The following is a 72089-nucleotide window of genomic DNA, read 5'->3' on the forward strand; positions in this document are numbered from 1 at the left end:
TTTGTTTTATGGTTAAACTATTATTATTTTGTTTTGTTTGACTACTTTCCTTTCTTTCTGCATTTCCTAACTTCTTTGATTAAATTTGCTTTTGGAAATCAGAGAAGGCCTAGGAGGTTAAAGCTTCTCTACAAACAAGAGGCAGAGGACACTAGGGAGTTTGTCCCTAGGAAGACCATGAAGGGTCCTGCTCAATTTCAAAAATGCCATTTTGCTTGTGGATACAAGTGAGATTTTTCTTAATGTGGTGAGTAATTCACATCCCCTCACCTGGAGTCAGACACATTCTGCCATCATCTTTGAAGCCATCCTCAAAACATAATCTGCAGCCCAGCTTAACAGCTCCTCTCCACTCTGGGTAATAACATTTTGTTGGAAAAATATGTTTCTCCATAATTCCACCTAATTTCTTAAGCTGCACTGAAATTCAGTTGTTGAATATTCAGTTTGCTTTCAGTGTAGGCAATGTATTTTGTTGTTTGTTTTGTTTTTCTAGTGTTAGTACTTGATGTGAAAAGAATACCCATTAGGAATAAATGCTTCTGTTTATAACACACCATCAAGAATGACAACATTTTAGCACAGGACAATACAGGAAAAAGGAGGCCAGATTTACTCTATCAAGTATGTTTCTGTATAAAACCATGAGAAAGATGCTGGGCACTGTTGGAGTAGGGACACTTCCACAATTCTGGACAAATGGACATAACGGCCTCACATCTTAGAGTCCAATGACAAGTGCACACTACACAAGGTGGGTGCAGAAAGACATTCCTTCAGGCATGGAGTGCAGACCCTCTGCTTCCCCTACACCCTGTGGTGCAGAGTACCTATAGGAAAAATAATCTCCCAAGTATAGGGATTGGTAGCAAGAAAATGATGAAGGCTTTCCTCCCCTGGGTCTTCCACAAGGACTAGGAATCCCTTACTAATTTCTAGTGATGATTCTACTCAGTGTATTCTACAAACTTCACACCTTTAGGTGGGCACAGCACAAACACAAACCAAAGCCAGGTCCCAGGTGTGAGCTCCTGCCTTTCCCTTCTGACACACACCTATGATTCTGTGGAAAAAGTGACCTTCCTGTGCAAGGTAATTCTCACCTGAGTCCCTTCCCATTTACTCCATTTATTACTCTAATGTCTTGACTATCTTCATTCACTGCTTTTCAAAGTCCTCTCATCCCCATCTATAAGCATTCTCAACTCTCTCCACCTTAAAATATTTTTCTCTCTATTTGAGAGTGCTTCTAATTATACTCTCATTTCATTCCTCATTAAATCCACATTTTACTTACTCATTCATTACATTATTCAATAAATATTGAGATTCTACTATGTGTAAGATATTTTTTTGATTTTGGGTATACAAACAGAAATATTGCCTGTGGAACTTGTGTGTAGAGGGGAAACAGACACCACTCCATTCATGCACACTTACCTTAGGTACCCTTACTTAGGGCAATGACTTGTTATGACAAGACATGACACCCAAAGCACAAACAACAGAGAATGGCTTCAAGATGGCAGAGGACTAAGATGTGGAGATCATCTGCATCCCCACCAATACATCCAAACTACATCTACATGTGGAACAACACCTACTGAACACCTACTGAATGCTGGCAGAAGACGTCAGACTTCCCAAAAGCCATGTGGCTGACAGGGTCTTGCTGCTCCAGCTGGGTGTCAGGCCTGAGCCTCTGAGGTGGGAGACCCAAGTTAAGGACATTGGACCACCAGAGACCTCCTGGCCCCACATAATATCAAATGGCAAAAGCTCTCCCAGAGATCTCCACCTAAACACTAAGACCAAGCTCCACTCAATAACCAGTAAGCTACAGTTCTGGACACCCTAGGCAAAACAAATAGCAAGACAGGAACACAACCACACCCATTAACAGAGAGGCTGCCTAAAATCATAATAAGTTCACAGACACCCCAAAACACACAAGTGGATATGGTCCTGCCCAACAGAAAAACAAGGTTCAGCCTTACCCACCAGAACATGGGCACCAGTCCCCTGTACCAGGAAGCCTACACACACACTGAATCAAACTAACCCACTGTGAGCAAACACCAAAAACAACGGGAGCTACAAAACTGCAGCTTGTGAAATGAGACCCCAAAAACACTAAGTTAAGCAAAATGAGAAGACAGAGAAATAACGAGCAAATGAAGGAGCAAGGTAAAAAACCACCAGACCAAACAAATGAAGAGGAAATAGACTACCTGAAAAACAATGCAGAGTAATGATAGTAAAGATGATCCAAAATCTTGGAAATAGAATGGAAAAAATATAAGAAACATTTAACAAGGACCTAGAAGAACTAAAGAGCAAACAAACAATGATGAACAACACAAAACGTGAAATTAAAAATTCTCTAGAAAGGATCAATAGCAGAATAACTGAGGCAGAAAATGGATAAATGACCTGGAAGAAAAAGTAGTGGAAATAACTAGCACAGAGCAGAATAAAGAAAAAAGAATGAAAAGAATTGAGGACAATATCAGAGACCTCTGGGACAACATTAAACACATCAGCATTCAAATTATAGGGGTCCCAGAAAAGGAAGAGAAAAAAAAAGAGACTGAGAAAATATTTCAAGAAATTATAGTTGAAAACTTCCCTAATATGCATAAATAAATAGTCAATCACGTCCTGGAAGTGCAGAGAGTCCCATACAGGATAAATCCAAGGAGAAACATGTCAAGACACATATTAATCAAACTCTCAAAAATTAAATACAAAGAAAAAATATTGAAAGCAACAAGGGAAAAACAACAATTAACATACAAAGGAAGGTCCATAAGGTGAACAGAACTTTCAGCAGAAACTGTGCAAGCCAGAAGGGAGTGGCAGGACATATTTCAAGTGATGAAAGGGAAAAACCTACAATGAAGATTACTCTACCCACCAAGGATCACATTCAGATTCAATGGAGCAATTATAACCTTACAGACAAACAAAAGCTAAGAGAATTCAGCACCACCAAACCAGCTTTAAAACAAATGCTAAAGGAACTTCTCAAGGCAGGAAACACAAAAGAAGGAAAAGCCTTACAAAAACAAACCCAAAACAATTGAGAAAATTGTAATAGGAACATACATATCAATAACTACCTTAAATATAAATGGATTAAATGCTCCAACCAAAAGACATAGACTGGCTGAATGGATACAAAAACAAGACCTGTACATATTCTGTCTAAAAGAGACCCACTTCAGACCTCGGGACACATACAGACTGAAAGTGAAGGGACAGAAAAAGATATTCCATGCAAGTGGAAATCAAAAGAAAGCTGAAGTAGAAATTCCCATATCAGAAAAAAATACACTGTAAAATAAAGACTGTTACAAGAGACAAAGAAGGATACTACATCATGATCAAGGGATCAATCCAAGAAAAAGATATAAAATTGTAAATATTTATGCACCCAGCATAGGAACACCTCAATACATAAGGAAAATGCTAACAGCCATAACAGGGGAAATTGAGAATAACATAATCATACCAGGGGACTTTAACATGCCACTTTCACCAAAAGACAGATCATCCAAAATGAAAATAAATAAGGAAACACAGCTTTAAATGATACATTAAGCAAGATTGACTTAATTGATATTTATAGGACATTCCACTCCAAAACAAGAGAATACACATTCTTCTCAACTGCTCATGGAACATTCTCCAGGTTAGACCATATCTTGGTCATGGATCAAGCCTTGGTATATTTAAGAAAAATGAAATCATATCAAGTATCTTATCTGACCACAATGCTATGAGACTAGATATCAATTACAGGAATGAATCTGTAAAAAATACAAAAACATAGAGGCTAAACAAGACACTACTAAATAACCAAGAGATCACTGAAGAAATCAAAGAGGAAATCAAAAAAATACCTAGAGACAAATGACAATGAAGAAACGACAATCCATAAACTATGGGGTGCAGTAAAAGCAGTTGTAAGAGGGAAGTTTATAGCAATACAAGTCTACGTCAAGAAACAGGAAAATCTCAAATAAACAATCTAACCTTACACCTATAGGAACTAGAGAAAGAACAAACAAAACCCAAAGTTATCAGAAGGAATGAAATCATAAAGATCAGAGCAGAAATACATGAAATAGAAACAAGGAAAACAATAGCAAAGACCAATAAAACTAAAAGGTGGTTATTTGAGAAGATAAACAAAATTGATAAACCATTAGCCAGACTCATCAAGTAAAAGAGGGAGAAGACTCAAATCACTAGAATTAGAAATGAAAAAGAAGTAACAACAGACACTGCCAAAATACAAAAGATCATGAGAGATTACTACAAGCAATTTGATGCCAATAAAATGGACAACCTGGAAGAAATAGACAAATTCTTAGAGACAAATAGACAAATTCTCTTCTGAGACTGAACCAGGAAGAAATATAAAATATGAACAGACCAATCACAAGCACTGAAATTGAAATTGTGATAAAAATTCTTCCAAGAAACAAAAACCCAGGACCAAATGGCTTCACAGGCAAATTCAATGAAACATTTAGAGAAGAGCTAACACCTATCTTTCTGAAACTCTTCCAAAATATAGCAGAGAGGGAGGAACACTCCCAAACTCATTCTATGAGGCCACCATCACCCTGATACCAAAACCAGACAAAGATGCCACAAAGAAAGAAAACTACAGACCAATATCACTGATGAACATAGATGCAAAAATCCTCAACAAAATACTAGCAAACAGAATCCAACAGCACATGAAAAGGATCATACACTATGATCAAATGGGGTTTATCCCAGGAATGCAAGCATTCTTCAATATACACAAATCAATCAATGTAATAAACCATATTAAAAATTGAAGGAGAAAAACCACACGATCATCTCAATAGATGCAGAAAAAGTTCTGACAAAATTCAGCACCAATTTATGATAAAGACCTTCCAGAAATTAAGCATAAAGTGAAATTACCTCAACATAATAAAGGCCATATATGACAAACCCACAGCCAACATCATTCTCAATGGTGAAAAACTGAAAGCATTTCCAATAAAATCTGGAACAAGACAAGGTTGCCCACTCTCACCACTATTATTCAACATAATGTTGGAAGTTTTAGCCACAGCAATCAGAGAAGAAAAAGAAATAAAGGGAATCCAAATCAGAAAAGCAGAAGTAAAGCTGTCACTGTTTGCAGATGACATGATACTATACAGAAAATCCTAAAGACTCTACCAGAAAACTTCTGGAGCTAATCAATGAATCTGGTAAAGTAGCAGGATAGAAAATTAATGCACAGAAATCTCTTGCATTCCTGTACACTAAGGATGAAAAATCTGAAAGAGAAATTAAGGAAACATTCATGTTTACCACTGCAACAGAAAGAATAAAATACCTAGGAATAAGTGTGCATAAGGAGACAAAAGACCTGTATTCAGAAAACTTTAAGACACTGATGAAAGAAACTCAAAATGATACAAACAGTTGGAGAGATATACCATGTTCTTGGATTGGAAGAATCAACATTGTGAAAATGACTCTGCTACCCAAAGCAATCTACAGATTCAAGGCAATCCCTAGCAAACTACCACTGGCATTTTTCCAAAAACTAGAACAAAAAATTTCACCATTTTTATGGAAACACAAAAGACCACGAATAAACAAAGCAATCTTGAGAAAGAAAAGTGGAGCTGGAGGAATCAAGCTCCCTGACTTCAGACGATACTATGAAGATACAGTAATCAAGACAGTTGGTACTGGTACTAAAACAGAAATATAGATCAATGGAACAGGGTAGAAAGCCCAGAGATAAACCCATATGTATATGGTCACATTATTTTTGATAAAGGAGGGAAGAATATGCAATGGAGAAAAGACACCCTCCTCAATAAGTGGTGATGGGAAAACTACACAGCTACATGTAAAAGAATGAAATTAGAACATTCCCTAACACCATACACAAAAATGAACTCAAAATCAATTGAAGACCTAAATGTAAGGCCAGACACTATAAAACTCTTAGAGGAAAACTTAGGCAGAACACTCTATGACATAAATCACAGCAAGATCCTTTTGACCCACCTCCTAGAGAAATGGAAATAAAAACAAAAATATACATCTGGGACCTGATGACAAGTAAAATCTTTTGCACATCACAGGAAGCAATAAACAAGACAAAACGACAACCCTCAGAATGGAGAAAATATTTGCAAACAAAACAACTGACAAAGGATTAATCTTCAAACTATACAAACAGCTCATGCAGCTCAATATCAAACAAAGAAACAGTCTAATACAAAAATGGGCAGAAGACCTACATAGACGTTTCTCCAAAGAAGGTATAAGATTGCCAACAAACACATCAAAGGATGCTCAACATCACTACTCATTAGAGAAATGCAAATCAAATCTACAATGAGATATCATCTCACACCAGCCAGAATGGCCACCATAAAAAAATCTACAAACAATGAATGCTGAAGAGGCTGTGGAGAAAAGGGAACCCTCTTGCCCTGTTGGTGGGAATGTAAATTGATACAGTCACTATGGGGTACAGTATTGAGGGTCCTCAAAAAACTAAAAATACAACTACCATAGGACCCATCAATCCCCCTACTGGGCATATACCTTGAGAAAACCAAACTTCAGAAAGATACATGTACCACAATATTCACTGCAGCTCTATGTACAGTAGCCATTACATGAAAGCAACCTAAGTGTCCATCGACAGATGAACAGATAAAGAAGATATGGCACATATATACAATGGAATATTACTCAGCCATAAAGAGAAACGAAATTGAGTTATTTGTAGTGAGGTGGATGGACTTAGAGTGTGTTATACACAGTGAAGTAAGTCAGGAAGAGAAAAACAAATACTGTATGCTAACACATATATATGGAATCTAAAAAAAAAAGTTCTGAAGTACCTAGAGGCAGGACAGGAATAATGACACAGACGTAGAGAATGGACTTGACGACACGGAGAAGGGGAAGGGTAGGCTGGAATGAAGTGAGAGAGTGGCATGGACAAATATACACTACCAAATGTAAAATAGATAGCTAGTGGGAAGCAGCTGCATAGTACAGGGAGTTGAGCTCCGTGCTATGTGAACACCTAGAGAGGTGGGATAGGGAGGGTGGGAGGGAGACGCAAGAGGGAAGTGATATGGGGATATATGTATACATATAGCTGATTCACTTTGTTATACAGCACTTTGTTATACAGCTGAAACTAACACATCATTGTAAAGCAATTATACTCCAATAAAAATGTTTAAAAAAAAGATCCTGAATATGAGCAATGCCATATAATTATTTTGTGTTCCTTCAAAGCACCCAAGGTAAGGATAGACACATAGTAGCTATTAAATAAAATTTTTGGCTAATTGATTTAAAAAATAATAATAATGCTATAAATTCCCACCCACCCACCCCCACCCAATTCTTGTCAATACTGGCTTGCTTGGTCCCTTTTAATAGAAGGTAGAGGCTTTTAGTTATTTGCTTTGCCAAAAGTATGCTGTCATTTCCCATTCTTAAGCCTTTTCATTGTCGCAACTGCTCCTCAGTTTGAGAGTAGCATGTCTGCAAATGATCCCAAAGAGAACCTTTTTTACCTTCTCTCTCATTAACTACTACCTTGCCTTGGAGCATCACAGAGCTGTATTCCATCTTGTTCTGTGGACTGAAAACATGGCTATCAACCACATGGAGCTTCATAGAATCTAGAGTCTGGGGGTGTATTCTGTGCTTTCACCTCAGGGGTGAGAGTCTAGAGTCATATACCTTCCAGGACTAAGAAACACTCTGAACAAAGATGGTGCATCTCTTTACGTATTAACAGAGTCACGCAAAGGGCAGCCTCTATGTCTCAGGATAGTGTGCCCCCTCCTTCCTTTTGGTGGATACACAGGGGCAGTAGAATTTCAGCATCTACTTGACAGATATCATCACAGGCAGATGGTTCCAAGATACCAGGATCCCCAAAGGGGAGGCTAAAAGGGAAACTACCAGGGGAATCGTCCAGTGCCAAAGCACCAAGCTGACCTGGGTCTTCTGATCATGTGCCTGAACGTCACCTGGGGTGAGAGGTTTTGGTGCTGAGAAGGGCCTGACCACTGTGAAGGAATGGGAAATGTGAGTGTGGGAGCAGTATTTTTCTCTTACTTATGATCTATTCAGCACGTCTCCTCTGTCTCTTGGCTAGAGTTATCTAAGACTCGTTCTCATTCTTCTTCCCATCTGAGTAAGCATCAGGACGTTGGTTGAAAACAAAACCAACAAAAAATACCTCCCAATATTCCATGTGTCAGAGTGGTTTTACTCTGTCTCAACTTTCCTCAGGACTAAAAGCCCACTGTTACTGGTACGGGATCCTGGACTTGGTAACGGGAGGCAGATGTCCAAATTGCTTTGTGTCTGATTCAGGACCAGGCATTTAATGAACACCGCTGGTTGTTGGCTGAATGCTATTTGAGACATCTGGCAATATTCTCGAGAAAAGAAGCAAGCAAAGAAACCCAGGACACCACGGATGTCTTGAACACCTAGACTTAGCTCACACCCAAGCAGTCTTAGTGGGGTAAGGGACTCAGTAAATGAGGAGGTCCAAGGACTTAAAGGATATAGGCAGTCTCACTCCTGAGTGTTTTATCTCCGTGTCCCTTATATAAATTTGCAGTTTTATGCAATGTGGCCTTATTTGGATAAGGTTTATTAATATAGTCACTATACCAGAGAGCACGAACTAAGTATGTGTGAAGTAAGAGGATTTTGAGGGTGGGATGGTGGTGATAATTCTGCAAAACTCTGGAGTTCTAGTAAGAAATAAATGAAGAACATATGAAGTGTGATCTTCCATGATCTAATGGTCAGGTTCAAGAGGAGAGCCTGTGGTCCCAGGTATGGTGGGATGAAAGATCTGCTCCTTCCTTCACTGCTGTGTGGGCAGTAAAAACAGAGGGAGGCCTGGCATGTCAGCACCTGTGTGAAGGGAAATACAGGAAAGGGGAAGGGGGGTGAAGAGGTGTGCCCTCCAGGCACCGGGCGTCACTCTCCACCACTCTTACCCCGTGTCCTGGAGCCTAAGGACTGCCCTGAAGGATGGGTGCTCTTATAGGGTGAAGGACAGGAGCCTGAGAATGGGGCAATTGAAGCTGAGCCAGCCAGAGTAGGAGATACAGCCTTTATAAAAGAGTTTTCTCTCCTTTATAAGGTAAATAAGCACCTGCCTCATACGATTGTTCTGAACATTAAATGAGATCATATATATAACGTGGTTAGGATGGTGACTAAAGACATTTAAGACCTATTTTACAGACGATTATTCTGAGGCTCAAAGTGAGTACTGAATGACATCTGGAAAAGTGCTGATTCCACCAGACCTGCCTTATTCCAAGTTTGTCTTTCCACAATACCCAACTTCTAATAACAGCACAACACATCCATAACTAAGATGTTTGAAACCAGAAGTCATTTCCAGTGGTTCAATAAATATTTCAAGCTTGTTTAGAATCACTCCTCTGACTCTTTGTTTTGTGTAGATATGCTAGAATTAGCAACATTGAAGCAATTTTCCATGAAATCATCCCTCAATTATAATAGCATGCCTGTGGAATAGTATTTTACATGTAAATTAATAGTAGGTGAGTTCAATAGGACTGTCCTTAAAATGAGTCCCAAGGAATTCATGAGAGACTATTTATTTTAGCAATTCCAGAAACTATGCAATTTGTGTAATTACTAAACACATCAAGAGGGAAAAGAATCTGCCTATCAGCAAGCTTCAAATATATAAATAATCCCTCAAAATTTATATGGTTTCATTTTTAGAAACAGATGTTCCTTTTTATCATCTTTGCTGTATTTTCACATGCTATTATTACTTCGTATCTAAACACAGTGAACAGTAGTAGAAACAACTCTCCTTATTTTAAATCTAAACTATCATTAGAAAATCCATCATTCTGTCTGACTATAAGGGTGATGCACTGGTCAGTAGGCATCTGAAACAGTGGATAATGTAGGGAAACCATGTGACTGTAACAAATTGACCAGGCCAGGCTGGGTGCTTTGGGGAGAGGAATGATAGAATCATTATTTACATTCTCCATAAAATTTTATTGCCCTTAGCAATTTACATTAATTCCCACTCTGATCTTTGCTATGAGGTGAGCAAGGAGTTTAGTCTCACTTTACAGAATAATTAATCTGAGGTCCAGAGGTTTTACAACAAATTACAAATCCATCCCATATGAGGGACAGAGCTGGAATTTCATCACAGATCTACTGACTCCATGTGCATCTGTTTCCAGTACAGAAAGGCCTTGGAACTTATTTACTTTAACTCAGCATCTGATACAGAAATCCCCTGCATTGTAAAGAGAGTGTAGTAAGTATTCAATACATACTGGTTGGAAAAAGAGTAAGACAAACTGCCTGACCTTGAAGAACTTCAGTTCTGGCAGAGAAAACAATGAGAAAACAGAGACCAGAAGGGTGACTTGGAATGGGCTGCAAGGGGAGTACCTTCAAAATGGGGGAAGAAGAGGATGGAGCCATGAGTGTCAGAGGAGAAAAAGGCATCCAAGATGTGTCCCAGGGAAAGAAAAGGCAAAAAACAGCCTGAGAAAGGGAAAGTGCATCTAGCAGAGGGAAGAGCAAATGAAAATCATGATGGCTAAGAAGTCCCAGGCATGTTCAGGAGCGGTGAGTAAATTATTGAGTCTCACACACTGGGTGCATGGCATTGAGCCTGAGAGGTGGGAGGGAGCAACCACACTGGGGCATGTGGACTCTGTTCTGCAGCCCGCCGAGTGTCCAGGTCAGTGGTGCTGTGTGGCAAGTAAGTTGCTACCAATAATGAGAGGACATGTGTTTGCAGAATTCTTTTATAAAGTAGAAATATTAAGGAATCCCATAACATTTTATTCTTACTTGCATTCTGATACTTTTCTTCAGTGGGAGAAAAACTAGGGAATTGTATATATGCCATAATCTTTATTTTTGGTGGTGTTAAGACTATGTGAGATCAAGAGACCCAGAATGCCCCAGTTCAGCCTCAAATCACAGGTCTTCCTTCCATAATGCTCCCCATTAGGGTCCCAACCACCTCCATTAGCCTGGAACCAAAGACTTTCCCAGAATGTGAAATTTTCATTGCTGAAACCAGGAAAAGTTCCATATAATCTGAGATGACCTGGTCACTCCCTCCCCATATATGCACAAAAGTCACTGGCAAACAGGGATCAATGCTTCCTTTATTACTTGGGGATCATTTGCTAAAACCTTCATGCAATTTCTTGAGCAAACAGGTTGGAGGTGGGGGTGGGGTGAAGACAAGGTGTGCACTTTAGAATCAAGGCCTAAAACAGGCATCCAGGTTGTTTCTTCCTGCCTAAATCCTAGTGCCTAAGAAGGGGTTAACCTTACACAAGACTTCCCAACTGCAAAGTGAAGAGAACAGCTTACTCCTTTGGCAGAAACAAAGCAACAGAGGAAAAAGAGAGGCCACACCAATGCACATGAACTTTCAACTTATGATGAACCTGCCCCCTAGTTGTACATCTTGGAAACTGAGCCAATCATCATTATTTCCTCCTTTTGGGGAGAAAGGATGAAGAGTAGGATGGAACTTTTTCTCCCTACAAAATCCATTAAAGGGTTTTAAGCAAGGGACTAATGTGATGATAGAGAGCAGCTCTTCAAAAATTCATGCATTCATTCATTCCTGCACTGAATAAGGATTAATACAACTAGTAAGTGCCAGAAACAATTCTGTATATTGGGTATATAGCCTAGAACATAATAGAGCAAGTCCTGATTTCATGAATTTTGTACTCTAGTGGGACAAGATAGACAATGATATATATATATATATATATATATATATATATATATATATATATATATATACACACACACACTCAGGTGGGAATAAATGCTAAGAGGGAAAATTGAGGGTAAATTATTTTAAATAGAGTATTTAGTATTATTTTAAATAGTGTTATTTTAAATAGAGTAAAGACTCAGACTATTAAGTTGATACCTGAAGAAAGAACTGAACTTAAGTGTGAGGTTGTCACCTATCTCTCCAGGGGAAAGGTCTTAGACCAACAGTGACAAATGCAAAGACATGGAAGTGGATGACGCTGATCTGTCCCACAGCAGTGGGGAGGCTGGTGTGATGGGCACTGAGAGCTGAATGGGTGCTGGAGGCTGTGATGAGATTGGCTTTGATGGCCACTTATAAAGACTTGGCTTTTCTTAATGTGCAAGGGAAGGGAGTGACAGAGTTTGTCTTTTGTTTAAAGGTCTCACCCTGACTGGTTTGAAGAGAATTGACTGTAAGTGGAAAAGGTAGGAGAAGGGAGATCAATCCAATCTAGATGAAAAATGACGGTGGCTTGTAACAAGGTGGCAGCCATGGAGAGAGTGAGAAGTGGCTGAAGTTTGGATATTTTTGAAGTTAAAGCCAATGGGATTTGCTGATGAAATTGATGTGGAGCATGAGAGAAAGAGGGGTTTCCCAGATGACTGTAAGATTTTAAGCAGAAGAAAGGAATTACCATTAACTGAAATGGTGAAGACTGTGGAAGGAGCAGACTGTGGACTGGAGGAATCAGGAGTTGAGTTTTAGCTATTTTAAGCTTGAGGTGTCTAAAAGGCATTCAAATGGAGATGTAGAATAGGGAACTGGATATGCAAGTCTGAGGTAAAGGGAAAGGGCGAAGTAGAGATAAATGGAGAGTTTTGTAGCACACAGATACTATGCAAAATCACAGCAACTGATTAGACTATCAAGAGACCAGGTCCATGACTGAGCTTTAGCAACCCAAAGTTCAGAAAGATGATGAAGGTGCAGGGAAGGAACCCCAAATGATGTTACTTATGAAGTAGGAGTCTAGAAGGCTAAGGGAAAGGGGTGTTCTCATGAAAAGTAACTGTGCCAAATGCTGCTGAGAGGAGAGGAAGATGAGGACTGACAACTGATTGTTCGATAGGCCCCATGAAGTGTTCAAGATGGAGGAAATAGAAGTGGACAAAACTCTTTGATCATCAGGTAGAAATGATATAGGAATAATATGGTTGGATCACAACTGACCTTTGGGGGTATCTTTTGGAATCACCTTGCACTAGTTTCTGGTGGCTGATGGATCAGTGTAGTGATTACGGCTTCTCTTTAATTGTGTTCCACTCACTTGACCACTGGAGTTTTTCTGGAGAGCATTTTCCAGTGTAATTCCTGTGTGCAAACCTCCATCTCAGAACCCGTTTCCCATGCAACCCAACCTAGGACAGCAGATGGATAAGATAGAGGGAGGGATAAGCAAGAGACCTAAAGGTGTATGCAATTGAGTGATTATAGTGTTGAATCACAAGATATAAGGGAAGAAGTGAAGTGAGAACCTTAGGGCTGCAGGGGAGTAAGAGGTAGCCTGCAATCCTCTGGATGCCAGAGTCACCTCACCATAATGCCGGTACCAGAGAATGTGGACTGGAAAGCGACAAGGCAGAGCTTGCAGAATGGGTTGCTCAAAGTCAGAATGATGGCACTGTTGGTAACAATAGAGTCTAAGGTTAGATGGTGGCAGCAGGTGGCTGAGATGAGGTGAAGAACAGGATCATTGGCAGGAAGATCATGGGTCTGAGAGACCTGGAGGTCCTGGAATTGTCTAAGTGGTTATTAAAATCATAAGGAAGAACTGCATCCACACTGGAGAGGATAAGCAAGGAGCCGAATCCTCAGTGAATGGGGTGGGGGGAAGGGCGGGCCCAGAGGACTAGCTCATGGGAAAGCTTAATGGTGTGAATTTCCATGGAACAGGGCTTTATATTAGGGAACTTGAACATAGAGTAAGCCTTTGCTTCTTTATGCTAAACTCCCTCGGTGCTTTCAGAAGGATTTTATTTTACCACAGTTTCCAGGCCTTTCTTACTTCTGCTTGTTTATTCTTCATTCACTCTCAGGTGGGCAGGGCATGTTGACCCCAAAACCATTGCTTTGTTTTCACAAAGCTGGGCTGGTCCTTGAAGCAACCTGTTCTGAGTTACTGATTCTGCTGCTTTCTATGAGATGTACCTGTGATGTGACGAGAAATGTTTAATGGGCATTGAAACATATACATTTAAATAAATCATCACTTTCAAAAAAAGGCAACTTCAGGGAGTTCACATGCTGCTGAGTGATACTGCTGTGTTTCAAGAGCTTTGTTTCTTGTTGAGATGATTTCAGGCATTCTTTTGAACATTATTTTTAGCTTGTCAAATATGTTATTTATAACTTCAGTAATTTTTATTTTAAGAGTTTTAAATTTACAGAAAAATGCAAAGACAGCACAGAGGTCCCATATACCCATATCATTTTTACTATTGCTAACATCATATATTAGTACGGTACAATTGCCACAATGAATGAACAAATATTGACACGTTATTATTAGCTGAAGTCCACAATTATCTGGATTTCCTTAGTTTGTACATCACGTCTTTTACCTATTCCAGGATCCCATCTAGGACAGCACATTGCACTTAGTCAATGTGTCTCCTTAAGCTCCTCTTCACTATTACCATTTCTTAGACTTTCCTTATTTTTGAAGACTCTGATATTTTGAGGAGGACTAGTCAGGTATTTTGCAGAATGCCCCTCAATTGGGATTTATCTGCTGTTTTTCTCATGATTAGACTGGGGCTATGGGTTTGAGGGAGAAAGAACACAGAGGTAAAGTATCTTTTTCATTACATGATATCAAAGGTAAATACTATCAACATGACTTATCATTGTTGATGTTAATCGTGATCACCTGGCTGAGATAGGGTTTGGTTGGCCCAGTGTAACAAAGTTACTATGTGCAGCCCACAACTAAGGGGTGGGGCATTATGCTCCACTTCCTGAAAGATAATCTATACAAATTGATTAAAATATTTTTACATAAGATATTTAGCTATTGTTTCTAATTTATTTATTCAATCATTTATCTATATTATTGTAGACGCATGGATATTTTTTTATACATTGGGTTGTAATCCAGTACTACATTTAGGTTGTTGTTGCTCTATTTTTCTACTTTTATCCACTGGGAGCTCTTTTAGTTGGCTCTTGTGTCTCCTTGACATACTCACATGATTGTGGCTTGTTGTTTTAACCACTTCCTTACTTTCTGGCACTACAAGATATGCTTGGCTCATCTTGTGTATATTCTTCCCAGTCCTAGAATCATCTACTTCTCCAAGGAACTCTGGTTCCTTTTATTACAGAACGGTATTAGAAACCAAGATCTGGGCCTTGTGTGTGCTCATTGCTACTAGGTGCGTCATTACTTTTAGTTTTTCTCAGCTGATATAGAAAGAAAATATGTGTGTATATACCGACCCACTTATATTCACATATCTATAAATATTTCTCTACATATCCATGTGTATCCATGTTAAAGTGAACAAGTTTATTCTCTGACTCTAATCCAGTGTAACATTATGATTCTAGTCTTTCCACTTTCAACTTCAACAGAAAGAAACCTGGTTCCCACCATCTGCCATCCTTTTAATTAGTTGTATAATGTCAGTCCGCATGTAGAGTGGTTTCAGAATTCCTAATTTACACCCCAGTTGGAAACAACTTTATCACCTAGAGTACAGAGCTTATGTGCAATTCTTTTTGCCTTTAGTCTCCATTCATTACCAAATTTACTTAGTTCATTTCATTTGTTTGTAATACAATTAGATTATCTTACCACATTATGCATTCTATCCTGGAATCCTCCAACCCCCTATTTTTTAAATCTCCCTATATTAAGGTTTAATCTTTCTGCTGTAAATTTTCATGGGTTTTTGACTAACATGTAGTGTGATGTATTCATCTTTATATTGTCACACAGAATAGTATACTGCCTAAAAATTCCCAGTATTTCACCTCTTCAAACCCAGCCTCCAAATCCCTGGAAATAACTGTTCCATTTACCATCTCTATACTTTTGATTTTCCAGAATGTTATATTAATGGAAAATACAGTGCATAATTTTTCCATACTGGCTTCTTTCACTTAGCAACATACAATTAAGATTCATCTATGTTTTTACATAGCTTAGAGCTTACTCCTGAATAGTTTTCCATTGTACAGATGTATCACAATTTGTTTATTCATTCACCTGTTAAACGATATCTTGGTTGCTTTGAGTTTTGGTCAATTATGAATAATTCTGTTATGAAAATTTGCAGGCAGGCTTCTGTGTGTATTAACATTCTCATATCAGTTGTGCAGATATTGAAAAGCACAAGTAGTGGATTATATGGTAAGACTACCTTTAGCTTTCTAGGAAACTGGAAAACTATCTTTAAAGGTGACTATAACATTTTGCACTCCCACCTGAAATAAATGAGAGTTCCTATTGTTCTGGGTCCTCAACAGAAATCAGTATAGTCTATATAAAAAACCCACAGCCAACATCGTCCTCAATGGTGAAAAATTGAAACCATTCCACTAAGATCAAGAACAAGACAAGGTTGCCCACTCTCACCACTATTATTCAACATAGTTTTGAAAGTTTTAGCCACAGCAATCAGAGAAGAAAAATAAATAAAAGGAATCCAAATCAGAAAAGAAGAAGTAAAGCTGTCACTGTTTGCAGATGACATGATAATATACATAGAGAATCCTAAAGATGCTACCAGAAAACTACTAGAGCTAATCAATGAATTTGGTAAAGTAGCAGGATACAAAATTAATGCACAGAAATCTCTGACATTCTTACACACTAGTGATGAAAAATCTGAAAGTGAAGTTAAGAAAACACTTCCATTTACCATTGAAACAAAAAGAATAAAATATCTAGGAATAAACCTACCTAAGGAGACAAAATACCTGTATGCAAAAATTATAAGACACTGATGAAAGAAATTAAAGATGATACCAACAGATGGAGAGATATACCATGTTCTTGGATTGGAAGAATCAACATTGTGAAAATGACTATACTACCCAAAGCAATCTACAGATTCAATGCAACCCGTATCAAACTACCAATGGCATTTTTTACAGAACTAGAACAAAAAATTTCACAATTTTTGTGGAAACACAAAAGACCTCAAATAGCAAAAGCAATCTTGAGAACGAAAAATGGAGCTAGAGGAATCAGGCTCCCTGACTTCAGACTATACTACAAAGCTACAGTAATCAAGACAGTATGGTACTGCAACAAAAAACAGAAATATAGATCAATGGAACAGGATAGAAAGCCCAGAGATAAACCCACACACATATGGTCACCTTATCTTTGATAAAGGAGGCAAGAATAGACAATGGACAAAAGACAGCCTCTTCAATAGTGGTGCTGGGAAAACTGGACAGCTACATGTAAAAATATGAAATTAGAACACTCCCTAACACCATACACAAAAATAAACTCAAAATGGATTAAAGACCTAAATGTAAGGCCAGACACTATCAAACTCTTAGAGGAAAACATAGGCAGAGCACTCTATAACATAAATCACAGCAAGATCCTTTTTGACCCACCTCCTAGAGAAATGGAAATAAAAACGAAAATAAACAAATGGGACCTAATGAAACTTCAAAGATTTTGCACAGCAAAGGAAACCATAAACAAGACGAAAAGACAACCTTCAGAATGGGAGAAAATATTTGCAAATGAAGCAACTGGCAAAGGATTAATCCCCAAAATTTACAAGCAGCTTATGCAGCTCAATAACAAAAAAACAAACAACCCAATCCAAAATTGGGCAGAAGACCTAAATAGACAATTCTCCAAAGAATATATACAGATTGCCAACAAACACATGAAAGAATGCTCAACATCATTAATCATTAGAAAAATGCAAATCAAACCTACAATGAGATATCCTCTCACACCGGTCAGAATGGCCATCATCAAAAAATCTAGAAACAATAAATGCTGGAGAGGGTGTGGAGAAAAGGGAACACTCTTGCACTGCTGGTGGGAATGTGAATTGATACAGCCACTATGGAGAACAGTATGGAGGTTCCTTAAAAAACTACAAATAGAACTACCATATGACCCAGCAATCCCACTACTGGGCATATACCCTGAGAAAACCATAATTCAAAAAGAGTCATGCACCAAAATGTTCATTGCACCTCTATTTACAATAGCCAGGACATGTAAGCAACCTGAGTGTCCATCAACAGATGAATGGATAAAGAAGATGTGGCACATATATACACTGGAATATCACTCAGCCTTAAAAATAAATGAAATTGAGTTATTTGTAGTGAGGTGGATGGACCTAGAGTCTGTCATATAGAGTGAAGTAAGTCAGAAAGAGAAAAACAAATACCGTCTGCTAACACATATATATGAAATCTAAGAAAAAAAAAACGGTCATTAAGAACTTAGGGGTAAGACGGGAATAATGACACAGACCTACTAGAGCATGGACTTGAGGATATGGGGAGGGGGAACGGTAAGCTGGGACAAAGTGAGAGAGTAGCATGAACATATATAAACTACCAAACGAAAAATAGATAGCTAGTGGGAAGTAGCCGCATAGCACAGGGAGATCAGCTAGGTGGTTTGTGACCACCTAGAGGGGTGGTAGGGGGAGGGTGGAAGGGAGGGAGATGCAAGAGGTAAGAGATATGGGAACATATGTATATGTATAACTGATTCACTTTGTTATAAAGCAGAAACGAGCACATCATTGTAAAGCAATTATACTCCAATAAAGATGTTAAAAAATGTTTTTAAAGAAATAAAAGAGAAAAAAAAGAAATTGGCATAGTCAGTTTGTGGATTTTAGCCTTTCTAATAGGTATGTAGTGGTATCCCATTTTAATTTGCATATCTCTAAGATGACAAATTATGTTGAGCATCTTTTCATATGCTATTTGGCATATGTATATAAAACTCTTAAATCTCCACAAGAAAACAAATAACTCAGTATATAGGCATATTCATTTGAATCTTTTGCCCATTTTAAAAATTGGGTTGTTTGCTTTCTTATTGTTGATATTTAGGGTGTTTGAATTTTGAATACAAGGCCTTACCAGATATGTTTTTCACAAATATATTCTTAGTTGGTGACTTTTTTTAACATTGTTTTTCCCAAGCAAAATTTTAGTTTTAATAAAGCCCAACCGATCTATTTTTTTCTTCCATAGATTAAAATTTGTGAGTTACATCTAAAAGCTCATCAACACACTCAAAGTCACATGGATTTTCTCGTATGTTTTCTTCTAAAAATTTTATAATTTTGTATTCTGTATTTAGGCTTATGATATATTTTGAAATAATTTTGTGAAAGAGGTAGGGTCTGCATTTAGTTTTATTATTTTACATATGAACATCCAATTGCTTCAGAAATATTTGTTGAAAAGACTATCTTTTCTCCATTGCATGGTCTTTTCCTGTCATCCAAGGTCAGTTGATTCCCTTTCTATGGGTCTATTTCTGGGCTTTCTGTTCTTTTCAATCGATATATGTGGTAATTCTTTCTCAACAACAAGCTGCACTGACTCTTGAAGCTTTACAATAAATCTTGGAATCAAGCATCATGTCTTTCCACTTTGTTCTTTTGTTCCGATTATTTCAAATCCTTTGCTTTTTCATATAAATTTTAGAATCAGTTTGTTGATATCTACAAGATAGTTTGAAGGAATTTTGGGAAATTATTGAATCTATCAACTAAGTTGAGAAGAATTGAAACCTTAACAATATTGAATCTTCAAACACATGAGCAGTATATCTCACCATTTATTTAGATATTTTGATTCCTTTCATCAGTTATTATAGATTTCCACATATAAGACCGTAATGTTTTTAGATTAAGATGTATTTCATTTTTGATGCTCTTGAAAATATTATTATTTTAATTTCATATTCTTATTGGTCACTGCTGTTATATAGGGAAGAATTTGCCTTTCTTTTTTACACTTTTATTGAGATATCATTTACATACCATAGAATTCATTAATTAAAATGTGCAATTTGATGGTTTTAGTATATCCACAGAGTCACACAAACCTCAACACACTGTAAGTTTAGAACAATTTTATCACCTCAAAAAGAAACCCTATATCCACTAGCAGTCACTCCCCATTCCTGGACCTCACCGTCTATCCACTGGTAACCCCTAATCTACTTTCTGTTTCAATAAATTTGCATATTATGGATATTTCATGTAAATAGAATCATACAACATGTAGTCTTTGGGTTTGGCTTCTTTCACTCACATAATATTTTCAAGGTTCATCCATCTCATAGCGTTCACCCTTTTTATTGACAAATATTATTCTGTTGTATGACTACACCACATTTTGTTTATCCATTAATCTGTGCATGTACGTTTGGGTTGTTTCCAGTTTTAAGCTATTATGAATGATGCTTCTATAACCACTGTGTTCAGGTGGAGTTTTTTTGAAGGGAGGGGAGTAATCCTTATGAAATTTTACTTTAATTGAAGCCCCATAGAACATTAGAAGACAATGTTTCAAACACTATCAGCATCACTACAACAAAACCAACTGGTTCATAAAGAGGCTGAGTGTGGATATGAGTTTTGTTTAGCTTTTAATTCAGAAAACTGTAGAGTCACATGGAGTTGTGAGAAATAACAGAGACCCCTTGTATACTTGCCCATTTTCCTCCAATGGCAAAGTTTTGAAAAACTATAACATTTACATTATACATCCAGCTATTGACATTGATACAATTCACCAATCATATTCGGATTTACTCAGTTTTACTTGTACTTGTGTGTGTGTGTAAATCTATACAATTTAGCACCTATGAGATATATGTATCCATCACTACAGTCCAGACACTGAAAAGTTCCAGCAGCACATGGATTCCTCTTGTCTTTTTAACCATACTCACCATCCTTCCCTTTCCTCTACTCCTAATCCCTGTTTGCAGTACTCTATTCCTTGATTATGATTTTAATGTCAATGTAATCAGTAGTGAAGCCCCTTCTCTCATTTTGGTATTAGTAATCTATGTCTTCTCTCTTTTTTCTTTGTTAGCCAGGCAGAGGTTTATCAACTTTTTTGATAATTTCAATGAACAAACTTTGATTTTGTTGATTTTCCTCTGTTGTTTTCTTGTTTTTAATGCCCTTGATTTCTTTTCCAATTTTTATTATTTTCTTCTTCTATTTTTTTTAGGCTTACTTTGTTCTTCTTTCTCTGGTTTTCCAAGGTGGAAGTTTAATTTTTGATTTTATATCTTTCTTCTTTTCTTATAAACGCATTTAATTCTATAAGTTTCCTTTAAATCCCTGATTCATCTACACCTCATACGTTTTGTATATTGTATTTTCATTTCTATCTAATTCAAATTATTTAAAATTTTCTCTTGAAACTTCTTTGACCCATGAATTACTTAGAAGTATCTTGTTTAATTTTCAAATATTTGGGGATTTCTCCAGCTATCTTTCTGTTATTTATTTCTAATTTAATTCCATTGTGGTCCGAGAACATACTTTGTACAATTTTTATTCTTTTAAACTTGTTCAGGTGTATTTATGGCCCAGAATCTGGTCTATCTTGATTAATGTTTCCATGTGATATTGAGAAGAATGCGTATTCTGCTGTTGATGGATGAAGTATTCCAAAAATGTTAATCAGATCATGTTGATTGATAGTGCTTTGCAGATCATCTATATCTTTACTGATTTTCTGCATGGTTTATCTATCAATTCTATCAACTGATAGAGAGGTATAGAATTCACCAACTACATTAGTGGATTCAGCTATTTCTCCTTGCAGTTCTATCCATTTTTACCTCGCGTATTTTGATGCTCTCCTGTTAGATACACACACATAATTCTTAATGGTTCCTGGGAAACCTGACCCTTTTATAACCATGTAATACTATTACATCCTTACCCCTGATAATTGTCCTTGTTCTGAATTTTACTTCGTCTGAGAAAAACATAGCTATCCCAGCTTTCTTTTGATTAGTGTTAATATGGCATATTTTTTCCATCCTTTTAATCCATATGAGTCTTTATATTTAAAGTACTTTTATTTTAAGCAGCATGTAATTAGGTCTTGTTTTATGATTCATTCTATCATGGTTTTTTAATCTCTGTGTTTAGACCATGAATATCTAAAGTTATTAGTGATCTAGTTAACTTAATATCTACTATTTTATTTTACTATTTACATTTTGTTGTCTTTTAACCTCTTTTTATGTCCCCCTATTTTTTTTCTTTATCTATTTATTTATTTTTTAAACATCTTTATTGGAGTATAATTGCTTTACAAGGGCATATTAGTTTCTGCTTTATAACAAAGTCCATCAGTTATACATATATATCTATATCTCTTCCCTATTGCATCTCCTTGCTCCCACCCTCCCTGTCCTACCCCTCTCGGTGGTCACAGAGCACCAAGCTGATCTCCCTGTGCTATGCGTCTGCTTCCCACTAGCTATCTATTTTACATTTGCTAGTGTATATATGTCCATGTCACTATCTTACTTTGTCAGAGCTTATGCTTCCCCCTTCCTGTATCCTCAAGCCCATTCTCTAGTACATCTGCATCTTTATTCCCATCTTGCCCATAGGGTCTTCATAACCATTTTTCTTTTGTTTTGTTTTTTAGATTCCATATAAATGTGTTAGCATATGGTATTTGATTTTCTCTTTCTGACTTATTTCACTCTGTATGACAAATGCTACGTCCATCCACCTCACTACAAATAACTCAATTTTGTTTCTTTTTATGGCTGAGTAATATTCCATTGTATATATGTGCCACCTCTTCTTTATCCATTCATCTGTTGATGGATACTTAGGTTGCTTCCATGTCCTGGCTATTGCAAATAGAGCTGCAATGAACATGTGGTGCATGACTCTTTTTGAATTATGGTTTTCTCAGGGTATATGCCCAGTAGTGGGATTGCTGTGTTGTATGGTAGTTGTATTTTTAGTTTTTTAAGGAATATCCATACCATTCTCCACAATGGCTGTATCAATTTACATTCCCACCAACAGTGCAAGAGGGTTCCCTTTTCATCACACGCTCTCAGGAATTTATTGTTTGTAGATTTTTATGATGGCCATTCTGGCCAGTGTGAGATGATATCTCATTGTAGTTTTGATTTGCATTTCTCTAATGATAAATGATGTTGAGCATTCTTTCATTTGTTTGTTGGCAATCTGTATATCTTCTTTGGAGAAATGTCTATTTAGGTCTTCTGTCCATTTTTGAATTGGGTTGTTTATTTTTTTCATATGGAGCTGCATGAGCTGCTTCTAAATTTTGGAAATTAATCCTTTGTCAGTTGCTTCATTGGCAAATATTTTCATCCATTCTGAGGATTGTCTTTTCGTCTTGATTATGGTTTCCTTTGCTGTGCAACAGCTTTCAAGTTTCATTAGGTCCCATCTGTTTATTTTTGATTTTGTTTCCATTTCTCTAGGAGGTGGGCCAAAAAGGATCTTGTTGTGATTTATGTCATAGTGTGTTCTGCCTATGTTTTCCTCTAAAAGCTTGAGAGTGCTTGTACTTACATTTAGATCTTTAATCCATTTTGAGTTGATTTTTGTGTACAGTGTTAGGGAGTGTTCTAATATCATTCTTATACATGTAGCTGTCCAATTTTCCCAGCACCACTTATTGAAGAGGCTGTCTTTTCTCCACTGTATATTCCTGCTTCCTTTATCAAAGATAAGGAGACCATATGTGCATGGGTTTATCTCTGGGCTTTCTATCCTGTTCCATTGATCTATATTTCTGTTTTTGTGCCGGTGCCATACTGTCTTGATTACTGCAGCTTTGTAATATAGTCTGATGTCAGGGAGCCTGATTCCTCCAGCTCCATATTTCTTTCTAAAGATTGCTTTCTCTATTCAAGGTGTTTTATGTTTCCATACAAATTGTAAAATTTTTTGTTCTAGTTCTGTGAAAAATGACAGTGGTGGTTTGATAAGGATTGCATTGAATCTGTAGATTTCTTTGGGTAGTATAGTCATTTTCACAATGTTGATTCTTCCAATCCAAGTACATGGTATATCTCTCCATCTGTTGGTATCATCTCTAATCTCTTTCATCAGTGTCTCATAATTTTCTGCATACAGGTCTTTTGTCTCTGTAGGTAGGTTTATTCCTAGATATTTTATTCTTTTTGTTGTAATGGTAAATGGGAGTGTTTCCTTAATTTCACTTTCAGATTTTTAATCATTAGTGTATAGGAATGCAAGAGACTTCTGTGCATTAATTTTGTATCCTGCTACTTTATCAAATTCATTGATTAGCTCTAGTAGTTTTCTGGTAGCATCTTTAGGATGCTCTATTTATAGTACCATGTCATCTGCAAGCAGTAACAGCTTTACATCTTCTTTTCCAATTTGGATTCCTTTTATTTCTTTTTCTTCTCTGATTGCTGTGGCTAAAACTTCCAAAACTATGTTGAATAATAGTGGTGAGAGTGGGCAACCTTGTGTTGTTCCTGATATTTGTGGAAATGCTTTCAGTTTTTCACCATTGAGAATGATGCTGGCTGTGGGTTTGTCATATATGGCCTTTATTATGTTGAGGAAAGTTCCCTCTATGCCTATTTACTGCAGGGTTTTCATCATAATGGGTGTTGAATTTTGTCAAAAGCTTTCTCTGCAACTATTGAGATGATCATAAGGTTTTTCTCCTTCAGTTTGTTAATATGGTGTATCAGATTGATTGATTTGCATATATTGAGGAATCCTTGCATTCTTGGGATAAACCCCACCTGATCATGGTGTATGATCCTTTTAATGTGCTGTTGAATTCTCTTTTCTAGTATTTTATTGAGTATTTTTACATCTATGTTCATCAGTGATATTGGCCTGTAGTTTTCTTTCTTTGTGACATGTTTGTCTGGTTTTGGTATCAGGGTGATAGTGGCCTCGTAGAATGAGTTTGGGAGTGTTCCTCCCTGTCCACTATATTTTGGAAGATTTTGAGAATGATAGTTGCTAGCACCTTCTCTAAATGTTTGAGAGAATTTACCTGTGAAGCCATCTGGTCCTGGGCTTTTATTTGTCAGAAGATTTTTAATCACAGTTTCCATTTCAGTGCTTATGATTGGTCTGTTCATAGTTTCTATTTCTTCCTGGTTCAGTCTCGAAGGTTGTGCATTTCAAAGAATTTGTCCATTTCTTCCAGGTTGTCCATTTTATTGGCATAGAGTTGCTTGTAGTAATCTCTCATGATCCTTTGTATTTCTGCAGGGTCATTTGTTATTTCTCCTTTTTCATTTCTAATTCTATTGATTTGAGTCTTCTTCCTTTTTTTCTTGATGAGTCTAGCTAATGTTTATCAATTTTGTTTACCTTCTCAAAGAACCAGCTTTTCGTTTTATTGATCTTTGCTATCCTTTCCTTCATTCTTTTCTCATTTATTTCTAATCTGATCTTTATGATTTATTTCCTTCTGCTAACTTTGGGCTTTTCTTTTTCTTCTTTCTCTAATTGCTTTAGGTGTAAGGTTAGGGTGTTTATTTGAGTTGTTTCTTGTTTCTTAAGGCAGGATTGTATTGCTATAAACTTCCCTCTTAGAACTGCTTTTGCTGCATCCCACAGATATTGGGTTTTCGTGGTTTTGTTGTCATTTGTTTCTAGGTATTTTTTTAGTTCCTCTTAGATTTCTTCAGTGATCTCTTCATTGTTAAGTAGTGTATTGTTTAGCCTCCATGTGTTTGTATTTTTTACACATTTTTTCCTCTAATTGATATCTAGTATCATAGCATTGTGGTCAGAAAGTATACTTGATATGATTTCAATATTCTTAAATTTACCAAGGCTTGATTTGTGACCCAAGATATGATCTATCCTGTAGAATGTTCCATGAGCACTTGAAGAGATAGTGTATTCTCTTGTTTTGGGGTGGAATGTCCCATAAATGTGAATTAAGTTCATCTTGTTTAATGTATCATTTAAAGCTTGTGTTTCCTTATTTATTTTCATTTTGGATGATCTGTCCTTTGGTGAAAGTGGGGTGTTAAAATTCCTTACTATGATTGTGTTACTGTTGATTTCCCTTTTTATGGCTGTTAGTATTTGCCTTATGTATTGAGGTGTTCCTATGTTGGGTACAAAAATATTTACAATTGTTATATCTTCTTCTTGGATCGAGTCCTTGATCATTATGTAGTGTCCTTGTCTCTTGTAATAGTCCTTGTTTTAAAGTCTATTTGGTCTGATATGAGACTTGCCACTACAGCATCCTTTGATTTCCATTTGCATGGTATATCATTTTCCATCCCCTCACTTTCAGTATGTATGTTTCCATAGGTATGAAGTGGGTCTCTTCTAGACTGCATATATACGAGTCCTGTTTTTGTATCCATTCAGCCAGTCTGTGTCTTTTTGCTGGAGCAGTTAATCCATTTACATTTAAGGTAATTATCGATGTGTATGTTCCTATTACCATTTTCTCAATTGTTTTGGGTTTGGTATTGTAGGTCTTTTCCTTGTCCTGTGTTTCCTGCCTAGAGAAGTTGCTTTCGCATTTTTGTAAAGCTGGTTTGGTGGTGGTGAATTCTTTTAGCTTTTGCTTGTCTGTAAAGGTTTTAATTTCTCTGTGAAATCTGAACGAGATCTTTGCTGGGTAGAGTAATATTGGTTGTAGGTTTTCCCTTTCATCACTTTAAATATGTCCTGCCACTCCTTCCTGGCTTGCAGAGTTCCTGCTGAAAGATCAGCTCTTAACCTTATGGGGGTTCCCTTATGTTGTTTGTTGTTTCTCCCTTGCTGCTTTTAATATTTTTTCTTTGTAATTAATTTTGATAGTTTGATTAATATGTGTCTTGGTGTGTTCCTCCTTGGATTTATCCTGTGTGGGTCTCTCTGTGCTTTCTGGACTTGATTAACTCTTTCCTTTCCCATATTAGGGAAGTTTTCAATTATAATCTCTTCAAATATTTTCTCAGTCCTTTTCTTTTTCTCTTCTTCTTCTGGGACCCCTATAATTCAAATGTTTGTGCATTTAATGTTGTCCCAGAGGTCTCTTAGAAGGTCCTCCATTCTTTTTTCTTTATTCTGCTCTGCAGTAGTTATTTCCACTATTTTATCTTCCAGGTCACTTATCCATTCTTCTGCCTCAGTTATTCTGCTATTGATCCATTCTAGAGAATTTTTAATTTCATTTATTGTGTTGTTCATCACTGTTTGTTTGCTCTTTACTTCTTCTAAGTCCTTTTTAAACGTTTCTTTTATTTTCTCCATTCTATTTCCAAGATTTTGTATCATCTTTACTATCATTATTCTGAATTCTTTTTCAGGTAAACTGCCTATTTCCTCTTCATTTATTAGGTCTGGTTGGTTTTTACCTTACTCCTTCATCTGCTGTGCGTTTCTCTGTCTTCTCATTTTGCTTAACTTACTGTGTTTGGGGTCTCCTTTTTGCAGGCTGCAGGTTCATAGTTCCCATTGTTTTTTGTGTCTGCCCCCAGTGGCTAAGGTTGGCTCAGTGGGTTGTGTAGGCTGCCTGGTGGAGAGAACTAGTACCTGTGTTCTGGTGGATGAGGCTGGATCTTGCCTTTCTGGTGGGCAGGTCCATGTCTGTAGGTGTGTTTTGAGGTGTCTGTGGCCTTATTATTATTTTAGTCAGCCTCTCTGCTAATGGGTGTTGTTGTCTTCTTGTCTTGCTAGTTGTTTGTCATAGGGTGTCCAGCACTGTAGCTTGCTGGTCTTTGAGTGTAGCTGGCCTTGGCATTGAGATGGAGATTTCTGGGAGATTTTTGCCATTTGATATTATGTGGAGATGGGAGGTCTCTTGTAGACCAATGTCCTGAACTTGGCTCTCCCTCCTCAGAGGCATAGCCCTGACACCTGGCTGGAGCACCAAGAGCCTGTACTTCCACACAGCTCAGAATAAAATGGTGAAAAAAGAAGATAAAATAAAGTGAAATAAAATAAATTTAATAAAATTAAAAATAAAAAATATTAAAAAAAATTTTAAGTAATAAAATAAAACAAAAAGAGAAGGAAAGAAAGAAGAGAGCAGCCAAACCAAAAAGCAAATCCACCAATGATAAAAAGCACTAAAATCTAAGAAAAAAAAAAGAAAGAAATGGACAGACAGAACCCTAGTACAAATGGTAAAAGGAAAGCTATACAGACAAAATCACACATAGAAACATACACATACACACTCACAAAAAGAGAAAAGAGGGAAATATATATATATATATATCTTTGCTCCCAAAGTCCGCCTCCTCAATTTGGGATGATTCGTTATCTATTCAGGTATTCCACAGATGCAGGGTACATCAAGTTGATTGTGGAGATTTAATCCCCTGTTCCTGAGGCTTCTGGGAGATATTTCCCTTTTTCTTCTTTGTTCACTCACCTCCTGCGGTTCAGCTTTGGATTTGGTCCCGCCTCTGCACGTAGGTCGCCTGAGAGCATCTGTTCCTGCTCAGACAGGAAGTGGATTAAAGAAACAGCTGATTCGTGGGCTCTGGCTCACTCAGGCCAGGGGAAGGGAGGGGTACAGATTGTGTGGGGAGCCTGCAGCGGCAGAGGCCAGCATGATGTTGCAACAGCCTGAGGCACACCGTTTGTTCTTCCAGGGAAGTTGTCCCTGGATCTCAGGACCCTGGCAGTGGCGGGCTGCACAGGCTCCCGGGAGGGGAGTTGTGGAGAGTGACCTGTGCTTGCACACAACCTTCTTGGTGGTGGCAGCAGCAGCCTTAGCGTCTCATGCCCGTCTCTGGGGTCTGTTCTGTTAGCCGCGGCTCGCGCCCGTCTCTGGAGCTCCCTTACGCAGCACTCTTAATCCCCTCTCCTCACGCACCAGGAAACAAAGAGGCAAGAAAAAGTCTCTTGCCTCTTAGGCAGCTCCAGACTTTTTCCCGACTCCCTCCCGGCTAGCTGTGGCGCACTAGCCCCTTCAGGCTGTGTTCACGCCACCAGTTCTCTCCCTGGGGTCTGACCTCTGAAGCCCAAGCCTCAGCTTCTAGCCCCAACCCGTCCCAGCGGCTGAGGAGACAAGCCTCTCGGGCTGGTGAGTACTGGTCAGCACCGATCCTTTGTGCGGGAATCTCTCCGCTTTGCCCTCCGCACCCCTGTGGCTGCCCTCTCCTCCGTGCTCCGAAGCTTCCCCCTCCGCCACCCACAGTCTCCGCCCACAAAGGGGCTTCCTAGTGTGTGGAAACCTTTCCTCCTTCACAGCTCCCTCCCACTGGTGCAGGTCCCGTCCCTATTCTTTTTTCTCTGTTTTTTACTTTTTCTTTTGCCCTACCCAGGCACATGGGGAGTTTCTTGCCTTTTGGGAGGTCTGAGGTCTTCTGCCAGCATTCAGCAGGTGTTCTGTAGCAGTTGTTCCACATGTAGATGTATTTCTGATGTATTTGTGGGGAGGAAGATGATCTCCAAGTCTTACTCTTCTGCCATCTTGAATCCTCTCTCTCCGCTTTGGTTTTAATTAAGCATTTTACATGATTCCATTTTAATCTCCTCTCCTGCCTTAGAATATTATTTAAAATTCTTTTAAAAAGTTAGTGTTTAGCCTATAGTTTACACTATACAAAAATTTTAATTTCTTGCTCATATGATAAGTCAATCACAGGTCAGATTTGGGAGCTGCAGGTTGGCTGCTGCTCTACTACCCATCTCTCTTATTCTGGGGTTAAGGCTGAAGGAGTAGTCCTTATGTGGCCCATGCTCATCTCACGATAGAGACAAATTAGGAAGAAACAGGGATAAATCATATATTAGCTCCTAGAGTTTCTGCTCAAACATGGAATGCATACATGGCCAAGCCTAACATAAATAGAGAGGAAAACTTTCCTCATCTCATAGGATGGCACTCCAAAGCACTTGGAAACCAGTGAGGATATAGAATCCTTTCCCAAGGCAAGTAGAGAACAATGACTAATCTTTAATCATTTTCAGATAATTCTAACATCTCAGTATTGGCATCTATTGATTGTCTTTTTTATTCAGGCCGAGATCTTCCTTTTTCTTAGTATGATGAATTATTTGTTCCTTGAAAGCTGGACATTATATTATGAGACTCTGGACCTAGTAGAGGGTCTGGCCAAGGCCCAAGGTTTCTGCCCCAAAAGAGGACATAAAAGGGTCAGAACACCCTCTTTTTTGGAGCAGTCACTGGGCCACGCCCAGAGAATTTGGATGTTGGTGGCAGGCAAACTCGTGTGTCTATACCATACTGGCTTTGCCATACCGTTGTCCTTTACTGACCCATCACTCAGAGGAATGACACTTTGAGCAGACAGGTTACAGTGAAAATAATATCTGAACAATGCTTATTCTTTTATTGAATGGGGGATCCATTGATTGATCTCTATGTCTTGGTATCTTCAAATTTCCACCTTATTTCAATTAATAGAATCAAAGTAAGACATAAAGACTAGGTTTCTCCTTATATAACCATCTTGTTTCAGAAAACATTGTTTGAGTTATACACTTTCAAATTTGCATGATAAGTAGTTAGGATTTAGTTAGAGCCTAAAAAAATGAGATTGTTATGCTATGAATTCATCAGGTTATCTTATAACCAGTTTTTGTACCACTAGACCCACCTATGGTAGTAGACCAGCAAACAAACACATTCTCATGCTTTTGTATGTATACATTACTATCATTTTCTTGTTTCTATTTTGTAAAGTAATTTAAAGTAATTTAACATGATACACCCACAGAACATATTCTAAGTATCTTGATTTCCTTGTTTCCTACTCTTACCTTTATTATATCATTTACTTTCTTTGGATTTAATTTGCTGCTGTTTTTTCTAGAATGTTGAGATGGAAGCTTAGATAGGTAATTAATTTTTACCTTTTTATTTATTTTTTGATATGTACATTTAAGGCTATATATTTTCTTCTGAGCTCTTTAAAGCTGCATCCACAAATTTTAATATGATATTTTTTATTTCTTTCAGTTCTAAATATTTTCAAATTCCACTTTTAATTTTCTTTGACCCATGGGTTATTTAGAAGTTAATTGCTTAATTTTGAAGCAACTGAGGATTTTATTCCCATTTTATTTTTCTTATTGATTGCTAACTTAATTCTGATGTGGTCAGAGAAAATGGTCTGAATGATTTCAGTTTTTGAAATGTTTTGAATCTTGATTTACTACTCCACATATAATAAAATTTTATATTCCATTCATATTTTAAATACTAATATGTGCTCTGTCATTGATAGGTTTAGCATTCTATACTTGTCAATTCAGTTGCTTTGCTCATAAATGACATGGCTGGGACTTAAGTCCTGGCATTCCAATACTAGAGTCCATACATATAACTATTAAATTCTTCTCTTACAAGGTTCCAGGGTAAGCACCTCACCGAAGGCACAACATCAGTAATTCTGTGGTTAGAAACATGGGACTTGGTGGGAGCCTCTTTGATAATCTTGAGCAGTGTGGAAGGTGGGGCTCCAAGAGTCATTGCATAATCTGTATTTAGGAGAACATTCCCCAGCGAGGCAGCCCTGAAATGCTGGAGATGGGTAAAGTCTGAAAAATAGAATTCATTCATAATATCCTCTGTATTAGCTTCCTTTCACTGCTGTAACAAATTACATACATTTAGTGGCTTAAAACAACACAAATTTTTTATCTTACAGTTCTGCAAGTCAGATGTATGACATGGGTGTCATTGGGCTGCATCCCCTTCAGGCAGCTCTAGAGGAGACTCTATTTTCTTGCCCTTCCCAGCTTCTAGAGGCCTCCTGCATTTCTTGTCTTGTGGCCTCTTCCTTCCTCCATGTTCAAAGCCAGCAATGTTTGTCTGAGTCTATCATCTCTTACTGCCATCTCTCTGCCTCTCTCTCTGCCTCTCTCTTCCACTTCTAAGGACCTTTGAAATTACGTTGGATCCACCCAGATAATCCAGGATAATCTCTCTACCTTGAGGTAAGCTGATTAGGAACCTTAGCTTCATCTGCAACTTTAATTCCCCTTTGACACATAACCTAACATATCACTGGTTCCAGGGAGTAGGGCCTGGACATCTATGGGGGCTATTATTCTACCTAGTATATCCATAAGAAGACTTCCTGTTGCACTGGGACCAAGTTCCCCCAAAGATCTTAAAATAAGAAAAAGTCAATGAAGGCATTTGAAAAATGGATAAGGGTCTCCAGCAAAATTACATATGGCCAATAATCCTACAAAAATTCTCATCCTCCCTAGTCATTAGGAAAATATAAATTAAGACAGTGAGATCGTAATTTTCCATCTCTCTTTTTTTTTTTTTTTTTTTTTTTTTTTTTTGCAGTACACGGGCCTCTCACTCTTGTGGCCTCTCCCGTCTCAGAGCACAGGCTCCGGACGCGCAGGCTCAGCGGCCATGGCTCACGGGCCCAGCCGCTCCGTGGCATGTGGGATCTTCCCGGACCGGGGCACGAACCCATGTCCCCTGCATTGGCAGGCGGACTCTCAACCACTGTGCCACCAGGGAAGCCCCATCTCTTTTTAAAATCAGATTGTCATATACTTGTGGGATAAATTAATTTCATTTAAATATGTGAAAATACTTTTAGAATACCAGGACTTCCAAGAACACTGTAGAGGCAGGTGTTTCAGAACGTCTAATGCTGAACATCCGTGGTCACTGGGACCACTGCAGGGACGATTCAGGCTCCAGGGCTAGTAATTGATGTGTTACCCTGGACCTGGGTACCCTGATGCCAGCCAAGCCCAGAGGCTTCCAGGGGGGCATGGTGAGAAACATTTTGCGTTCTTCCTAGTGAAAATGGATGACGCTCTAAAGCACAGCAATTTAGAACTTCTCACACTTCTTCAAGTCCTCCCCATGAGTAAACTGGAATAACCAAATAAAACCTCTTACAAAAAGAGAGATCAGTTCTGGGTGATGGCCAATCCTATTTGTTATGTATACAGTTTTCAGCCTCCGTACTTTTATTAAAAAAAATAAACCCTTCCCTATATTGTGTTAACGACCACCGTATGGTATTGATTTTCTTTTATAATAAACTAGATAAAGGTGGATGCAGGAAACATTCTACTCAAAAAGTAAACTCTATACAATGAAATTGGATTTCCTCCAATCATTCTGTTTTAAAATACATGTTTGTAGCAGAATTCCCAGCCGAAAGAAAACATTCCAGAAGAATTAATGTCACATAGGGATCAGAATGTAAGCTGAAAAATACGACTTTAAATTGAAGCCAACAGCAGTGACCATTTCCGTGAATCACCACCCCCGAAGCCCTCATTTCTCTTATTCCTTTTGTATTCATCCCGGCAGCCTCTTCAATTTAACAGACTGCAGAGTTTATTACACACTGAAACTCGTACAGGGAAAATTGTCATTTGACCACCTGTACTGAGAGGAAATGCATTTCGGGGATCAACAGGGGCTTGGCCGGACCACACCCCAATGCCCTAGAAGAGGCTCCCTGAAGCTTCGCCTTGCTGCAACAAAGGGGAAATCTGGCTGGACACCAGAGAGGAGGTGGGAAGAGATGTCCAGAGAGATCTCAGGAGACAGCAGAAATGGCAAAGACGAATACCTGACCACGCGTTTCAGGGCCTTTCTGATGTCACGGGAACCAGGAGCAACTAAGGGGACCAGACAAGAGCGCTAAGGAGCTCACCTGCAAGCTTGCCTTCCAGAGAGCTGTGACTCCGAATCAGATGGGGCAGTAAGGAGCGTGATTCCGCCTAGGTGTCCAGCCTCCCAAGACAAGGACGAGATGGGCGCAGCTGCGGGGGATGGTCTCGCCCCATGGTGACACCCAGATGTGAGGGTGTGGGTTCTGAACCCACCGGCAGCAGCTGGACCGGACTGGCCAGGCAGGTTCCAGGGAGACCTGTGCACGTGTGCAGGCTGGGATGCTCTCCCAGGCTGCCAGCAGGCAGTGCGCAGGCTGGACTCACAGACCCGGGCTGGCCCGGACCCCGGACCTGGGAGACCACAAGAACCCCACTTTAACCCCCGAACTCAGGAGCCAAGGAGCTGTCGTGTTGGAGACAGCCTGAATGGGAGTCGGCTCTGGAATGCTGGGTGTTGTCAGCTTTTGTCACCCTGGCCACCCGCCTCCCCTCCCCTTGTCTTTAGACCGGAGGACCGCTCATCGTGAACTCCAGTGGCCCCATGTTGTGTGTTGGCTTGATATGATTTCCAACCTACTTGTCTTGATCTAAGAATGAAGTTGTTTTGTTCTAAGGGTGAAGTTGGTTACCTGGAGGAAACTGTGTCAGGATGTTGTCATCAGTAAGCACTCAGCTCAGCTGTGCAAGGGCACTGCTGGGGCCTTGTGATGAGAACACACGGAGGTGTGACTGTGCTAGCGGATGTTTAGGCTTTAAATACCAGGAGTTGGTGAGGACTTACTGAGAGTGTTGTGTCTGGGCAAGGTTACCCTTTGCTGATCTAAATACCTCTCCACAGACCTTGAGGCATTGGCTCATGCCTGGGCGAGGTGACCCTGCAGGCAGTGGTCCCATGAAGGAGATCACCTCGCAGAGATCAGTCGCAACTCAGACCAGTCACCACTGATGCTAAATTTAATCAACACCTTAGAATATTTGGAAAAAATTACACTAATTTACAAAAATCATTGTTTGTGAATAGCAGCCTGGAGATTTAGAAGGCCTATACATAATATGTTATCTCTTAAAACATCTCAATGAGAAACAGCAGGGGAAGCTACTAATACAATAATGAAATTAAGACTATTGACTATGTTTTATGACACGGGACAGACACCCTCACGCCTATATCTGGAAGCAACAGAACAAGTTATAAAGGTCATCCTAAAAGCTATATTCCCCCACAAGACAGAACAACATTATTTACGGTATTTACAGGCAACAGAAACACAGGAGAACTAAGATTTATCTCAAAAAATCATAATGATTCATGGGTAAAAAGGATCCTGTGCAAAATACACTTATCATAAACCAAAGGAACAATGGGAGGTAAAACAGGAAAAGATAGATATGCTAATTGGCAGAATTTTTATATGGACACATTACCAGAAAGGTCATGCTGGTATACACAGCACTAAAACATGGTTAGAGAAAAGAAACATGTATGTACGTACCAAATATGTCCAATTTCAAATTAAGAAATGTGAGATAACTGCTGAATGTTTAAAGCTGGGCGGTCATTAATTAATATTCCAGATAAGATCAAAGCTGACAGACCTTTCCAAATCGTGCAAATTGATTATATAGGACCCTTGCCTATATCTGAAACTAAACTATATGTGCAGGCACCAGTGTAGACACGTGGTCAGGAATACGTTTACCCTAATCCTGCAGGAAAAGTAATAAAAAAATACACCATCAGGGCATTGGAAATCTGGATTGCCTGCTATGGTATTTCAATCATCACAGAATCTAACCAGCAAACCCACTTCACAGGAAAATAAGACAAGTTTGGGCCAAAGAACAGGGCATAATGTGGCACTTCCACTTATCCTACAACTGCTTCTGGATCAACTGAAAGGTGTAATGGCTTGCTTGAGAAAAAGCTTAGATTGCTTACTAACAATCTTGATATGAAAGCTTGGACTAAAGCAATATGAGAAGCAGCAAGATAATGGTAAAACAACTAGAAAATCGATACTGCAACCACTCACAGAAATAAATTTATCACTAGTAGCACCCCAAACACTACGTTAGAAGGAAAGTGCTAATTAAAAAACCCAAAGGTACATATAATATAGGTGAAAGTACAGCACCTGTCACTAATAAAACCTACTGGGTGGCCAAGGAAAAAGCATATTATATCAAATTAAAGAAAATAATATGATCCCTCTATAAAATTTTCAGGTGTGAAGACTACTATCTTCTATTGTATCAACACTGAATGCAGAGCTAAAAATAAGATGGATATTTGCTCTGTATATGATGGAAGGACACATTTTTGAACAGCATCATTATTAATGCCCAAATTTAGCCTAACGTGGTGCAGGGTGAATAGGCTTGGGGTGATATTGACAGTAATGGTCATACCAGCTATAGATTTCTTTGAGTGCCGAGAACAACCAACAACAAAAAAGAATTAGAATCTTATAGGCCACTAGCTTTATTTTGCTGAGATGAACCCACTATGCATCTTGAACCCTATAAGTATTGTGAAGTGGGTTAGTGCAGCATGCTGCCTCTGACCGCACTCTTTTGCCTATTCCTCACTATCGGATACCACACTCATTGCAGCTGCGGATGTGCCACAGCTAGCACCAACAGTATGCAGTTAGGCAACTGCTCCAACCTAGAACGCCACATTCAGCAAGCTACAGCTACCATTTGTGACATTCTCTACTTTCCCCACAGATTGCCATCCCGGTTACCTTATTGCCCCTGAGGATTCACCAGCATCATCAGCTTCACCAGCATCACCAAGCCAAACCTCTCCACCCCACTCTTCACCATCAGCACCACCTACTTGCTAAGAAACCTTTTATCAGTGGAGAAACTGAGGACTGAGGGAAGCCAACAAAGCAGTGGAAGCCTCCACTCAGCCTCCACAAGAATCAACAAGGATCCTAAACAATGCCCCCTGTTAGACACTGACTTGGAGGATGAAGATTGACCTGAAATACTAACTGATTCTAGGCAATATAATCCAGAGTGTACACCAAAGCAACAAGGTACTTTACCTTATCTTATACCTCTACTTTGGCTCACTGAATTAAGTGCAGCACTGGACACATGGCAGGGATCCTGTGAAAATAACCCTGATTTAATTCCTGGTTTACTTGTGTGCTAGCGTTTTATTTAAAAGAACAGCTGCTGAATATGCAAAATGGGCACTTGGGTACTGTCAGCCAAGAGCTTTCCAAATCCTATGGCTACTTTTATAGTAGGCCAGCTTTCTGGTCTTGCTCATTCAGAATCTGGAGACTAGTTATCCACCCATTTGGTATCCTCAAACATTGTTTTTGCTTAAATTGCTTATTGTCTTATGTTTAATAGGAAAAAGGCTACATGACAAGAGCATAAATACCTTTGCTTTAACCTCTGCACCTGTAGCACTCGGTTCTAGTGCACACTTGTGTGTAAGAAGTGGCGGGTGTGAAATTCTTTGTAGCCAGTGCTTTCCAGTTGGTAGTGTTTACCCCAGGACCTTTCCAAAAGGCCCCCATGACTCCCACTGTGAATACAACTTTGTGCAAATAGAACCTGGTGGCCAACTGTAGACAAATGAATAGAGCTTTCTTGTCAAATGAGATAAGGCAAAATTATTGAGCCTTTTCTAGGAGTTAAGGCTCATTGCTAGGTACCTTAGAAGATAGACCGTGAATAAGATCTGGTTTCTATACTCAAGGGATCTTGTTTGGGAGTAGGATATTTCTTCAATCCTTTCTCCTTGGAGTGCCCTTTCCGGTTAGGTGTGCCTTAAACCTAAGGCCCCATTGTAGAGATTATAATCTGGAGTCTTCTGTCCATTAATCTGCAAACTTCCTAAGGGCAGCCCCCATATCTTATCCACAAAATAATACCAATGATATTGATTTGCTGCTGAACACACACACACACACACACACACACCATGATATTATTTTCCATTGCTGGTGGTGTGCTTAAGGGTTAAGTCCATCTGCTTCTCTTAATTGAGTCTGACACTTTAAAATTCAGAATACCCTGAAGTTAGTGAATGCTGAGCAAGGGGTCTGTGTTCCACAAGGCCATGCAGGTGAAGCCGGCTAAAGACAGATATTGACAGAACTGTCAGAGAAGGAAAAGAAGTTCACCACTGCTATGTGAGCTGTTCACTCCCAGCCATGAGTCACATTTGCTAAGGAAGGCTGACTTTTAATTAAAATGTTTAATTATGATTTTGTAATTGAAGTTGGAAAGGAATAGCTTGGAATGTCTTCAGTTCCAAACAGCAAAAAACACAGAGAGGATGGCTTTACTCTCATTTCCCAGAAGGATACCATGCATTGGGCTATACCCAGTAGAAAAACAGTAAATATCTTGATGAACAAAAGGTATTTTGGGGATGAGGGGGAGGAGGACAATTGTATGTATAAAATTATAAAAGCAATAGATACTCATTATAAACAGTTCAATAAAAGACAAAAAACAAACTCAACACAGAACTATAAAAACATCTCCAAGATCAGCTCGGTGCTTTGTGACCACCTAGAGGGGTGGGATAGGGAGGGTGGGAGGGAGATGCAAGAGGGAGTGGATATGGGAATATATGTGTACATATAGCTGATTTTCTCTGTTACACAGCAGAAACTAACACAACATTGTAAAGCAATTATACTCCAATAAAGATGTTAAAAAAAATCTCCTCTAGGTACTTCCACTTTAGTGAAGATGGATTAGATGAACTTTTCCCTATTCTTCCCATTGAGCACAGATAAAAACCCTGGACATTAAATATGAAATAAATAAGTAGATTCTAAAAGGTGGAGAGAAAGCAGGCCAGCCAAGTACCTTGGGACCCAAGGAAGGACACATAATGAGTTATGAGTTCCCTGGGTTTCTTTTCTGCCTCATACATCCCAGACTGAATGCCAGAGAAGCTAGCAATCTGGAAACAGAAATAAGCACAGACAAAGAAGTCCCTGACAAAAGCCTGATCTCGCTACCAAAGGACCAGGGGAGGGGCAGCCTAGGAACACAGAAACTTCCATAAAATAACCCCTGTACTGATACCAAACACCACAGGAAAACCTGTGGTCATACCCAAGTGGGGAGCCTAAGCTTCACCCAGGGCAGACTCTAATGAGTTTCCCTTCTCCTAGACTGGGTGGTGTCAGAGCCAGGACTGCCATCCCCTCTGGGCTGGGCAGTAACAAACGTCTACCACCACTGCAGTATCCGTGGAAACCACGTGGGGAGCCTGGATTCAACCCCACTGGGTAGTCAGAGATCACCTTGCCCCATCCGCTCCAACTGCAGGAGTGGTGTCATGAGTCAGGAGTTTAACCACAACCACCAGCAAACAAGGTCCCCACCCCATGGTGTCAGAGAAAGCCTAGTGGGGAGTTGGTGACATTCAGTCTTATCTCTGCAGTTTGAAATGAGTGTGGAGGAAGTTGAGTGCTCCTGGGGTTAACACCCATTTGAGAGTGAAAGGAACAGGATTGGATGGAAGGAAAAGTTGGGCTCCAATGGAGTAACAACAAAGGTCTGAGCCAGTCCCAGAGGGAGCTCTGCCGCTGAGACATCTGTGCAGAGGTGGGAGAGCAGGACAAGCCTTGATAGCCCTGCGTGATTAGTCACTGGGGACAGACTTCCCCTGGGAGGGGCTGTATCTTGGGCAGGGTAGTTCAAGGGGTCAGCCTTAACCATTCCCAGCTGCAGGGAGAATAAAGCTCCTGTTCTGAAGACTTAAGTGCCCATAATACCCACTGCATCTTAATTAGGAAAAGTTTGGTGGAAACATCCCATTGCAACTTCTGTGTCGCCTTTGGGACACAGAAGTCAAACACTTTTATACTTCGTAAAAGAAATATTAAAGAGCAAGTATTGGGACTTCCCTGGTGGTCCAGTGGTTAAGATTCCACACTTCTACTGCAGGGGGCATGGGCTCAATCCTTGGTTGGAGAACTAAGATCCTGCATGCCACACTGTGTGGCCTAAATAAATAAATAATAAAGAGGAAGTATTAAGCAGCTATGTCAACTTGGGCATTTTACTTTTCCTCTCTGTGCCTCCATTTCCTCATATGTAAAATGAGGATAATAATACTGCCTCTTAAGCTTGCTTTGAAGAATAAAAAACTTAATACATTTAAGGTACTTTTTTTTTAAAAAAAATTCTTGTTTGTAGATAAATCCTCTCTGTTATTTTCCTGGACTACTTGGGCCTTTCCAAAGAATGCTTCTGCCTGTCAAATGTGTACATTGTGTTATGAGCAAGAGACTCCCAGAACTTGGAGGACTTTTTCACCAGTTACCATAATTAACTTGGCTTTCACCGCAAAAGAAAGAAAGCTCTTGAGTGATAAAATCTGCAGGTCTCCTCAAGAGCTGCCAGAGCACCTGTAACAGCGTGACCCCTTCCAGAATGTTCACAGGGGCCAGCGGGCCTGAGTGGGGAGCCCAGTCTGTGGGCCAGAGACATCAGGGATCACAAATGCCCTGCAGACAACAGACCTTTGGTAGGGCTTCTTTTTTTTTTAAGAAGTAAAAATGTTTTAATTAGCAAATGACATGATGATGTATATAGAAGCTCCTAAGGACTCTACAAAAAAAAGCTACTAGAATTGACAAGTGAGTATAACAAAATTGCCTAAGGTGCAATCAATATAAAAATCGATTATATTTCTATGTACTATTTCTATGTACTAGTAACGAGTAAAAGATAATTAATTTTTAAGTATTTACAATTGCATCCCAAACTATGAAATGCTTAGAATTTAACAAACTGCTAGACCTGTGCACTGAAAACTAAAAACATTGCTGAGGAATTAAAGAAGACCATTATGGAGAATGATACCACATTCATGGATTAGGATACTCCATATTAAAAGTTACCAATTCTCCCTCAATTGAGCTATAGATTCCACACAATCCTATTCAAAATCCCAGCAAGCTTTATTTTTGAGAAAAACTGACAACCTAATTTAAAAAGTTATAGGGAAACACAAAGGACTTAGAATAGCCAAAATAACTTGACAAAAGAACAAAATTGGAATACTTACATTCCCAGATTTCCAACAAATCTACAGTAATGAAGACAATAGTACTGGTGAAAGGATTCATATACAGATAAATGGAGCAAAATAAATAGTTCAAAGGTAGACCATGCATATATGGTCATTTGATTTTTTTTAATTAAAAAAATTTTTAATAATTTTTATTGGAGTATAATTGATTTAAAATGTGTTAGTTTCTGCTGTACAGCAAGGTGAATCAGTTATACATATATCCACTCTTTTATAGATTCTTTCCCATACAGATCATCACAGAGTATTGAGAAGAGTTCTCTGTGATATACAGTAGGTCCTTATTAGTTATCTATTTTATATATAGTAGTGTGTATATGATTTTAAACATAATAATTTAGACAAAATAATTCAATGGGAAAAAGAGAGTTTTTTCAACAAATGGTGTTGGAAAAACTGGAAGTATCTACAAGTACAGACACACACAAAAATGTCCCCTGCACAGGTACCAAGCACTACTGCAAACTAACTTTCATACAAGTATGGTCCACCTTCAGATGTATAAAGAGGTTGTGATGAAGTCTCATGGTGTCCCTGGCACATAGCAGGTGCTCAGCAAAGGTCCCTCAGCAATGACTACCATTGATATTTATACAGCTTCTTAAACTGATTATTAATGTCTGCATTCCATTATGCTGTCTTTGGAATTTCTGCCCAAAATGACGTGACCAGTGGAAAGTGTCAGCTGCCTGTGCTGAACCAGTCTCTGCAGCTACTCCTCACCTGCTCCCCCCCATCCTCTCCACATGCTCACCTTGCAGTGGAACACTCAGCATCCTGAAAGAGAAATGCCTCCCTGATTTTTGTCCTGGGTGTAAAACATCCCTGATGCCTTCATACTCATGGTGGGAAGAGGAGTTTACTTTACCAATACAGTGAAACCAAACATTTTTTTTCTCCCTCTATGAGGTTCTCTTTTTAGCTGGATGGAAGGAGAGAAAGTTGACAGGAAATATTTAAATAGCAATTAAGTTTCAGAGAAGGACTTTCATTGCTAAAAGCTGCCCCAGGCAAAGGCTGAGAGCAAGTTAATTTCCTGGGATTTATGATGCTGTATAAAACCTATAGTTGCACATAATGGCTTAATAGATTAATTTTACTTCAGGAAGATATTGTGCATGGCTGGGGAGCTGAAGCCTCACTCCCTTGTTGAAACAGAAGGGCAGCTCTTCCTGGGAGCCTGCCCTCTGCAGCTTCGTGTCATCTATCTCTGCCAAGCTGGGAAACGAAAACTGCTCTAGGAGAAATGAGACAAAATAGACTGATATTCATTTTTATTTACCCCTCCCCGATGTTGCACTCACAACAACACTTGAATTGAAACATTTTCCATGCCTTCCATATCTTAATAAATGAGTTGATTCATTGATTATATTGATATAGTCTCTGTTGATAGTCTCTGTTGATATAGTCTCTGTTGATCCAAATTTGGGGATCCAGCTCCGATATTTGGGTTTCAGTGCAGTTTCTGAAGCTACATGACCATGGGGAATTCACTTAAACTTTCTGAGCTTTCGTTTCCTCCTCTGTATCATCTGACGAATAAGATCCTACCAGTCTTCCTCCCAGAGTTCATTAGTGCAATAATTCCCACAAATATTTCTTATACAAAACTGAGCAACACATATCCAAGAAGTCAACACCACCTGTGGTGGGTGGCTACGAAGTTGGTCCTCAGGATCCCTGCCTCTTGATATTCATGCCTTTGTGTAATAGCCTCCCCTTGAGTGTAGACTGGACCTAGTGATCCCCTTCTAACAAACAGAATAAGGTGGGTGTACTAGTTTCCTAGGGCTGCTGTAACAAAGTGCCACAAATGGATGGCTTAAAACTATAGAAATTTATTCTCTTGCATTTCTGGAGGCTGGAAGTTCTGAATCAAGGTGTCAGCAGGGCCATGCTCTCTCTGAAGGCTCTAGGGAAGGATCCTTCTTTGTCCCTTCCTAGCTTCTAGTGGTTGCCAGTTCCAGTTATCCTTGGCATTCCTAGGCTTGTAGATGCATCACTCTGGTCTCTGCCTCCATCATCATAAAGGGCATAAAGAGTTTTCATTGTTATTCTGTGCTTTTCCTTTCTCTGTTTACATTTTCCTTATTTCTTGTGAGTTATTTGAACCATATTTTGAATTTTATTTTCATTTCTCTCTAGTATTCTGTGGTTATATCCCTTCGTGTAACTCTTTTAATGGTTGTTCTAGATGTTTCGTTCTATATGCATAACTCACCAAAGTCCACTGGTGTCAACATTTTACTAGTTCTAGTGGAGGGTGGAAACTTTACCTCTCTTTCTGTCCCATCACCTTCCCCCATTTATGCTATAATTGTCTTAGATAATTCCTCTCCATACTCTGAGAATCACACTAACAGTGTTATAATTTTGGCTTTCATCACCAATTATAATTTAGGAAACTAAGGAGACGTAGGAAAATCTATTGCATTAACCCAGTTTTGCTCTTACCATGTTCCTGTGCTCCAAGATTCCTTCTTTTATTATTTCCTTTCTGTTTGCAGTACTTCCTTTATCCAGTCTTTACGGTTCAGTCTGTAAAGGGCAAATTATTTTAGCTTCTTTCATTGTAAATGTCTTTGTTTCCCCTTCATTGTTGCAGGATGGTTTCACTGGGTCTAGAAATCACACTCGAGATGTTGCATCTCTTCCTTTGTCCTTCCTGGTTTCAGATGAGATGCCCTCTGTGATTCAAATTGGTGTTCCTGGGACTTCCCTGGTGGCACAGTGGTTAAGAATCCGCCTGCCAATACAAGGGACACGGGTTCGACCTCTGGTCCGGGAAGATCCCACATGCCAGGGACCATCTAAGCCCGTGTGCCACAACTACTGAGCCTGCGCTCTAGAGCCCATAAGCCACAACTACTGAGCCTCTGCGCCACAACTACTGAGCTCGTGCACCTGGAGCCCATGCTCCACAACAAGAGAAGCCACCAGAATGAGAAGCCTACACACCACAACAAAGAGTAGCCCTCACTCGCTGCAACTAGAGAAAGCCCATGCACAGCAATGAAGACCCAACGCAGCCAAAACTAAAACTAAAATAAAATAGATAAATTTAAAAAAACAACAACAAAAACAAATTGGTGTTCCTCTATGGCTTCTTTCAATAATTTTTCTCATTGTCTTTAGTTTTAAGAAGTGTAATTATGATGTGTTTTGGTATAGATGTATTTGGATTTATCTTTGGACTTCACTCAGTTTTCTGAATCTGTGGTTTTATGGTTTTTGCCAAATTGGGACATTTACAGCCATTATTTCTTTGAATACTTTTTCAGCCTCACTCTGTTTCTCTTCTCCTTCTGGAAATCCAGCAACACAGATATTGCATCTTCTGTTATAGTTGCATAGGTCTCTGAGGCTCTGTGCATTGTTTTAAGGTAAATAGCCTCAATAGAAATAGTCTCAGTTGTTCTGATTGGGTAATTTCTACTGTTTTATCTTCAAATTCACTGATCCTTTTTTCTATCAAATCCATTCTGCTGTTGTACCCATCCAGTGAGTTTTTAATTTCTGTCATTGTATTATTCAGTTTTAAAATTCCGTTTGGTTCTTCTTTATATCTTCTATTTCTTTGCTGGGATTTTCTATTTCTTTGCTGAGACTTTCTGCTTTTTTACTTGTTTCAAGTTTGCTTATAATTTCTGATTGAAGCATTTTTATAATGGCTGCTTTACAGTATTTCTTAGATAATTCTAACATCTCTGTCATCTCAGTATTATTGTCTCTTGATTATCTTTTCTCCATTCAGTTTGAGATCTTTAAAACCTGGACATTTTGGAATATATGACTCTAAATTTTGTTTAAATCTTGTTTCTGCTGTCCTCCTCTTGACTCCACTCTGATGGTAGGACTTCCCCATTAGTGCCAGGTCAGGGTGTAAGTCTAGGTTCTCCGTTTGGCCCCCAGTGACAGCTGGAGGATGAAGGAACACTTGTTCCTCTTGAGAAAGTGTGGGAGTTCAGGCTCCTCACTGGGCCTCTGCTGATACTACACTTTCTCCATGGGGGAGGGGCACCTTGTTACTGCTCCCCGCATCACCTTCCCTGACACCAAGAAGGTAGGAGTCAGCCTCATTACCACTGGGTGATGGTGAAAATCCTGACTGTCCACTAAACCTCCCCTGATAACATCTCAACATGGATTCATTGCAGCCTGGCAAGAGAGGAAGTCCAGGCTTTCCTCTTGGCTTTTGCTGGTATTTGGGTGTGGGGGAAAAGTTTTCTCTGTAGTGTTTGCCTGGAGCGGAGCAGTTATTATATAAAAGTTTTCTGTCTTGCTAGGTTGTTCCTTTCCTTGTTCTTTGGGTGATGAAAGCAGGACTTTTCTTGGGGCCACATTGTGCTCATTGGTGTTTCTGAATCACCAGCTACTTCAGTTATAACCCTGGTGTATATGAGGCAAAATATAAAATTCAGGGAATTTATCTTTGTGTTTTCCATGGGTCCTGAGGTTCCTATGACATGCAGTCTTCTCTCCACCTTCTCTCCACCTTATATTTTTTAAATATATAATGTTCTGAGTTTTTCGTTGTACTCAGAGGAAGGAATCAGGAAATGTACATAAACTCAGTCTTCTAGGAAACAGAAGTCCCTCCCTCCAAAGAGTTTTTATACATAAATAGTTCAGTTTAAATACAAAACTTTACACTTTGTACTAAACAGTAATTAAGATGTTTTTAAATTTTTAGCAAAATAACACTATATACATATATTGTGATTTATAGTAAGAAATGTATATTAGGTCTTGGTCCCCATTTCTGGCACAATGCTCCTAAAATCCTTGGAATTTCTTAAGTGATAAGATGGATAAAGATATCTTTTGTTATGTTAATGTGGTGACTTTTGGAATGCCCCTCACCGCCTAAGGATGGGGACTGGTCACCAGAGGAACCAGCTACGGGATTAGAGGGTTGGAACTTTCACTTCCATCCCCTTGACCTCCTAGGAGGGGAGAGGGGCTGGAGGTTGAATCAGTCACCAATGGCCAATGATTTAATCTTGTCCATGTAAGGAAGCCTCCATAGAAACCCAAAGGGACAGGGTTCAGAGAGTTTCCATGCTGGGAAACACATGGAAATGCGGAGAGATGGTACACCTGGAGAGGGCATGGAAGCTTATGCCCCTGCCCCATACCTTATGCATTTCTTCCATCTGGCTGTCCCTGAAATATCCTATTTTTTCCATATTTTTTTATTTTTTACATTGAAGTATAGTTGATATACAATATTATATAAATTACAACAGTACAATGTGGTGATTCAAAATTTTTAAAGGCTATCCACTCATAGTTACTACAAAATACTGGCTATATTCCCTGTGTTGCGCAATACATTCTCGTAATTTTTATTTTATACATAATAGTTTGTACCTCTTAATACCCCACCCCTATCTTTCCCCCCTTTTCCCTCCCCTCACTGGTAACCACTAGTTTCTTCTCTATATCTGTAAGTCTGTTTTTTTTTTGTTACATTGGTTGTATTTTTTTTAGATTCCACATATAATTGATATCATACACTATTTGTCTTTCTCTGTCTGATTTATTTCACTTAGTATAATACATTCCGAGTCCATCCATGTTGTTGCAAATACAAAATATCATTCTTTTTTATGGATGAGTAGTTCTCTCTCTCTCTCTCTCTCTCTCTCTATCTATCTATCTATCTATATATATATATATATATACACACACATATACACAGACACACACACAGACACACACACACACACACACACACACAAACATATATATATATATATATATATATATATATATATATATATACCACGTTTTCTTTATCCATTCTTCTGTTGATGGATGCTTTAGGTTGCTTCCATATCTTGACAATTGTAAATAACACTGCTATATGAACATTATGGTGCATGTGTCTTTTTTTTAACATCTTTATTGGAGTATAATTGCTTTACAAAGTTGTGTTAGTTTCTGCTGTATAACAAAGTGAACCAGCTATATGTATACATATATCCCCATATCCTCTCCCTCTTGCACCTCCCTCCCACCCTCCCTATCACCCCCCTCTAGGTGTTCACAAAGCACTGAGCTGTTCTTCCTGTACTATGCAGCACCTTCACACTAGCTTTGTGTTTTACATTTCGTAATGTATATATGTCAGTGATACTCTCTCACTTCTTCCAAGCTTACATTTCCCCCCAGCACCATGTCCTTGAGTCCGTCACGATGTCTGCATCTTTATTCCTGTCCTGCCCCTAGGTTCATCAGAACCAATTTTTTTTAGATTCTATACATATGTGTTAGCATATGGTATTTTTTTTTCTCTTTCTGATTTACTTCACTCTGTATGACAGACTCTAGGTCCATCCACCTAGTTACAAATAACTCAATTTCATTTCTTTTTATGCTGAGTAATATTCCATTGTATATATGTGCCACCTCTTCTTTATCCATTCATCTCTCAGTGGATAATTAGGTTGCGTCCATGTCCTGGCTATTGTAAAAAGTGCTGCAATGAACATTGTTGTACATGTATCTTTTTGAATTATGGTTTTCTCAGGGTATATGCCCAGTAGTGGGCTTGCTGGGTCATAAGGTAGTTCAATTTTTAGTTTTTTAAGGAACCTCCATACTGTTCTCCATAGTGGCTGTATCAATTTACATTCCCACCAACAGCACAAGAGGGTTCCCTTTTCTCCACACCCTCTCCAGCATTTGTTGTTTGTAGATTTTCTGATGATGGCCATTCTGACTGGGGTGAGGTGATACCTCATTGTAGTTTTGATTTGCATTTCTCTAATAATTAGTGATGTTGAGCAGCATTTCATGTGTCTCTTGGCCACCTGTATGTCTTCTTTGGAGAAATGTCTATTTAGGTTTTCTGCCCTTTTTTTTTTTCACATCATATCATATTTGTAAGAGTACTATTTTTTTTCACACATACATACTGTATTTTATTTTTACAAGAGATAAATAAACTGACACCAAGCATTGTAAATGGACGACCACAGCAAAAGCAACAATGATTGCAATTACCAAACAAGAAACACACTCATACTGTGTCATACTATTGACATTCAGTCCAGTAATCCTCCACTGTAACAGCTCCTTTACTTTGCAGTGAAAATTGATTTGTATATTTTTTGCCTCTGAGTCCTTGTGGGATTTTTTTTTATTCAAACAGAAAGTCACAAAAATTATGATCATCCTCATCAGTTCACTCAGTCCCATGTAATTAATTTTTTTTATCTTGATCTTTTGTTAGCACTTTTATGAATTCATCAGTTTTCCATTAGAGTTCTGAAAATTCTTATTCATTCAGTTCAGCAGTATAGTCAGTTACCAGAAACATGTACTTGTCAGAGTCTTTTCCATGAATTCCTTAAAGATGAAACCTTTTTATAGGAACATGTTTGAGAAAGCAGCAGAATACACCCAGAACTGTCTGTAAATGACAAAAAACTTAAAAATGACCACATTAAAGATTTGATCACCTCACACCTGTCCGAACGGCCCTCATCAGAAAGTCTACAAATAATAAATGCCGGAGAGGGTGTGGAGAAAAGGGAACCCTCTTGCACTGCTGGTGGGAATGTAAATTGATACAGACACTATGGAGAACAGTATGGAGGTTCCTTAAAAAACTAAAAACAGAACTACCATATGACCCAGCAATCCCACTACTGGGCATATACCCTGAGAAAACCATATTTCAGAAAGAGTCACGTAACACAATGTTCACTGCAGCTCTATTTACAATAACCAGGACATGGAAGCCACCTAAGTGTCCATCGACAGATGAATGGATAAAGAAGATGTGGCACATATATACAATGGAATAGTACTCAGCCATAAAAAAAAACGAAACAGTTTTTTGTAGAGAGGTGGATGGACCTAGAGTCTGTCATAGGAGTGAAGTAAGTCAGAAAGAGAAAACTAGATACCATATGCTAACACATATATATGGAATCTAAAAGGAAAAAATGGTTCTGAAGAACCTAGGGGCAGGGCAGGAATAAAGACGCAGACATAGAGAATGGACTTGAGGACATGGGGAGGGGGAAGGGTAAGCTGGGACGAAGTGAGAGAGTGGCATGGACATCGATACACTACCCAAATGTAAAATAGATAGCTAGTGGGAAGCAGCTGCATAGCACAAGGAGATCAGCTTGGTGCTTTGTGACCACCTAGAAGGGTGGGAGGGAGATGCAAGAGGGAGGAGATATGGGGATATATGTATATGTATAGCTGAATCACTTTGTTATAAAGCAGAAACTAACACACAATTGTAAAGCAATTATACTCCAATAAAGATGTTAAAAAAAAAGATTTGATGAAAGTTCATAATAATGCAATTGACAAGGAAATTTAGTTATTTCTAAGATATACATTTTAAAGTAACAACTAGAATTATGACTTATAACATTATACCAGAATATATAAGATATTTAGACATTTCATGTAATGTCTGAAACATTTATATTAACATATTTCCATACAAATAACCCAAAGAAAGTTTAGTATTAGTTTTTTGTTTGTTTGTTTGTTCTTTTATACTGCAGGTTCTTATTAGTCATCAATTTTATACACATTAGTGTATACATGTCAATCTCAATCACCCAATTCATCACACCACCATCCCCACCCCACCGCAGTTTTTTCCCCTTGGTGTCCATACGTTTTGTTCTCTACATCTGTGTCTAAACTTCTGCCCTGCAAACCGGTTCATCTGTACCATTTTTCTAGGTTCCACATACATGCATTAATATACGATATTTGTTTATCTCTTTCTGAATTACTTCGCTTTGTATAACAGTCTCTAGATACAACCACGTCTCAACAAATGACTCAATTTCATTCTTTTTTATGACTTAGTAATATACCATTGTATATGTGTACCACAACTTCTTTATCCATTCGTCTGTCGATGGGCAGTTAGGTTGCTTCCATGACCTGGCTATTGTAAATAGTGCTGCAATCAACATTGGGGTGCATGTGTCTTTTTGAATTATAGTTTTCTCTGGGTATATGCCCAGTAGTGGGATTGCTGGATCATATGTTAATTCTATTTTTATTTTTTTAAGGAAGCTCCATACTGTTCTCCATAGTGGCTGTATCAATTTACATTCCCACCAACAGTGCAAGAGGGTACCCTTTCCTCCACACCCTCTCCAGCATTTATTGTTTGTAGATTTTCTGATGATGCCCATTCTAACTGATGTGAGGTGATACCTCATTGTAGTTTTCATTTGCATTTCTCTAATAATTAGTGATGTTGAGCAGCTTTTCATGTGTCTCTTGGCCATCTGTATGTCTTCTTTGGAGAAATGTGTATTTACGTCTTCTGCCCATTTTTGGATTGTGTTGTTTGTTTCTTTAATATTTAGCTGCATGAGCTGTTTATATATTTTGCAGATTAATCCTTTGCCTGTTGATTTGTTTGAAAATGTTTTCTCCCATTCTGAGGGTTGTCTTTTTGTCTTGTTTATGGTTTCCTTTGCTGTGAAAAATCTTTGAAGTTTCATTAGGTCCCATTTGTTTTTTTGTTTAAATTTCCATTACTCTAGGAGGTGGATCAAAAAAGATCTTGTTGGGATTTATGTCAAAGAGTGTTCTTCCTATGTTTTCCTCTAAGAGTTTTAAAGTGTCCGGTCTTACATTTAGGTCTTGAATCCATTTTGAGTTTATTTCTGTGTATGGTGTTAGGGAGTGTTCTAATTTCATTCTTTTACATGTAGCTGTCCAATTTTCCCAGCACCACTTATTGAAGAGGTTCTCTTTTCTCCATTGTATATTCTTGCCTCCTTTATCAAATATAAGGTGACCATGTATGTGGGGGTTTATCTCTGGGCTTTCTATCCTGTTCCATTGATCCATGTTTCTGTTTCTGTGCCAGTACCATACTCTTTTGATTACTGTTGCTTTGTAGTATAGTCTGAAGTCAGGGAACCTGATTCCTCCAGCTCCATTTTTCTTTCTCAAGATTGCTTTTGTTATTCGGGGTCTTTTGTGCTTCCATACAAATTGTAAAACTTTTGTTCTAGTTCTGTGAAAAATGCCAATGGTAGTTTGATAGGGATTGTATTGAATGTGTAGATTGCTTTGAGTAGTATAGTCATTTTCACAATGTTGATTCTTCCGATCCAAGAACATGGTATATCTCTCCATCTGTTTATATCATCTTTAATTTCTTTCATCAGTATCTTATACTTTTCTGCATACAGGTATTTTGTTTCCTTAGGAACACTTATTCCTAGGTATTTTATTGTTTTTGTTGCAGTGGTAAATATGAATGTTTCCTTAATTTCTCTTTCAGATTTTTCATCATTAGTGTATAGGAATGCAAGAGGTTTCTGTGCATTAATTTTGTATCCTGCTATTTTACCACATTCATTGATTAGCACTAGTAGTTTTCTGATAGCATCTTTAGGATTCTCTCTCTATAGCATCATGTCATCTGCAAACCGTGACAGTATTACTTCTTCTTTTCCAATTTGGATTCCTTTTATTTATTTTTCTTCTTTGATGGCCGTGGCTAAAACTCCCAAAACTGTGTTGAATAATAATGGTGAGAGTAGGCAACCTTGTTTTGTTCCTGATCCTAGAGGAAATGGTTTCAGTTTTTCACCACTAAGAATGATGTTGGCTGTGTGTTTGTCATGTATGGCCTTTATTATGTTGAGGTAAGTTCCCTCTATTCCCACTCTCTGGAGAGTTTTTATCATAAACAGGTGTTGAATTTTATTGAAAGATTTTTATTCATCTATTGACATGATCATATGGCTCTTATCCTTCAATTTGTTAATATGGTGTATAATACTGATTTGCGTATATTGAAGAATCCTTGCATTCCTTGGATAAACCCATTTGATAGTGGTGTATGATCCTTTTAATGTGCCACTGGATTCTCTTTGCTAGTATTTTGTTGAGGATTTTTGCATCTATATTTATCAGTGATATTGGTCTGTAGTTTTCTTTTTTTGTGACATCTTTGTCTGGTTTTGGTATCAAGGTGATGGTGGCCTCATAGAATGAGTTTGGAGTGATCCTCCCTCTGCTATATTTTGGAAGAGTTTGAGAAGGATAGGTATTAGCTCTTCTCTAAATGTTTTATAGAATTTGCCTGTGAAGCCATCTGGTCCTGGGCATTTGTTTGTTGGTAGATTTTTAATCACAGTTTTAATTTCAGTGCTTGTTATTGGTCTGTTCAAATTTTCTATTTCTTCCTGGTTCAATCTTGGAAAGTTGTACTTTTCTAAGAATTTGTCCATTTCTTCCAGATTGTCCATTTTATTGGCATATAGTTGCTTGTATTAGTCTCTCTTGATCCTTTGTATTTCTGCTGCATCAGTTGTTACTTCTCCTTTTCATTTCTAATTCTGTTGATTTGAATCTTCTCTCTTTTTTTCCTGATGAGTCTGTCTCCTGATTTATCAATTATTTTTATCTTCTCAAATAACCAGATTTTAGATTTATTGATCTTTGTTATTATTTCTTTTTCATTTATTTCTGATCTGATCTTTATGATTTCTTTCCTTGTGCTAACTTTGGGGTTATTTTTGTTTTTCTTCTTCTTTCTCCAATTTCTTCAGGTGTAAGTTTAGGTTGTTTATTTCAGATATTTCTTTTTTATTGAGGTAGGACTGTATTGCTATAAACTTCCCTCTTAGATCTGCTTTTGCTTCATCCCATAGATTTTGGGTTGTCGTGTTTTAATTGTCATTTGTTTCTATGTACTTTTTTGATTTCCTCTTTGATTTCTTCAGTGATCTCTTGGTTATTTAGTAGTGTATTGTTTAGCCTCCATGTGTTTGAATTTTTTACAGTCCTTTTCCTGTAGTTGATATCTAATCTCATAGCGTTATGGTCAGAAAAGGTACTTGATATGATTTCAATTTTCTTGAATTTACTGAGGCTTGCTTTGTGACCCAACATATGATCTATCCTGAAGAATGTTCCATGAGTAGTTGAGAAGAAAGTGTATTTTGTTATTTTTGGATGGAATGTCCTATAAATATCAATTAAGTCCACCTGGTCTAATATATCATTTAAAGCTTGTGTTTCCTTATTTATTTTCATTTTGGATGATCTGTCAATTGGTGAGTGAGTTGTTAAAGTCCCCTACTATTATTGTGTTACTGTGGATTTCCAGTTTTATGTCTCTTAGCATTTGCCTTATGTATTGAGGTGCTCCTATATTGGGTGCATAATTATTTTCAATTGTTATATCTTCTTCATGGATTGATCCCTTGATCATTATATAGTGTTCTTCTTTGTCTCTCATAATAATCTTTATTTTAAAGTCTATTTTGTTTGAAATAAGAATTGCTACTCCAGCTCTCCTTTGAGTTCCATTTGCATGGAATATCTTTTTCCATCCCCTCACTTTCAGTCTGTATATGTCCCTAGGTCTGAAGTGGTATTTTGTAGACAGCATATATATGGATCTTCTTTTTGTATCCATTCAGCTAGTCTGTGTCTTTGGGTTGGATCTTTTAATCCATTTACATTTAAGGTAATTATCAATATGTATGTTCCTAGTACCATTTTCTTAATTGTTTGGGGGGTTTTTTTGTAAGTCTTTTCCTTCTCTTTTGTTTTCCACCTAGAGAATTTCCTTTAGCATTTGTTGTAAACCTGGTGTGGTGGTACTGAATTCTCTTAGGTTTGGTTGTCTGTAAAGGTTTTAGCTTCTACATTGAATCTAAATGAGATCCTTGCTGGGTAGAGTAATCTTGGTTGTAGGTTTTTCCCTTTCATCATTTTAAATATGTCCTACCACTCCCTTCTGGCTTGCAGAGTTTCTGCTGAAAGATCAGCTGTTAACCTTATGGGGATTCCCTTGTATGTTATTTGTTGCTTTTCCCTTGATGCTTTTAATTTTTTTCTTTGTATTTAATTTTTGATAATTTGATTAATATACGTGTTGTGTTTCTCCTTGGTTTTATCCTGTATGGGAGTCTCTGTGGTTCCTGGACTTGACTGACAATTTCCTTTCCCATATCAGGAAATTTTTCAACTATAATCACTTCAAATATTTTCTCAGACCCTTTCTTTTTCTATTATTCTTCTGTGACCCCATAATTCAAATGTTGGTGTGTTTAATCTTTTCCCAGAGGTCCTGAGACTGTCCTCAATTCTTTTCATTCTTTTCTCTTTATTCTGCTCTGTGGCAGTTATTTCCACTATTCTATCTTCCAGGACACTTATCCGTTCTTCTGCCTCATTTATTCTGCTATTGATTCCTTCTAGAGAATTGTTAATTTCATTTATTGTGCTGTTCATCATTGTTTGTTTGCTCTTTAGTTCTTCTAGGTCCTTGTTAAATATTTCTTGCATTTTCTCTATTCTATTTCCAAGATTTTGGATCATCTTTACTATCATTACTCTGAATACTTTTTCAGGTAGACTGCCTACTTCCTCTTCATTAGTTTGGTCTGGTGGGTTTTTACCGTGATCCTTCCTCTGCTGCGTATTTCTTTGTCTTCTCATTTTTTTTATTTACTCTGTTTTCATTCTCCTTTTTGCAGTCTGCAGGTTTGTAGTTCCTATTATTTTTGGTGACTTTCTCCAATGGGTGGTATTGGCTCAGTGCCTTGTGTACACTTCCTGGTGAGGGGGATTGGTGCCTTTGTGCTGATGGGTGGCCTGGATCTTGTCCTTCTGGTGGTCAGGGTTGCATCCGGTGGTGTGTTTTGGGGTGTCTGGGAACTTAGTATGACTTTAGGCAGCCTCTCCACTCATGGACGAGTTTGTGTTCCTGTCTTGCTAGTTGTTTGGCATGGGACATCCACTGCTGGAGTTTGCTGGCCATTGGGTGGAGCTGGGTTTAGTGTTGAGATGGCAATCTCTGGGAGAAATCTTGCTGATTAATATTACATGGGGTCGGGGGGTCTCTGGTGATCCAATGTGCTGGACTCAGCTTTCGCACTTCTGAGGCTCAGGCCTGACACCCGGCCGGAGCACTAAGACCCTGCCAGCTATATGGCTCAGAAGGAAAGGAAGAAAAGATACCTGAAAAGATAGAACTCCAAAACAAATGGTAAAAGCAAAACTGAACAGACAAAATCACACAAAGTAACATGCACACTCACACCCTCTTAAAAAGAAGAAAGAAACAAACAAAAACCTAAAAAAAAAAACTGACAGAACACTAGGACAAATGGTAAAACAAACCTAAACTGAAAAAGTCACACAAGGAAACATACACACACACTCACAAAATGAGAAAAAAAATTAAAAAAGGAAAAGAGCAACCAAACCAATAAACAAACCCACCAATGAAAACAGGAACTAAAAACTAAACTAAGATAAACATAAAACCAAAAACAAATCAGATGCAGAAAGCAAACCCCAAGTCTACAATTGCTCCCAAAGTCCACCATCTCAATTTTGGGAACATTCATTATCTATTCAGATATTCCACAGATGCAAGGTTTATCAAATTGATTGCAGGGATTTAATCCACTGCTCCTGAGGCTGCACAGAGAAATATCTCTTTATCTTCTTTTATCTTCTTTGTTCACACCCCTCCTGGGGTTCAGCTTTGGTTTTGGCCCTGCCTCTGCCTCTGCATGTCAGCCACCTTCAGATGTCTGTTCCCTGCCCAGACAGGAGGGGGTTAAAGCAGCAGCTGATTAGGGCCCTCTTGCTCACTCAGACCGGGGAGAGGGAAGGGTACGTTAGTCATAATTGGAATGCAGGGTGAGCCTCTAGTGGCAGAGGCTGGTGTGAAATTGCAACGGCATGAGGTGTGCCATGTGTTCTCCTGGGGAAGTTGTCCCTGGATCACAGGACCCCAGCAGTGGTGTGCTGCACAGGCTCCTGGTGGGTGTTGGTAGTAACCTGTGCTTGTGCACAGGATTCCTGGTGGCAGCAGTAGTGGTCCATACCCGTCTATGGGGTCCAAGATGATAGCTGTGGCTCATGCTCCCATCTCCGGAGCTCACTTAGGTGGTGACCTACCATCTGTGGACGCAAAGAGCAGGAAGCCCTTCTCCTCATGCACCCAGAAACAATGGTGTCTTGCCTCTATGGCAGGTTCAGACTTTTTCCCAGACTCCCTCCTGGCTAGCTGTGGTGCACTAGCCCCCTTCATCTGTCTTCACACAGCCAACACCAGTCCTCTCCCTGGGGTCTGGCCTCTGAAGCCCTAGCCTCAGCTCCCAGCCCCCACCTACCCCAGTGGGTGAGCAGACAATCATCTCAGGCTGGTGAGTGCTGGTCGGCACTGATCCTCTGTGCAGGAATCTCCCTACTTTGCCTTCTGCACCCCTGTTGCTGTGCACTCCTCTGTGGCCCCAAAGCTTCCCCCGCTCTGTCCCCACTAGTGAAGGGGCTTCCTAGTGTGTGGGAACTTTTCCTCCTTCCCAGCTCCCTCCCACTGGTGCAGGTCCTGTCCCTATTCTTTTGTCTCTGTTTTTTTCTTTTTTCTTTTGCCCTACCCAGGTATGTGGGGATTTTCTTGCCTTTTGGGAACTCTGGGGTCTTCTGCCAGTGTTCAGTAGGTGTTCTGTAGGAGCTGTTCCACATGCAGATGTATTTGTGGGGAGGAAGGTGATCTCCATGTTTTACTTTGCCATCTTGAAGGTGTCTGCATGTATCTGTTCAGATTAGTGTTTTTGGTTTTTTTGGATATATACCCAGGAGTGGAATTGCTGGATCATATGGTAGTTCTATTTTTAGTATTTTGAGAAACCTCCAAACTGTTTCCCATAGTGGCTGTACCAATTTACCTTCCCACCAGTGTAGGAGGGTTCCCTTTTCTGCACAGCCTTGCCAACACTTGTTATTGTCTTCTTTTTGAGGATAGCCATTCTGATAGGTGTGCAGTGATAACTCATTGTGGTTTTATTTTTTTTCTGCTTGATGTTGAGCATCCTTTTATGTGCCTGTTGGCCATCTGCATGTCCTCTTTTGAAAAATGTTCCTGAGTTATATCCTTTTTTTATAATAAACCAGTAATCTACTAACTAATAAACCAGTAATCTCTGAGTTCTGTGAACTGCTCTAGAAAATCCATCAAACCTGAGGAAGGGGTCATGAAAACCTTTAATCTATAGCTGGTCAATCAGAAGCACAGGTAATAACTTGGGCTGGTGACTCGCATCTTAATTTGGGGGGTAGGTAGGAGGGACATTCTTGTAGGACTGAGCCCTTATCCTGTGGGATCTGATGCTATCGCCAAGTAGATAGTGTCAGAATTGAGCTGAATGGTAGGACACCCAGCTGGTGCTCAAGAGCTGCTTGATGTTGTGTGGGAGCCCACCCTGCCTCCACATGTTAAAATTGGTGATCAGAGCACCGAAAGAATATATCTTCTATAATTTTATTTCTCATCTAGAAGGAAAAATAAGAAGAGACCAGGGAATGAAAACCATGCTCAGAATAAAATCCATAGCTCTAGGCATGCCAAAGATAGGTCACAGATTTGCTTTATAGTTTCCTTGCAGACATTGCAACAAGTGAGATAAATTTCATTAGATGTTCATGGTATTTATAAACTAACAATAACTCTTTAAGTTGGAAGGGGTATCTTGATATTCTCCAGACTCGTGGACCTCTAGAAACTTCACTGAGGTGTAGGCAAGATACTGCAGTGTACATCTTCTTTCCAAATGCTTATAGAACATTTACCAGGAAAGACTATCGGTTGGGCTTTACAATAAATCTTAGTATATAATAATATTAATATATAATATTATAATAATGTAATAGTATAAGCACTGAGGTATATCCTCTGACACAATGGAATTACATTCAGAACCAATGACATGTAGATATCAAGAAAAAGCTCCAATATTGGAAATTAAACACCAGAATCCTATATAACCATAGGACAATGAAAAATTCACAAAAGAAATTAGAAAGTACTTCTGTACTGAATCACAATGTAAATAAAACAGGTGTATATTTGTGTAATGCTGCTAAAGAATTGCTCATCAGAAAATGTAGGGCTTTAAATGCCTACACTAAAAAGAAGAAAAATCTAAAAAGTCTACTACTGTATGATTCCATTTATATGACATTATGAAAAAGACAAAACTATAGCAATTTAAACTAGATTTCTAAACTTTGACAGAGGTTTGGAAAGTGGGAACAGATGATTAGGTAAAGTAAGGGGATTTTTTTTTAGGGTTATGAGGCTATTCTGTATGATACTCTAGAGGTAACCCTGTGTATAAGTTAGCATCCATAGACTTTTCAAGCACAAAGAGTTAACCTCACTATATGCAAATAAAATTTTAATTAAAAGGTCAGAGATTCCCAGGATAAAATATAGACCATGGCAAATTAATCTTACTTCACTGTAACTGTATTACACAACTTCACTGAAGGGGATAGGAAAAAAGGATGTTGATCTAACTTTTTAAATAAAAATGCAGATTGTAAGACTAAAGATAAAAACAACTGTATGGAAGCACTGTACTCTAGTTGGTAAAGTTGTGTCATGGAGATATGGGTTAACAATTCTGAAACCACTATACTTGTATACCAATATTGCATGAATAGGTAAATGGATAAAAAGCCAGTTTCCTTGCTGCTAGTGGAGTGCATTACAGATAAGTAGGGTGGGAAAGCTAGAATGATAAAGTGATACTATTCTAGACTGGGAGACATCAGTATGAACTCAAGTTTAGCTTAATATGGAAGCAACAATAATCCAGAGGTAGGGAGAACACCTGGTACACAGACTTTGGTTTCTAATACCATTCTCCAATAAAAAGGAACAAGGGCTCCTTGGAGAAATGGCTAAGTCTAGATTTGAGGCAAGGAACATAATGAGCCTTAAGCATATTGTAGTGCCAGAGAGTAAAGAAGTGCTCAAAACATGCACACATATACACACTCACATGCACGTGCACACACACACACACACACACACAAGAAACAAAGAAATATAGTAACCAACTGAAAGATCCCCCAGTGGACAAACCTGGAAGAAATTGAGCAACAGAATAAGTAACATTGTACTTATAACCCAAGTAACATAGTTTATAACACAAAGTATAAAAGTAATACCCTTGAATCCATACTGCTATCAATGATTGAATCCATAAGTGACTGAGAGACAATAGACAAATCTCCCATACAGGAGAATCCCAAACAATGTTTGTAGATACTCCTCCTCAAGGAGACAGGGTGCAGGTGCCCACCCCTTACCTGCAGGCTCTGCATAGTGATCACTTTCCAAAGAGTACAGTATGGAAAAAGGAGAAAAGAGTAACTTAGCAACAGAAAAATCTGACTAACAGTACCTCAGCCAGGAGATCAAGATTAACATCAAGTGATAACTCATGTTGATAGCATATACCCTTGATATAATGTTTGGGAATAGCACTTTACTTACATGATCTTCCTCCTAAAAACACATAACTCAGTATAACCATCAAAACCACATCAGACAAAACCCAGTTAATGGACATAATACAAAATACCTGACCAGTATTCCTCAAAAGTGCCAAGGTCATCTAAACAAGAAAAGTCTAAGAAACTATCACATGTATGAGAAGCCTGAGGATACATGGCAACTATATGTAATGTGGGCTCTTGGATGGGATCCTGGAAGAGAAAAAGACACTAAGTAAAAACTAAGGAAATCTGAATAAAGCAATGATTTTAGTTAATAGCAATACACCAGTATCAGTCAAAGTTATATCACATATATCTTAGTAATATAAGATATTAAGAACAGGAGAAACTGGTCACAGAGTATACGAGAACTTTGCACTCTTCACCTTTTCTATAGATTTCAAACTATTCTAAAATAATATATTTTTAAAACAGAAGATATAATTAACATCAATAATCTAAGTTTCTACCTTAATAAACTAAAAAAAAGACTGGCTTAACCCAACTAAGTAGAGGAAAGAAACTATAAATATAGGAACATAAATAAATGAAGTAGAAAACAAAATATAGAGAAAGTTAAAAGCCCCAAAATTTGTCTCTTAGAAAAATTAAATTTATAAACTCCTATCTAGAAAATCAGGAACATAAGCACAAAGTATCTGTATCATGAATGAAATGTTTTCATAAACCCCAAATATTAAAAGGACCATAAGGTAATATGTGATGACTTTATGTCAATAATTTTGATAACATATATAAATAGGAATTTTTCTTGAAAAACACAACCTAACAAATTTAGCAAAGAAAAATCTAAATCTTTATCTATTAAAGAAATTAAATTTATAAAATAATTTCACACAAAGAAAACTTAAGGACCAGATGGTAAATTCTATTGAACATGCAAAGAAGAATTAATACCAATGTTATGCAAACACTCTATGAAAATAGAGAAGCAGGGAAGTTTTTCCAACTTACTTTATAGAGCCAATATATACCTGATATAGAAACTGAACAAAATCATTATAAGAAAAGAAAATTATAGACCATATTTCTCATAAGCATAGGTGCAGTCCTCTATGAAATATTAGCAAGTTTAATCCAGTAATATATAAACATATACTGCATCATATACTGCATCATGACTGAATAGAGTTTATCCTAAGACTGTGAGGTTGGTTCACAATTCAAGAAAAAAATCAATGTAATCCACTACCCTAAGAGAATAAAAGAGAAAAGTCATATTATCACCTTAATAGATGCTGGAAAATCATTTGGCAAAATTCAACAACTTTTTTAATAAAAACTTTTATCAAACTTGGAATGGAAAAATACTTTCTAACCCTGAAAAAGAGCTAAGATATACTTACAACTAAAATTGTACTTAAAGATGAGACACTGAATGCTATCCCCCTAAGGTTTGGAAGAAAACAAGAATATTCACATCAAATACTTCTCTTCAATTCTGTACTGAAGGTCATAGCCAGTATGATAAGTCAATAAAAAAATCAAATCGGTTAAGATTGGAAGGAAAGAAATAAAAATATCTATATTTTCAGATGAAATGTTTGTCTAACATAGAAAGTCCAGAGGATCTACAAAAGTCCTGCGGTACTAGTAAGTGAATTTAACAAGGTCACAGATAACAGATACAAACATCAATTGTATTTCTGTATATTTGCATCAAACAATTGGAAAATGAAAATCTAAAACAATACCATTAACAAAATTTTTGAAATGCATAAGAATAAATTTAACAAAAGATGTGTAAAACCTCTATACAAAAACTACTCAATATTACTGAGAAAAATTGAAGAAGGTATAAATAATGGAGAGACAATCTGTGTCCAGGGATTGGGATACTCAATTTTGTTGAGATGCTCACTTTGCCTAAATGTATTTATGGAGTCAATGCAATCCAATCAAATGTCAGCAAGTGTTTTAAAGAAATTAACAAGCTAGTTCCAAATATTATATAGAAAGGAAAAGGACCTAGAATACCCAAAACATTTTTATAAAGAGCAATGTATTAGGAATTACACCACCTGATGTTAAGACTTACTGTAAAGCTACTATAATTAACACAATTTTGTTTGTCAAATTAAAAGTTACAGAAATAAATGAAAAAAATAGAGACAAAGAAGGACACTGCATAGTGATAAAGGGATCATTCCAACAAGAAAATATAACAATTGTAAATATATATGCACAAATATAGGAGCCCCTAAATACATAAAGCAAATATTAACAGACATAAAGGGAGAAATTGACAGTAACACAATAACAGCAGGGGGACTTTAACACCCCCACTAATGTCAATGGACAGGTCATCCAGACAGAAAATCAGTGACAAAACACTGACCTTAAACAGTATGTTAGACCAGGTGGACTTACAGATATTTTTGAACATTCCTCCCCCAAACAGCCGAACACACATTCTTTTCAAGTGCACATTCAGGTTGATCCCACTTACCTGAATTTCAAGAAAAACCAAAAACAATCTATGGTGACAGATCAGAGATTGGTCAGGGATAGGGCTGGGGTGACTGGTCAAAAAAAGACATGAGGAATCTTTCTGAGATGGAAATATCCAACAACTTAATTGTGGTGGGGAGTGCAGAGACTTAAATGTATTCCAGAAGTCTTAGGCCTGAATATTTAATATGTGAATTTTATTTTATATATATATATATATATATATATATATATATATATATATATATATAAAAAATAGGTTGAGTTATACTCTCCAAAGTTCATATGCTGTAGTCTTAATTCCAGGTACCTTAGAATATGACCTTATTTGGAAATAGGGTCATTGTAGACATAATTAGTTAAGATGAGATCATACTGGAGTAGGGTAGGTCCCTAATCAAGTATGACTGGTATCCTTATTAAAAAAAAGATTAAGACACAGACATGTACAGTAGAACATGATGTGAAGACACAGAGAGAAGACAGTCATCTAAAAGCCAAGGAAAGGGGATTGGAACTGATCCTGTGTTCACAGCCCTCAGAAGAACCCAACCTTGCAACACCTTGATCTCAGAATTTTAACCTCCAAAACTGTGAGACAATGATTTCTGTTGTTTAAACCACCTAGTGTGTGGTACTTTGTTATAATAGCCCTATTGTGGCAAACTAATATGGCGTATTATTCCTCAATAAAATTGATTTTGAAAAATTTTAAACATTCTATGGAAACTAAAATAATGCTTAGAACCTCTTAATATCCTAGTTTAACCCACTTATAAATTTAAAGTTTATGATTGCAAACTCAGTGTCTACAGGGTCTGGACAAAGACATGAGTGAAGAGGGCCAAGCAGAGACTCTGGGGGAATGGTTCTGTTTTTTTTTTGTGGGTTCTTTTTTGTTTTTTTTTAAAACATCTTTATTGGAGTATAATTCCTTTACAATGGTGTGTTAGTTTCTGCTGTATAACAAAGTGAATCAGCTATACTAATACATATATCCCCATATCCCCTCCCTTTTGCATCTCCCTACCACCCTTCCTATCCCACTCCTCTAGGTGGCCACAAAGCACTGAGCTGATCTCCCTGTGCTATGCGGCTGCTTCCCACTAGCTATCTATTTTACGTTTGGTAGTGTATATATGTCCATGCCACTCTCTCACTTTGTCACAGCTTACCCTTCCCCCTCCCCATATCCTCAAGTACATTCTCTAGTAGGTCTGTGTCTTTATTCCAGTCTTACCCCTAGGTTCTTCATGACATTCTTTTTTTTTTCTTAGATTCCATATATATGTGTTAGCATACTGTATTTGTTTTACTCTTTCTGACTAACTTCACTCTGTATGACAGACTCTAGGTCCATCCACCTCACTACAAATATCTCAATTTCATTTCTTTTTATGGCTGAGTAATATTGCATTGTATATATGTGCCACATCTTCTTTATCCATTCATCTGATGATGGACACTTAGGTTGCTTCCATGTCCTGGCTATTGTAAATAGAGCTGCAATGAACATTTTGGTACATGACTCTTTTTGAATTATGGTTTTCTCAGGGTATATGCCCAGTAGTGGAATTGCTGGGTTGTATGGTAGTTCTATTTTTAGTTTTTTAAGGAACCTCCATAGTGGCTGTATCAATTTACATTCCCACCAACAGTGCAAGAGTGTTCCCTTTTCTCCATACCCTCTCCATGCTGGTTCTGTTCTTGAGTCACCCAAAGCCACAGTCTCCTGAGAATGCAGGCCCAGGTGGCCAGATCTTACAGTCTCTCAGTTGAAACCCCAAATCCAGTTTTTCAGTGAATCTCCTAATTATTAAATGCCATCAATGCACCTAAGATAATTTTTATTATTATGTAGGCCACACAAAAACAGACTGAGAGCAGGATTTTGTAGTAGGGATGTCAGTTTGAGGTCTATTCTAGAGAAAGAGGTAAGTTGTATATCTTCCAGGTGACCATATGGTTACTTCTCTTCACTATTGGTAGGTATTAGGCTTGTTGGTGAGCACTGAGCAGCAATGGCTTGTGGGTTCTAGTCCCTGAAATCACCTGAGTGGATATACTGTGTGAGCAACAGCACATAACACCAAATGTTAACACCATTTTCAATGGGTTTATCATTGTCCCCGGCCTTGGGTGGAGACAGAAGAGAGTGAGATTAAGCCAGGAGAGAAAAGACCATGCTGGAGATCTCAGGATGGTCCAGGCACCACCTGAGTATCTGTGCCTCAGCTTATTCAGTCCCTGGTACAGAGTACATCGATGGTTGGAGGTCCAGTTGGAATGGAAAATGTCTCTATAACACTTTCTCTATGGTCTCCTAAGACTAAACTGAATAAAAATCCATATCTCCTCATTTAATAATGAGGTAATTTATGAACTTAAGAGCAGGGCAGTTTTCTCAAAGCTAGTAGTTTATCTATCTTTATAATACATCTTATAGTAGATAAAGAAGCAACTATTCATATTTTAAGGTGGAACTTTCACTGCACAAAACTTTCACTGCAAAAAAATGGACAAAACTACATAGTAATTCAGTGGTAAAGCCAGGTCTCAAACTTGGACATTGTAATTTAAATAATTCTTTTCAGTGAGCTTATCTGGAATGAGATTTTATCATAGTTGGGTGGCATGCGGCTCATTTCTTGCCTTTTTACAGATTTTTCCAGTTTTTCTTTTTAACATCTTTATTGGGGTACAACTACTCCACAATGGTGTGCTAGCCTCTGCTCCACAACAAAGTGAATCAGCCATACATATAAATATGTTCCCATATCTCTTCCCTCTTGCATCTCTCTCCCTCCAACTCTCCCCATCCCACCTCTCCAGACAGCCATAAAGCACCGAGCTGATCTCCCTGTGCTATGCGGCTGCTTCCCACTAGCTATCTACCTTACGTTTGGTAGTGTATATATGTCCACACCTCTCTCTCGCTTTGTCAGAGCTCACCATTCCCCCTCCCCATATCCTCAAGTCCGTTCTCTAGTAGGTCTGTGTCTTTATTCCTGTCTTACCCCTAGGTTCTTCATGACATATTTTTTTTAATTCCATATATATGTGTTAGCATACGGTATTTGTCTTTCTCTTTCTAACTTACTTCACTCTATATGACAGATTCTAGATCTATCCAACTCATTACAAATAGCTCAATTTCGTTTCCTTTTATGGCTGAGTAATATCCCATTGTATATATGTGCCACATCTTCTTTATCCATTCATCCGATGATGGGCACTTAGGTTGTTTCCATCTCTGGGCTATTGTAAACAGAGCTGCAATGAACATTTTGGTACATGACTCTTTTTGAATTTTGGTTTTCTCAGGGTATATGCCCAGTAGTGGGATTGCTGGGTCATGTGGCAGTTCTATTTGTAGTTTTTTAAGGAACCTCCATACTGTTCTCCATAGTGGCTGAACCAATTCACATTCCCACCAGCAGTGCAGTTCATCTCCACACCCTCTCCAGCATTTATTGTTTCTAGATTTTTTGATGATGCCCATTCTGACTGGTGTGAGATGATATCTCATTGTAGTTTTCATTTGAATTTCTCTAATGATTAATGAAGTTGAGCATTCTTTCATGTGTTTGTTGGCAGTCTGTATATCTTCTTTGGAGAAATGTCTATTTAGGTCTTCTGCCCATTTTTGGATTGGGTTGTTTGTTTTTATGTTATTGAGCTGCATGAGCTGCTTGTAAATTTTGGAAATTAATCCTTTGCCATTTGCTTCATTTGCAAATATTTTCTCCCATTCTGAGCGTTGTCTTTTTGTCTTGTTTATGGTTTCCTTTGCTGTGCAAAAGCATAGAGGTTTCATTAGGTCCTATTTGTTTATTTTTGATTTTGTTTCCATTTCTCTAGGAGGTGGGTCAAAAAGGATCTTGCTGTGATTTATGTCATAGAGTGTTCTGCATATGTTTTCCTCTAAGAGTTTTATAGTTTCTGGCCTTACATTTAGGTCTTTAATCCATTTTGAGCTTATTTTTGTGTATGGTGTTAGGGAGTGATCTAATCTCATACTTTTACATATACCTGTCCAGTTTTCCCAGCACCACTTATTGAAGAGGCTGTCCTTTCTCCACTGTACATTCCTGCCTCCTTTATCAAAGATTAGGTGACCATATGTGCATGGGTTTATCTCTGGGCTTTCTATCCTGTTCCATTGATCTATCTTTCTGTTTTTGTGCCAGTACCATACTGTCTTGATTACTGGAGCTTTGTAGTATAGTCTGAAGTCAGGGAGCCTGATTCCTCTAGCTCCGTTTTTCGTTCTCAAGATTGCTTTGGCTATTCGGGGTCTTTTGTGTTTCCATACAAATTGTGAAATTTTTTGTTCTAGTTCTGTGAAAAATGCCAGTGGTAGTTTGATAGGGATTGCATTGAATCTATAGATTGCTTTGGGTAGGAGAGTCATTTTCACAATGTTGATTCTTCCAATCCAAGAACATGGTATATCTCTCCATCTATTTGTATCATCTTTAATTTCTTTCATCAGTGTCTTATAATTTTCTTCATACAGGTCTTTTGTCTCCTTAGGTAGGTTTATTCCTAGATATTTTATTCTTTTTGTTGCAATGGTAAATGGGAGTTTTTTCTTGATTTCACTTTCAGATTTTTCATCATTGGTGTATAGGAATGCCAGAGGTTTCTAGGCATTAATTTTGTATCCTGCAACTTTACCAAATTCATTGATTAGCTGTAGTAGTCTTCTGGTAGCATCTTTAGGATTCTCTACGTATAGTATCATGTCATCTGCAAACAGTGACAGCTTTACTTCTTCCCTTCCAATTTGGATTCCTTTTATTTATTTTTCTTCTCTGATTGCTCTGCCTAAAACTTCCAAAACTATGTTGAATAAGAGTGGCGAGAGTGGGCAACCTTGTCTTGTTCCTGATCTTAGTGGAAATGCTTTCAGTTTTTCACCATTGAGGATGATATTGGCTGTGGGTTTGTCATATATGTCCTTTATTATGTTGAGGAAAGTTCCCTCTATGCCTACTTTTGGCAGGGTTTTTGTCATAAATGGGTGTTGAATTTTGTCGAAAGCTTTCTCTGCATCTATTGAGAGAATCATATGGTTTTTCTCCTTCAATTTGTTAATATGGTGTATCACATTGTTTGATTTGTGTATATTGAAGAATCCTTGCATTCCTGGAATAAACCCCACTTGATCATGTTGTATGAACCTTTTAATGTGCTGTTGGATTCTGTTTGTTACAATTTTGTTGAGCATTTTTGCATCTATATTCATCAGTGATATTGGCCTGTAGTATTCTTTCTTTGTGACATCCTTGCCTGGTTTTGGTGTCAAGGTGATGGTGGCCTCATAGAAGGAATTTGGGAGTGTTCCTCCCACTGCTATATTTTGGAAGAGTTTGAGAAGAATAGGTGTTAACTCTTCTCTAAATGTTTGGTAGAATTTGGCTGTGAAAACATCTGGTCCTGGGCTTTTGTTCGTTGGAAGATTTTTAATCACAGTTTCAATTTCATTGCTTGTGATTGGTCTGTTCTTATTTTCTATTTCTTCCTGATTCAGTCTTGGCAAGTTGTGCATTTCTAAGAATTTGTCCATTTCTTCCAGGTTGTCCATTTTATTGGCATAGAGTTGCTTGTAGTAATCTCTCATGATCCTTTGTATTTCTGCAGTGTTGGTTGTTACTTCTCCTTTTTCATTTCTAATTCTATTGATTTGAGTCTTCTCCCTTTTTTTCTTAATAAGTCTGGCTAATGGTTTATCAGTTTTGTTTATCTTCTCAAAGAGCCAGCTTTTAGTTTTATTGATCTTTGCTATCGTTTCCTTCATTTCTTTTTCATTTATTTCTGATCTGATTTTTATGATTCCTTTCCTTCTGCTAACTTTGGGGGTTTTTTTTGTTCTTCTTTCTCTAATTGATTTAGGTGCAAGGTTAGGCTTTTTATTCGAGATGTTTCCTGTTTCTTAAGGTGGGCTTGTATTGATAAAAACTTCCCTCTTAGAACTGCTTTTGCTGCATCCCATAGGTTTTGGGTCGTCGTGTCTCCATTGTCATTGGTTTCTAGGTATGTTTTTATTTCCTCTTTGATTTCTTCAGTGATCACTTCGTTATTAGGTAGTGTATTGTTTAGCCTCCATGTGTTTGTATTTTTTACAGATCTTTTCCTGTAATTGATATCTAGTCTCATAGCATTGTGGTCGGAAAAGACACTTGATACAATTTCAATTTTCTTATATTTACCAAGGCTTGACTTGTGACCCAAGATATGATCTATCCTGGAGAATGTTTCATGAGCACTTGAGAAAAATGTGTATTCTGTTGTTTTTGGATGGAATGTCCTATAAATATCAATTAAGTCCATCTTGTTTAATGTATCATTTAAAGTTTGTGTTTCCTTATTTATTTTCATTTTGGATGATCTGTCCATTGGTGAAAGTGGGGTGTTAAAGTCCCCTACTATGCATGTGTTACTGTCGATTTCCCCTTTTATGGCTGTTAGTATTTGCCTTATGTATTGAGGTGCTCCTATGTTGGGTGCATAAATATTTACAATTGTTATATCTTCTTCTTAGATTGATCTCTTGATCATTATGTTGTGTCCTCATTTGTCTCTTCTAATAGTCTTTATTCTAAAGTCTATTTTGTCTGATATGAGAATTGCTACTCCAGTTTTCTTTTGATATCCATTTGCATGGAATATCTTTTTCCATCCCCTCACTTTCCATCTGTATGGGTCCCTAGGTGTGAAGTGGGTCTGTTGTAGACAGCATATATATGGGTCTTGTATTTGTATCCATTCAGCCAGTCTGTGTCTTTTGGTGGGAGCATTTAATCCACTTACATTTAAGGTAATTAACAATATGTATTTTCCTATTCTCATTTGCTTTATTGTTTTGTGTTCATTATTGTAGGTCTTTTCCTTCTCTTGTGTTTCTTGCCTAGAGAAGTTCCTTTAGCATTTGTTGTAAATCTGTTTGGTGGTGTGGAACTCTCTCAGCTTTTGCTTGTCTGTAAAGGTTTTAATTTCTCCACTCCCTTCTGGCTTATAGAGTTTCTTCTGAGAGATCAGCTGTTAACATTATGAGGATTCCCTTGTGTGTTATTTGTTGTTTTTCCCTTGCTGCTTTTAATATGCTTTCTTTGTATTTAATTTTTGACAGTGTGATTAATATGTGTCTTGGTGTATTTCTCCTTGGATTTATCCTGTATGGGACTCTCTGTGCTTCCTGGACTTGATTAACTATTTCCTTTCCCATGTTAGGGAAGTTTTCATCTATAATCTCTTCAAATATTTTCTCAGTCCCTTTCTTTTTCTCTTCTTCTTCTGGAACCCCTATAATTCGAATGTTGGTGCATTTAATGTTGTCCCAGAGGTCTCTGAGGCTGTCCTCAGTTCTTTTCATTCTTTTTTCTTTATTCTGCTCTGCAGTAGTTATTTCCACTATTTTATCTTCCAGGTCACTTATCCGTTCTTCTGCCTCAGTTATTCTACTATTGATCCCATCTAGAGTATTTTTCATTTCATTTATTGTGTTGTTCATCATTGTTTGTTTCATCTTTAGTTCTTCTAGGTCCTTGTTAAATGTTTCTTGCATTTTGTCCATTCTATTTCCAAGATTTTGGATCATCTTTACTATCATTATTCTGAATTCTTTTTCAGGTAGACTGTCTATTTCCTCTTCATTTGTTAGGTCTGGTGGGTTTTTATTTTGCTCCTTCATCTGCTGTGTTTTTTCTGTCTTCTCATTTTGCTTATCTTACTGTGTTTTGGGTCTCCTTTTTGCAGGCTGCAGGTTCGTAGTTCCCGTTGTTTTTGGTGTCTGTCCCCAGTGGCTAAGGTTGGTTCAGCGGGTTGTGTAGGCTTCGTGGTGGAGGGGACTAGTGCCTGTGTTCTAGTGGATGAGGCTGTATCTTGTCTCTCTGGTGGTCAGGTCCACGTCTGGTAGTGTGTTTTGGGGTGTCTGTGGACTTATTATGATTTTAGGCAGCCTCTCTGCTAATGGATGGTCTTGTGTTCCTGTTTTGCTAGTTGTCTGGCGTAGGGTGTCTAGCACTGTAGTTTGCTGGTCATTGAGTGAAGCTGGGTGCTGGCGTTGTGATGGAGATCTCTGGGAGATTTTTGCCGTTTGATATTATGTGGAGCTGGGAGGTCTCTTGTGGACCAGTGTCCTGAAGTTGGATCTCCCACCTCAGAGGCACAGCATTGACTCCTGGCGGTGGCACCAGGAGCCTTTCATCCACACAGCTCAGAATAAAAGGAAGAAAAAGTAGACAGAAAGAATTAGTAGAAGTAGGAAGGAAGAAAGAAAGAAAGAAAGGGTTAAAGAAAGAAAGAAATGAAGGAGGAAGGAAGGAAGAAAGGAAGGAAGGAAGAAAGAAAGAAGAAAAGAAGGAAAGAAGGAAAGAAACAAAGAAAGGAGGGAGGGATGTAGGGAGGGACAGTGGGAGGAAGGAAGGAAGGAAGGAGGGAAGGAAGGAAAAAAGAAAGAAAGAAGATAAAGTAAAATATAATAAAGTAAAATATAATAAAGTTATTAAATTAAAAAATAATTATTAAGAAAAATATTTTTAAAAAAACAAAAAACGGATGGATTTAACCCTAGGACAAATGGTGGAAGCAAAGCTATACAGACAAGATCTCACACAGAAGCATACACATACACACTCACAAAAAGAGGAAAAGGGGAAAAAATCATAAATCTTGCTCTCAAAGTCCACCTCCTCAATTTGGGATGATTCGTTGTCTATTCATGTATTCCACAGATACAGGGTACATCAAGTTGATTGTGGAGCTTTAATCTGCTGCTTCTGAGGCTGCTGGGAGAGATTTCCCTTTCTCTTCTTTGTTCACACAGCTCCCAGGGCTCAGCTTTGGATTTGGCCCCGCCTCTGCATGTAGGTCGCCGGAGGGCGTCTGTTCTTCGCTCAGACAGGACGGGGTTAAAGGAGCCGCTGATTATAGGGCTCCGGCTCACTCAGGCCGGGGGGGAGGGAGGGACATGGAGTGCAGGGCGAGCCTGCGGCGGCAGAGGCCGGTGTGACGTTGCACCAGCCTGAGGCTCGCCGTGCATTCTCCTGAGGGAAGTTGTCCCTGGATCCCGGGAACCTGGCAGTGGCTGGCTGCACACGCTCCCCGGGAGGGGAGATGTGGACAGTGACCTGTGCTTGAACACAGGCTTCTTGGTGGCGGCAGCAGCAGCCTTAGCGTCTCCTGCCCATCTCTGGGGTCCGCGCTTTTAGCTGCAGGTCACGCCCTTTTAGCTCGCAGTTGGAGCTCCTTTAAGCAGCGTTCTTAATCCCCTCTCCTCGCGCACCAGGAAACAAAGAGGGAAGAAAAAGTCTCTTGCCTCTTCGGCAGCTCCAGACCTTTTCCCGGACTCCCTCCCGGCTACCCGTGGTGCGCTAACCCCTTCAGGCTGTGTTCACGCCGCCAACCCCAGTCCTCTCCCTGCGCTCCGACCAAAGCCTGAGCCTCAGCTTGCAGCTCCGCCCACCCTGGCGGGTGAGCAGACAAGCCTCTTGGGCTGGTGAGTGCCGGTCGGCAACGATGCGGGAATATCTCCGCTTTGCCCTCCGCACCCCTGTGGCTGTGTTCTCCTCCGCGGCTCTGAAGCTCCTCCGCTCCACCACCCACAGTCTCCGCCCGCGAAGGGGCTTCATAGTGTGTGGAAACCTTTCCTCCTTCACAGTTCCCTCCCAGTGGTGCAGGTCCCATCCCTATTCTTTTTTCTCTGTTTTTTCTTTTTTTCTTTTGCCCTACCCAGGTACGTGGGGAGTTTCTTGCCTTTTGGAAGGTCTTCTGCCAGCGTTCAGTAGGTGTTCTGTAGGAGTTGTTCCACGTGTAGATGTATTTCTGGTGTATCTGTGGGGAGGAAGGTGATCTCCGCGTCTTACTCTTCCGCCATCTCCCCCTCATCCCTTTCCAGTTTTATTGAGATGTAGTTGACATACATCACTGTCTAAGTTTAAGGGGTACAGTATAATGATTTGACTTACATGTATTATGCAATGATTACCACAATAAGTTTAGTTAACATCCTTATCTCATATATATACCAAAAAAAAAAAAAGGAAAAGGTTTTTTTCGTGATGAGAACTCTTAGGATCTACTCTCTTAACAACTTTCAAATATAACATACAACAGTATTAACTATAGTCATCATATTGTACATTACATCCCTAGTACTTATTTATTTTATAACTGGAAGTTTGCTCCTTTTGAACACTTTCACCCAATTTCCCTTCCCCCATCCCCTGCCTGTGATAACCACAAATCTGATCTCTTTTTCTGTAAGTTTGGTTTTTTGTTTATATGTTTGTTTGTTTTAGATTCTACATGTGATATTAGACAGTATTTGTCTTTCTCTGTCTGATTTATTTTACCTAGCATAATGCCCTCAAGGTCCATCCATTTTGTCACAAATGGCAAAATTTCCTTCTTTGCTGGCTGAATAATATTCCATTGTATATATATACCACAACTTCTTCATCCATTCATCCTTTGATGGACACTTAGGTTGTTTCCTTCCATGTCTTACCTGGTATAGATAATGCTGCTGAGAACATGGGGGTGCAGCTATCTCTTTGCTGTAGTGTTTTTGTTTCCTTCAGATATATTCTCAGAAATGGAATTGCTGGATCATATTGTAGTTCTATTTTTAATTTTGGGTGGAACCTCCATACTGTCTTCCACAGTGGCTGCACCAATTCACAGTTCCACC

This window comes from Lagenorhynchus albirostris, chromosome 6 (assembly GCF_949774975.1).
Source record: "Lagenorhynchus albirostris chromosome 6, mLagAlb1.1, whole genome shotgun sequence".
Taxonomy (NCBI): Eukaryota; Metazoa; Chordata; class Mammalia; order Artiodactyla; family Delphinidae; genus Lagenorhynchus; species Lagenorhynchus albirostris.